The following is a 72,089-nucleotide window of genomic DNA, read 5'->3' as shown; positions in this document are numbered from 1 at the left end:
GACCCCCGAGCTGCGCTCCAGGGAATTTCCCACATGCTCCGTCTAGTCTGAGCCAAGCTGGCTCTGGCCAGCTCCTAATAGGTCACTAGAAAGGGGCTCTGTGTTCGTGAGTGGTGAAATTTCTGCTGAAAGCCAGGCGGGGAACACTGTGGGATTTCCTCAATCTCAGGCCGGTGTATATCCTTGCTGGGGTGTTGCTGGTGCCATCCCTCCCCGCAGGCTGAGGACCCAGGAGAGGGCAGCAGGGAAGATTTCTCTTCAGAGAAGTGTCGGCGTGCTGGGCTTTTCCACCTATCTCCAGTGCTTACAGGGGTCCCCGGGATGGAGTTTGGAGATGCAGAGGACTGATGGGACCCCAAAGCAGGGAGGGTTGTTTGTAGTCTTGCAAGTTATCAGAGCGCAAGCACATTAGACAGCACAGCTATCTGCATCAGGACTGTAGGGAGGGGACCTTCAACAATGGGGGACAAAATTGAAAAACACCCACAAGATCACTGCCCAAGGGAAAGAGCCAGGATGTATGCCTTGCCACCCCACGGGTACCAATCCCGAGTGACAGCTGAATCCTCCTCAAAGGCCCTTGGGATCTGACATCAGCTGTGGTCTGAATGTTGGTGTCTCCCCAAAGTTAATATGTTGGGACCCTGTCTACAATATGACAGTATTAAGAAGTGTGGCTTTTAGGGAGGGGAGTAAGGGATTCCTGCCATTATAAAAGAGGTCAAAGCGACTTCCTCGCACCTTCTGCCGTGAGGGGGACACAGCAACAGGACATCGTCTCCGCAGCAAAGAGCGAGCCCCCACCAGACCCTGAATCCGCCAGCACCTGGATCTTGGACTTCCAGCCGCCGGAACAGTGAATAATGTTTTTGTTATTTATAAATTGCCATCTCTATGGTATTTTGTTGTAGTAGTCTGAAGGGATTAAAACAAGATGGGAGCCACTGGTCAGTGAATGGAGAAGGTGGAAGATTCAGGAAGGAGAAACAGACAGTGACGGTGCAGGTCCCCCTCTCAACTACAAATTTACAAACCTAGGCCAGCTCCCAGCTGTTGGCAGGAAGCAAGAAGCACTGGTTTGAATGCAAAGGTCAGGCTTTGCCACTTGATTGGATTATACCGTGTAACAGCTGAAAGACGAGAGACTTCTTGTATCCTTGAGATTGACCAGGAAGGCTGATCAATGAGATTTTATTCAGTTGCAGGGAATAATAATACTGAAATAGCCAACACTGACATTATATTTGGTGTCTTACACATATTAACTCATTTAATCCTCATAACATCTTTGAGGGATCAATAGTCTTATTATTCTCTTTTCTAGTTAAGAAGTCTGAAGGCGAGAGAGGCCAGAGAAATTCATCCCAGGTGTATCAGTCAGGGTTTTACTAGAGAAACAGACACAACACAAGATGTACAAATGTATAAGAAATTACAAGATTGGCTTACGACGGTCAGCCAGAGAGTTGTATGAGGAAGCGTGCAGAGGATGTCTGCACACTGAAGACCGAAGGAATCAGTCCAGGGTCTGGAGTTTACTGCAGTGTTAGGTACAAGTCCGTACCAGGAGGCTGATGAGTCTGTGACGGGAAGGCTGAAGGATCCAAGGTGGGAGCCGAAGAGTCTGCACTAGAAGCCAGGAGACGAAGTCCAGCTGAAGGTGAAGACTGGAGCTCCTCAAAAGGAATGGAAGTTCCTCTGTCCTTCCTCGTTTCCCTTTTATATCATCTAGGTGATGAGCCACTGTAGGGTGGCTCCTCCACACCCTAGGGTGTAGAATTGCTGAGCCAATTGCTGAGCCAAGTTTAGTTAGGCTTCTGACCTTCTCAAATTGACATAATCGATCAACCACTACACTATGTCTATGGCTAGTAAATGGCAAAACTGGGCTTTGAATCCAGGAACTAGAGTGCCTTTGCATTGTTGAATCCTTATTATTATTCACCAAACCTTGCCCGATTTTAAGGTCCAGTTCCAGCCCTTCTTGGGCTTTGCCAGCAGAAGGAGGCCCCCGACTTCTCCATCAGCTTTTGATAGTTAGAGTGGCCATCATGGGGGTCCCCTCTGCAGACCCAGGTACTTCTGTTAAACATTCAGTGCTAGCAGCTGCTTTCCCGAAGGTGGAGCAGATGTTTGCACCCATCCAGGTGTAAAAAGCCAGCAACCACAGTAAGAGAAATGAAATAGGCTACACTGTAACCAGATGAGTTCAGTTTTCTTCTGTGGTTTAAAAAGTGGATCTAAATGTAATTCTAAAAGAGAAAATTGCCTTGCAAGATGAGTCGTGGTGGTCTTACCAGAAAGAATGTATTTATTCCAAAGGACTGATGCAAGATGAAATTCATCTTGAAGTGTATATGCCCTTTTTTAAAAAAATTTTTTCTAATGATGCTTATAATTTCAAATTTAATTTTTATATTTGCTCTCTATAAGCAGGAAAAAAATTCTGAGGAAAATGACTATATGTTCTTCTCTGTGTCCTGTTTACTACCAACTGTGTTATTTTGTGATTTGCACACATGAGGTATGACCACAAAATACTGTGAATATTTAAAATAAAAAAAATTACTGCAGCAAAAGACACTTTGGCATTAATCTCCCTCAAAATACTCTCCAAAGTACACACACTTATCCCGTCATTCTTGCCACTTTCTGAAGCAGTACTGGAAGTCCTCTTTCATGAGAGTCTTTAGTTGTGGCTGCCTTAGTGTCCTGAATCAATTCAAAACGTTTACCTTTCATTGTCATTTTGACTTTGGGGAACAGCCAGAAGTTGCATGGTACCAGATTACCGTGGCACCTGAGTAGATGAGGCCACATCTTGATGTTTTTATGAGCCTGTCTTTCCCTTGGATGGCACTCAGCAGCAGCATTCAGTGTATTTTTGATGGTGCCTTGTAAAGATAATCACAAAGGAAGGCTTCTGGAACTGCTTCAGAAAGTGGCAAGAATAGGATACGGGTGTTAGAAGCAACGGTGGGGGGGAGTATTTTGAGGGAGAATCAATGGCAATGGATCCTTTACTATAATAATTTTTAAAAAATGAAAATTCACCATATATTTTGGCCACTCCTTGCATATGTTCCTTTTAAAAAGATGTGTTTTTCTGATCATGCTCATAACTTCATATTCAATATTTGTTTGTATTTTCTCTCTACAACCAATCAATGAGCAAAGTGATGGCGTCTTCTATTTCTCTACATTCTCCTTTGCAGCAAGTGTGTAATTTGATGACTCACACATAAAAAGTACAAAACTATGCTTTCATTAGATCAGCAAGAAACCTCATACATTGGGGAAACTCTGTGTTACAGCAGAGTTGAGGACCGGTCCTGCAGATGACAGGAGGTGCAAGGCTGAAGAAAAGCTACAGTGGCTGGATATCAAGAGAAACAGCTGGCTCCTGAACACGGCATCTCAGGGGGGATTTAGTGGAATTATGGGACATATACTTAGGCTGTTTTTTGAGAAGAGTAGATATTATCTTTTATACTAATGCTAATGGTGTCACTTTTTAAAAGAATAATTATTGTTCTCCCATTCCTTCCTCCTCCTCACAAAATCTCCAAGCCATACATAGCAACACAGTAGGTAGAACAGATGAAAGTCAAGGGTCTCTGGCTAACATTACAGACTGAGCGGGTGAGACTGACTTCTTCTGTGGTTCCTCATGCAAACGTGTCAGGCACCTGGGGAGCTGGCCCTTCCCAAGAAGCTTGAGCACTGGCATAGGTACCAGGAAACCCTTGGTTCTTTGACAGGTCTGGGAAAGGGTAGTGCGTGGCTTCCTGATGCTTTCTGTCAGCAACTGGTCCTCAGAACTTCAAATCTCCCTCTTTTCCGGAATTGAGACTCCTGGCCCCAACAGCTGCTCCCTCCTCTTTCTTCTTTGCTAATAGAATTTAACTTTAATCGGGGAAGCCTTCTGCTTGATCACACCAGGACTGGTTGAAGGCAAGGACTGGCCAAACTTCACTGCCAACTCCTTGGAAAATAAGATTTTATTGGAATATAGACATATACATTTGTTTTCAAATTATCTGGCTGCTTTCATGCTGTGACAGTGAAACTGAGTAGTTGTGAGAAGTGACTGTATGGCCAGTAAATACTAAGGTATTTATTACTTAGTCCTTTAAAGAAAAAGTTTACAGACCTTTGTCTAAGGCAGCCATGACAATCTCATTTCCATATAGACAGGATTAAAATTAGATGTACAACCACTCTGACCAAGGAAATGTAACAGAAATTCTACTGGAAGCATCAAAGAAAGATTTTCCTTTCTGATAAAAGAGAGAAACAGGAGGAGACAGTTCTGTTTGTCCTCCTCTCTCCCATTCTGTCACGTGAAGATGTGAGGTCTGGAGCTGAGGCAGCCATCTTATAATCATGAGGAATAATACATGAGCCTGAGTCTTTAATGACATCATTAAGTCACCAAACCTATCCATCCTAGGACCATCTACTTTCAGACTTCCTATTGAGTAAACAAGAAAAATCTCTATGGTTTGAGTAACTAGTTGTTTTTTTTTTTTTTAACTTGAAGGTGAATATGGAATAACTAGTGTATTTTATTAAAAGCCTGGCAACAGAAGTCAAGAGATCTTGTAGACTTGAGTGAGATACAGCAGACATAGTGGGTACTAATGGTGACAACTAGTAATTATCAAATGCTTGCAGGGCTGGGGATTTAGCTCAGCAGCACAGCGCCTGCCTGGCAAGTGCAAGGTTGTGAGTTCAATTCCTGGTACCCAAAGAAAAGCAAACAAACAAAAAAATAACAACAGCAAAAAAACGCTTGCATCCTGCATTCACTAAACCGAGTACTTTCATCCATGTTCTCATTATCACAAAACCCTGTGGCAATGTTATTGTTCTTACCTCCATTTTGCAGATGATGGGAGTGAGGTTTAAAGAAATTTAAACAGCTGGCCCAAAGTTACAGACCTGAGCACAAATTCACACCGAGGCCTGCTGAATTCAACAGATTTTAACTGCAACTTTATACTGTCATTTCGATGGACAGACTTGAATTCAAATCTCAATGCAGTCACAAAGAAGGTGAATTACTTTATCTTAACGAGCCTCGGTTTCCTCCGCAATAACATGGGAAAGGCAGTACCTTCCTTGTGAACAGAAGGCTTCTACCGCAGGGCCTGAAACATGGTGTTTCCCTGCTCTGTTGCTCATGTGCTTATTTCTTTAGCCGTAAGTGGGCAGCTGTAAGTGAGTAGCAGGCAACCAGGAAGAAGAAAGGAAAGTAGCAAGCTGGTGACTCAGCCAGGGACAGGACCCACGGGCTGCTCACACCTTGTAACTACGCATTGTGTCTGACCAAGCGCCTGGCAACCTTAGGGTCAGCTGGGGCCTGACAGCGCTCTCTAGTCCATTGGCCTCCTTCAGGGTGTTTTGAAAAATTCCTAACAAGCAATTGCTTGAGTTGTGGGTATAATTTACCTTTGTGTAAAACCAAGCCACTGTGAGGGAGAAAGTGGTTTTCAAAGTGGAGGTCACTGAAGCCTAGGAATATTTAGCATGTCATTTTTTTTCCTTGCACTAAGGCCCTTTGCCCGTGATAAATGGACATTTGAAGAACCTGAGAGAGAGTTTGAAATCACCTTTATGATTTTTCCCCATTTCCTGATTTCTTTGCTGAGAGTGACTGAACTACTTTTTTTCAATTTAATTTAATTTTATATTTTATTATGGTACTGGGCATTGAACCCAGCACCTTCATACTGAACTACATCCCCAATGCTTTTTTAATTTGTTACGTTATTTTGCGACAGCATTTTGCTAAGTTGCCCGGGCTGAGCTTGAACACAAATCCTTCTGCCTCTGCCTCCCAGAGTGTTGGGGTTACAGGCATGTGCCATCACACCTGGCTAACTGCTCAGTGTTTAATGGAAAAGAATAATAAAGACCAGTCTGCTCAAGATGCTTATGGAAAGTATATGAACTTTGCAGCTTGAAACCAAGATTTAACTGTTGGGCTTATTTGTAAAGGAGAGTAAGGACAAGTGATCCTAATAGCTTCTTAGGTAGCATCCAGATGTTTGGCATCAGCCAGACCAGATGAGGGTGATGGGTTTTTCACTGTTCCTCTGGACGTTTTGGACTCCCTGTAGACACACGGAAGAGCAGGTGTCCAGGAAGTTTGCTGGAGAAGATGTGTCCTTGCTCCTTGCCCTTTCAGAGACCTGGCATGGGTGCGCAGAGCTCCAGCAGGACATCTGATGCCTGCCTGCTGGTAGACACGGTGCTGAGGGAAAGAAAAATCTTCCTTCTCATTCGGATATCTGGGGTTCAAGTAAATGCTGACCTGTTTCGTTGTCAGGATACCAAATGGACCTACCATTAAAATATGCTCATGGGCATTTAAAAAGTGACAGCCGCTCTTCAGAGTGACAGACAGACATCCACATTTCAGCTGGCTTTGTTTGTCAGAGTGCGTGTTTGTTCTCTCCCGAAATGCCAGCCGGGGTCCACAAGCACTGTTGTGCTAGCATACAAAAACCAAGACCTGATTAGTGTAAGCGCTTGTTGGAAAAGCACACTAATCTCTACATATCCTGTGGGGAAATCCTTTCAATCCCATACCTGATAAATAAATCTGGCAAGTGAATAAACACGCTGACGGCTCTTGCTGATCTATAATTCCACCTGTTCGGTGAGTTCTGTTCGTGTCTGAGCCCAGGCAGTGTTGTGTCGCTGTCAGACTGACCTGGAACAAAGCCTGCCAGGAAAAGAGGTGTTGGCCATGACCCCACCTGCCCACAGCACTCGACTCCAACCTTTCACAGCAGCCACAGGGGCATTCAGGGGTAATGTGCACGCCTCGGATTACCCTTGTTATTATTTAGTGCTTTTGTTGAACTTGAACAGTCTACGAGGCATTGTATAATACTGTAGATCAGAAACATCACACTGCTTTTCCTTCTAGTTTTCCACCCAGGGCAAGAGTAAGGGTCCTCAAGCTGCTACTAAAATCCTTTTTGAAAGTCAGACTCAGGTCCCAGTGTAAACATGCTCTTTTCTTTAATGCTGCCCAGGCAGCCTCCTACCTTCCTTCAAGAGTCTAGAAGGCATCTCTGTTACAGTTGTAACGTGTAACTACATTATGGGGATTTTGCTGTAGGTTCCTGAGAACAGGGATTGTGTCTTTTCATTTTGTCACAATAAGGAGCTGGCACCTGCATTATTAATTAACTATTTATTAGTAATTAATGCTGGATGCATGAGCTTTTGTTCTCCCTAAGTTTGTATGTGTGTATGCTTGTGAGACATTGTCAGCGAATAGCAGGTCCTCTGAGATTAGGACAAAGTGAATTAGGAAAATTCTCTTAGTCTTTGAAGGAACCTTCAAAGATGGCAAAAGGTCCATGGGCTCCTAGTAGTAACAGGGTAGATTATATGATATAGTCAAAAGGCACATGTTCCATATTTTTAAAAGAGCCATACAGAGAGTACTCCTTAGATATAACCCAGATCTCAGGATGTACATATCACATGTTGAAAATATGTTCATAAATCTTGAAGGATTTAAGTCCATTTCCCAATACGTAGACACAGGAATACATACATGCATTACAGATATGATTCTGATAATACAATCAGGCTGATTATTAAAACTTTATCAACAAAAGATCTTCTATTGAGTTTTTATTGCTGCATAACAAATGAACCCAGAACTTAATGATTTAATACCACAGATCTTTATTGTCTCATACCGCTTCTCCTGGTTAGGAATCTGAGAGCACCTTGGCTGAGTGGTTCTCCCCTCAGGGTTCTCATGATGTTTTAGTCAGGTGTTGGTCTGGGCTGCAGGTATCTGAGGGCTTGACTCAGCCAGAAGATCTGCTTTCAAGATAGTTGAGAGGTCCTTCATAACATGGGTCTCTCCATAGGTTTCTTGAGTGTCCTTGTGACATGGCAAGTCATGCGGCAGTGGTGCTGGTTAATTTTGGGTGTCAACTTGACTGGACTGGGAGATGCCTAGGTGGCTGGAGAAGTGTTGTTAGTGGGTGTGTGCATGGTGTTCCCAGAGAAGAGTGGCTTGTGGGAGAGAACCAAGCAGGGAAGACCTGCTCTTAATGCGGTAGCTCCATCTGGTGAGCCAGGGACTTAGATGGACATCCTCTGTCTCCAGCTCTGCCTTCTGGAGCAGGACCTGCTTCTCCTGCTGCTGCTCTTGGACACCAGACTCTGGGTGTTTTGGGTTTTGACATCTGGAATTTGCACCAGTGTCTCTCTGGGGACAGAGTAGAGGCTGCATGTTGGCCTTTGTGATTCTGAAGCTTCTGCTTCTTGGCCTGAGCCACACTGTTGACCTCTCTGGCTCTCCAGGGTATAAGCATCTTATTGTGGAGCTGTTAGTTCTATGATCATGGGGGTTAGTCCGCTAAGAGATCCATGTGTACTTCCCCCTCCCTTGCCTTCTGTCCTTCCCCCCTTCTCCATCCTCACCCCCCACCCTGTCCTTATCTTTGGATCTCTACCCGTCTGTCTGTATATTCTCTTGGTTCTGTTTCTCTGGAAAGCCCTGACTGAAAAGGAGCAAGGACTCCACCATACCTTTTAAGATACACAGTGATACCTCGATTCACCAGTGCTTTTGTTTGCAGATAACTTGGCCTGCACACACAAGTGTTGGGCAAAATTTTGCTTTTGTTTGCAAACTGTATCAGGTGACAGACACGACTGCAGCCATCTTGCCCACACAAAGACAAGCATGGCCATCTTATCCAAAATTGTAGAACAAATTAAGTTCGTGAACCAAGTTACCACTGTTTTCCCAAAGTTTCACACATCACTTCTGCTTTATTTTGTTTACTAGAAGCAGCCCTGAAGTCCAGCCAATACTCAGAGGGGAGGAGAGGTAGGCTTTATAGTTTAAAGATAGAAGCATTAAAGATATTGTAGCCATGTTTTAAATGCATCGCAGAGCTGGTGTTCTATTGAATTCCACAGTAGCTTCTGAGCACTCGCCGGCCTTTCCAGATGTGCTTGTTAAATATGTAAGCCCTGTTTGCTCTGCACTCTGGAGGAAGCCACAGAGTGCTGCCCAATGTGCAAAATACGTTGTCTGAAAATCAGGACCTGCAGTTCTGAGTATTTGACCTCATACTCTCTAATATGAAACCATTTTTGTTTTTTTCTGCAGCATGAAGAGGGCTCTCATCAAAATCCACTTTCAACCTCTTCTCAAGAACAATGACAATAGCACTTACTGTTAGCCATGCTAAGTGATCCATAAATACCAGTTCATTCAATTATCCCAGCCACCCTGTAAATCAGGTGGTCTTCTGGTCACGCCTGTTTTGCAGAGAGAGATACTGAGGGCTGAAATACATTGTCCAGCGTGCCCAGTAGAGGAGAGCACTGGGTTTGAACCCAGGCAGTCTGGCTCTGGGGTCTGAACTCTTTCTCTTCTGTGTTACCGTGACTCTCCCTTTAGTGGACTAACTCTCCAGCCAAGATCCCTAAAGTTAAATTTGTGTGTACTATGTAGCCTCCACTTTAAGTCAGATCATCTCAAAACTATTTTGCAAAATATGGAGAGATTGGGTCTGGTATTTACTTCCTCCGCCACGGGGCCTCTTGCCTCTTCCTCCCCCACCATCATACCTCTCTGTGTTCTGGAAACCATTCCTTTCCTGCACCTCAAGGCCTGAAGACAGTACCCATTATGGTTTGGACCTTAAGTGTCTCCTAAGTGTCATGTGTTAAAGACTTGGTCCTCAGCCCCTGTCATTATTGGGAGGAGGAGGAACTTGAGGAAATAAAGCCTCATGGAAGGAAGTGAGATCATTGAAGGTTCCCTGGAGGAGGTGATATTGGGACTGGTGGGGTCTCACTCCTTTCTCTCTCTGTCTGTTTCACAGCTGCTGTGAGGTGAGCAGTGTTGCTCTTCCATGTACCCCCTGCCTCATCATAGGCTTAAGCACGAGAAAGCCAGCGACCATGAGGCAAAATAAATCTTTCTTTTTTATTTTAAAGGGAAAAAAATAACAAAATAACAACAATAAAGACAAAAACAAAACAACCCCAAAACAATAAAAATGATCAGAATTTCATAACAAGATGATAAGAATTAACAATGGATGTTATATTACATATTGTTATCTTCAGTGAAGTTGCTGAGATTACCAGATGTAAGAACACAAGATTGATCAAACAATTAAAGAGAATAAAAAGTAATAAAAAATTAGAAATGATACAAAGCTTCACTAAACAAGGTGGTAGGAATTCAGCAATGGTTGTTACACTGCATATTGTTGTGTTCAAATTAGTTGTTCAGAAATCTTTCCTTCTTATAAGTTGATTTTCTGAGGTATTATATCACAGCAACAGAAAGCTGACTAATACAGTAACAGTTCCTTGTTTGTGTTAGGCAGACTAATGGGCCATCTTCCTAATCCTTGGAACTTGTAAACTTATTCCATTACATGGCAAAGGGACGTTGCAAATGGATTAAGGATTTTGTGATGGGGAGATTATCCTGGATTATCCAGGTGAAGAAGAGAAAAAATACATCTTTTTCGTCAAGCATCTTGGGTTCACTGTGACTCATATAACAAAAGACATATGAATTTATTTGTTTTATGTGATGTAGAGTCATTCATAAAGAAATGAACACCTGAAGAAATAGTTAAACATGAATGTTTTCATAGTAGATTTAATGAAGAATGAAAATATGATGGGGTCAAAAAAAGCATGACTTGGGGGAACATCAAAGCTTGTTTGCTCAGATTTTTCCTGGAGTCCCTTATCCTGGAGGTGGGGTGCTCCGTTCTTCCAGGTCCAGGGAGGCCACCTCTCACACAGGACCTTATGACCTGCATCAGAGGAGAAGGGCAGAAAAAATCAGCTAGGTCTTCTGCTTTAATTTGTATTTTAAGTGTCCCAGTGGGCCCTTGTGCCTCCAGCCCATGCTGTCATTGGGATGGGGTAGACACTTTATTTTTTTTTTAATTTTTAATTTTTAATTTTTTTGGTTTTTCTCCAGTACCGGGAACTGAACTCATGACCTTGCGCTTGCCAGGCAGGCGCTTTGCCGCTGAGCTAAATCCCCAGCCCTGGTGTAGACACTTTAGAAAGTGGCCTAGTGGGAGGAAGTTAGGCCAGTGGGGTTGTGCCCTCAAAGAGGAATATGGGGCCCTAGCTGCTTTCTTTTTCTCCCTTTTGCTCCCTGGCCATGAAGTGAGCTATTTTGCTCCACCATGTCATACTCATGCTATGGTGTATTGCCTCATCAACCGTAGACTGGAACTTCCAAAAGGCAGAATCAGTCTTTCTTTCAATAAGTTGATTATTATGGCTATCATAGTGATGGGACACTGACTAACACACTTGCCTGCACTTGCTGTTTCTCAGATTCCTTCAACACAAGATGCCCAGTATGCTAAGGTGTCATACTTCGGGGTGGTGGATCCTGAACCCTCTCATGCAGAGCTTGATGTCATCACAGGGATCCCTATGAGGGAAAGAGAGAGGCAGGAGAGTCAGAGTTGGACAGAGGTATGAAGATGCTCTGCTGCTCCCCTTGGAATGAACAAGGGTTTGGAGCCAGGGAGTGGGAGCAACCCCCAGAGCTGCGAGGGCAAGGTGGCAGAGTCTCCTCTGGGGCCACCAAAGAGTGCAGCCATACTGACACCCAGATTTTAGCTCCGTGAAACCTATTTTGGATATCTGACCTCCAGAACTGTAATGTAATAATGTGCTGTTTTAAACCAAGAACTAAAACAAAACAATAAACATAAACACAAATTCTGCAAAGATAATAAAAGTGCACCCTGCTGTTTTGTATATGATGATATTAACTGCTGAAATACATCTTACTAGAGATTAAATAATCATACATTTAGCACACATGCTTCAGTTCCAGGCTGTGGGACACAACCAAGGAACTCAGCAACTCTTGGAAGATAAGACATACATTCCGAGGGCAAGCACAAAAGGAGGGCCATTTATTGAAAGGCAAACGTGTGTAGCACTGGTAGTGAGTACTGGGGAAGTGTGGAAGCAGGCTGAGGGTTTCTGTCACATCTCAAAGACCATGTGGGAAACAAGTGCATAACTGTTCTGATAGGAAGTCCTAGACGCAGCAGTTCTAGAAGATGTAAAAATTTTCTCTGTTTTCCGTGCTGGGTCATCTTTTAATTGGTTTAAAAGCCTCAGATGAACCCCTACTTCTCTCACATTTCTGTTATGCTCTGTCCCCTGAGGTCTGTCCAGCCCCTGAGCTCTATCCTGAGTGGCCAGCATGGAGCCACATGCTCACTGGCCCTGCACCATGGACCATTACATGTGACATAACTCTGCCATGCTTCATAGGCAAGCATCCACACTAGAAGGAAGCTTTTCCTTTCTAGCTACAGTTTCCCCTTGGTATCCACAGGAGGCTGATTCTAGAACCTTCCTGGGATACCAAATTCCATAGATGCTCAATTTCCTTTCATGTAATAATATAGTATTTGCATATAACCTGTGCACATCCCACCATATATTATAAACCATCTCTAGATGACTTATAATATCTTAGACAACATAAATATAAATAGTTGTTATACTGTGTTATTTACAGAATAATGACAAGAAAAGAGTCTTTATGTATTTACCATAGGTAGTCTTTTTCTCTGGATATTTTTGATACTAGTTTGATAGACTCTATGGATGTGGAGCCCATGAATGTGGAGGGCCATCTAGGTAAGTCATTTTCCATAATTTAATTATGTTGGCTTTCTGCCTTTCTGAAAAAAATCACTGAGACAAACACTCATAAGGAGGAAAGGCTACTTTGGCTTATGATTTCAGTCCATCTTTGCTTGACCCTGTTGCTTTTAGGCCTTTGATGAGAGAGAATGTCATGGCGTGAGCACAAGACAAAGGAAACCTCACTTCATGGTGGCTGTGAATCAAAGAGGAAGAGATGGGGCCCTGGTCCCACAATCCCTTTTAAGGCCCCACCCCAAGTGACCTCACTTCCTCTGGTAGGCCCCTCCTCCTAAAGATTCTACCACCTCAACGTAGCATCTCTCAATAGCTTGACCCCAAGCCTTCACCACAGGGCCCTTGGGGGACATTCAAGATTCACACCATAATACCAATTTCTGCCCACTCAGGTGAAGAGGGAAGAGCAGGGTGAAAGATCAGGCAACCAACACAGTGTGCTGTGTTCAGCTGACTTCAGATCCAGAAGAATGGCTCCCATGTGTATAGAGATGCTGAGAGGAAGCAGCCTCTGAGACCAAGAGGTCAGAAGGGCCAGGGGAAATGACAGGGCAGTGAAGAGATGGGATAAGTTGGGGCAGAGGCTTTCTCCAGAGAAGATGAAAGAAAATTACTAGAGGCAAGAATAATGAGATCCCAGCATGCTGGGAACGAAGAGTGACAGGTCCAAGTTTAGGGATCTGTTCAGGCAGTGACTGAATTATTCCATTTTCCATTTTCCAGCCCAATTTTGGACATTATTTAAGTATGCTTAAAAAATGGAAGATGGTTGCTGGAGGAGGCCCTAAAACCACACATGGTTCACCCCATCCCTCTTTCTCCAGCACTCAGAGTGCTGCCCTGGGAATCATAGTATAGAAGCCCTAGGAGTTATTGCCAGGCTTGGAAATAATTAATATATTTACCAGTCAGAATTTCATCCTTTGTACACAGGTATGTCCCAGGGTGGGCAGCTCGGCTATTTGTCACATTTTCCAGGAGGCTGCCCAGAGCCCCGCGCCTGCTGTGATTTTTGCAGGTGATCACACAAATGTCTTTCCATGTTAGTGCTGAGGCTGTGTCTGGCTGTCACATTGCACTCTCCCAAAGAAACATCTCTTTCTCTCTCTCTCTGTGTTCTAAAATTTGGAGCTGAACTGTATACTCCCTGCCATGGTGATATCAAATATAAATTATTCCAACTCTGCTTTTTAATTTTGTAGAAGCTGAATTATGAATACATTTTTCTAAGTGAACATTCCATGAGATTTTTTTTCACAAGGACCAATTTCCATTCTGTTCCTCTCCAATAGATCATGATATGTCTTTGGTTGCCCACAATCCTGATATAGAGAAGATCATCTGTCTTGGTGGCAATATCTCTCCCAGAAATTATTTCTCTTTTGACAGTGGGGAAGGGGATATTCACATATACTATAAATATACTGATACTGGGTCTCTACACAAATATTTTAAATTTAGGGTAGAAGTTAGTATAAGAAGGTTCCATATTGTACCCCAGCCAATGAGATGGAAGGAACTACCCAAAGGGCTTCATTATAAGACTGGGACACATATAGATTGTTGCAGTGGGTGAAGTCAAAGTGATACAGTGTTGTAACTGTAACTGAGAAAGGGAGAAAGAATTTTGGGAAATAGCTGCAGTTTATACTATAGTGTATACAGCAAAATGGCAGAGTTTTTAGGTGGAATTGGATATATTAGGCAACATGGTTACTGATTTTAGCCCTACTTAGATGTTGAATTTTCTGTTGTCCTGCTGTTCTGCTTCCTGCTTCCTGGCTTCCATAGTGAGAAACCAGTTTCTGCTTAGAGACATGGATCCTGGAGCCGGAAGGCTGGGATCAGAAACCCACCTATTCTTCTTCTGTATTAGACAGCTTTCCATCACTGTAATGGAATACCCAAGATAATTAACTTATAAAGAGAAAAGGTTTAGTTTTGTTGATGGTCCTGGAGGTTCCAGTGCAAAATTAGTGGATCCTATCCTGATCTTTTGGTCTGTGTGCCAAGTGGCAATGACAGGGGGCGTGCAGTGCAGGAAAACACCCCACCTCATGACTAGAAGGCAAAGGGAAAGAGGAAGAGACCAGGTTGTCATAACCTCCTTCACACTCACACGCCCAGTAACCTAAGGACCTCCTACTAGGACCCACCTTTTAAAGTTCACCCCTCCAACAGTTCCACCCTGAGAATGAGCCTTCAACACCATGCCCTTGAGTGTGTTGAGGGGAGATTCATCCAAATCAAGTCACCTTCCTAGCTGTGAGATGATACAGGAGTTAATCAACCCTTCTAAGCCTGGAATATCATAGTAATAATACTACCACTACTGTGAACAAATAACGATCATATCTATTTTTTAGGGTTCTTTTATAACTTAAATAATATGAACTCTTTAGTCTAGCGTCTGGAATATAATAAGCTGTCAAAACTAGCTTTTGTTATTAGCAATAACAGTAATACTATTTTATTTGGTTCATGATAGGTTGTAAGATGTGGGATATTTTTATAAGGAGAACGTTGATGATGGCAAAAGTTTTAAAAAGAATTAAACAACTCAAGTTTTGGATAATAATCAAGAAGGAAGTATTTGCTTGGTTCCATGCAGGCATCATCATGGTCTTTAACTCTACAGAGATTTATTGCAAGATCACAGAACAAGCCCTTCATCCTTTTTGGCTTGCATGTGTGCAGAAGTGTGTGCAAATACACATGCATGTGTGTGTGTGTGCATGCATGCACATGCACATTACTTCATGTGTACACCATTGCTAAATGTAGGGAGAAGCATTATGGTTGTTGTTGAGAATGTCACAGAGAAAAGAGAGATTTTCAGTCTTTGCAAATGGACCACAGCCCATGGAAGGACCTTTTTCTTAACTTGAAAGCCAAGTAAACAGCACTAGGGCCAATCATCTTTCAACAATCTCATTTTTCTGCTTCCATTTGGTGTGCTTTAAGTATGGTCCCTGGGGGAATCTGGAAAATTAAACAAGACAAATAAAATAATTCATCCTTTTTTTTTTCCCCTCTTGGAGTGAGGACCTGCAAAAATATAGGAAGCCAAGCTATTTACAGTAGAATTCATGTAGTTTTTAGGAAACAAAGTGACAATAATAAAATATAGGGCTTGAAATAGCAACACATAGGCTATTATGCAAAAGAAAATATTAGGGCAGGACTATTATGCAAAGGAAATCACAGTGGTGGTAGTCCCAGCCACTTAAAGGAAGACAAGATCTGTACTTCCCGTCATAAAAGGATTTGGCTTCTGATTATGCATTGGCCATTTTGACTGTAGAGATAGCATTAGTCAACAATTTGGAGGAAAACTGAATTTGGCAGGGACATAAAATTTAGGAAACAAAGAGGAGAGCTATTGTTATTGTCTGGGTTACTTTTCTCTCTTCACTGAGACAAAATGCCCAACACTCAGTGTTAAAAAGGAAAGACTTATTTAGCTCTTAGTTTGTAGAGGTTTCAGTCCATTATCTGCCGGCTCCAAGGCAGGGTGGCATGGCACAGGGGCAGTTGTTCATGGCAGGCAGAAGACAGCAAAAGCAACAACAGCAAAAGGGAGGAAGCAAGCCTCTTTTTCTCCCTTATAGTGTATGCAGGCTACCTGCCCTAGGACGGATGTAGCACTCACACACCCCCATTCCAGGCACTAGAGAATGAGCAAATCACAAACTCTAGATTCAGCTGCCTCGGAAAAGCCCACCCCCATGACTGTATGAGGCTTTAGGGGGACATCCAGACAAAAACCATGACAATTATTAATTGGTACTAGCACCTCTGGCTCTCAGGGTAGTTATGATTTGGATCTAAAATATCCCCCAAAAATCTCCTGTTCAGAGGCAAGCCTGGCAGGAAGGAGCAGATCACTGGGATGTGTCTTGGAAGAGTGCATTCTCAGCATTTTCTCCCTGTTCTTTGCTTCCTGGCCACCATACCCTGAGCAGGTTTCCTCTCCCATGTTGTGCTGCTGTGCCATTTCTGACTTGGAACCAACTGACCATAGACTGAATCTACTAAAACTGAGAACCAAAATCAACCTTTCCTCCTTTCAGTTGTGGGTGCTAGGCCTTTGTCCCAGGAATGGGGAAGTAACTAATATAGTGGTTGTCAATGGCATTGGCTGAGCCTCTTCAAAGAATGGACATAGCAATCATCTGAAGGCAAGGTTTTGGAAAAATCTGAGCGAGGATGGTAAGGCAGTCCCTAGCCTGCTGCTCTGCTTTCCTGTCTTTTCTAAGAGCTGTGAAGCACATGGGCAGCTGCAGTATGATACTTCTCCTCCCCTTCTTTGGAGCCCACCTGTTCTGGCAGCGTCTTTTATGCTTTGGAAAATAAAATATGTGGAGAGTTAGGAATGTTCCAGAGGAAGAAACAATAGTTGTTGCAGTTTAAATCAAGGATGTCCCCCAAAGGCCACATGTGCTCAAAGGGGGCACTTTTGGAAGAGGACTGGACCTTGGGGACCCTACAGTCAGCTTGCTGTTGAGAGGTGGTATCTGAGTGGAAGAGGCGGGTACTAGGTTCTGGCCTCAAAGGGTAGATCTCCCTCCCTGGTTCCTCCCTTTTCTCTGTGCTTCCTGGCCACCATGAAGTGAGCAGTTTTTCCTTCCCTATGCCCCTCTGCCATGCCATTTTCTACCTCGGAGAAGGCCGACCATGGGCTGTAACTGTGAGCCAAAATAAACTTCTCCTCCTTTAAATTGTGGGTATTGGATCTCAGCGATGAGGAAAGTGACTAAGGAAACAGCATTCCTTAACACAGGGAAGACCTTTATGTCTTCAGAAAACTGAAGACCAGTAGAGACAGCAAACGGAGAGAGGATCAGGCAATAGGTGAGGATGCCATTAGGAGCTAGTTCATGCTTATGAAATTACAATGTGCAGTTAATGAGTTTAAGTTTTTGTGGTAAATGCATTGATAAACTACTGAAGACTTTTAAACTGAGAAAATAGAAATTATCTGATCTATATATAGGAACATCTCTGACTTCTGATCTATATATAGGAACATCTCTGACTTCATAGTCCCTAAAATACATTATTGGGAGAAAAGTTGGGGTAATAAGAGCCTGTCTCTGGGAGGCATGATGTTTCATCCATTTCTTTTCATCTCCTTTACATGCCAGCAGGTCTTGATTCAAAATTGAGCTTACTGTTTTGAAAGGGATTTGAAAATATCCTATACCGAAGGACCTAGGTTAAGGAACTGAAGGAAAAGCTATAAATGATAGTGCACCTTGGGAACTTTCTGGATTAGAAAACCTTCAAAGTGTAAGAGAAAACGTACAGAACACTTGAAACTGTAAGAAGCCTTCTAAATATCACTAAGGTTTTCTCCAAATCCTTCTCCATCAATCAAAATCTGACTGCAGTGATTGACAAGAAAGCAACAGATGCTACTCCAGGGCTTTATCCATTTACAGCAAAAACAGGCAAAATACAGATAACTAGTAATTTCCCTTATCCACAGTTTTGCTTTCCATGGTTCAAGGGACCCACAGGTCACCTGTGATTTAAAAACATAGTGCAGTGATGAATGAAGATTTTTTTTGGGGGGATGACATTTAATAATTTTCATCATGGTATATTTATATAATGATTCTACTTTAGTTATTATTAATCTGTTAGTCAACTCTCCATCACAGAAACAAATAAATGATTTAGTCAGTTTATCAAGAGAAAAGGTTAATTTTGGCTCACACATTTGGAGGCTTCAGTCCAGGGCTAACTGACTCCATTGGTTTTGGACCTGCACTGAGGCAGCGTATTATGGTGGGGACATGTGATAGAGAAGAGCTTCTCGTCTCATGACCATAGCCTGCAAGCCTAGAAGAGAAAAATCTGGGCCCTAGGTATCCACTGGAGGTATTAGAACATATCCCTTGAGGATAAGGCAGGATAATTGCATATCTTTATCGGTCTGCTCAGGGTTAGTTATGCTGCAGCAATAAATCATCCCCAATTCTCAGTGTCTTAACAAAAACCAGGCCTTTTTCTCTTTCTCAAGTCACAGTGTGCAGGCCACCAGGGCTCTGCTGTGTGTTGTCTTTATTCCAGAACTGAGTGTGAAGGAGCGGCCCCTCCACGAGTCTCTCAGCATCATGGTAGAAGAAAAGAACAATGGTGAGGCCAAGTGTCAGCTTTGGAAGTTCCTGCTCAAAGGAGGTATAGACCACTTTCATTTCCCTCTCATTGGCTAGTGTAAATCTATAGGGAGCCCTTCCTGGTCCTCACTGTGGCCCAGAAAGTTTATATTTGTAATCTCATGGAAAAGTTATTGGAATTTTAGAGAGTTAATTCCAATCTACCACTTCCAGTGCAGCCCATGGTGAGAATAAAGACACTAAGGCATATTTGTAGTTATGGGGAGCCAGGGGATCCTAAGTCCAGCTAGAATGATGGCTCACTGGAACAAAGGCTTTAACCCAAGACTGAACCTGTGTTTTATTTGTGAAGGAAGGAGTGGCTTGAGGACAAGTAACTGTGAGAGTGGCGGGAAGTATGTGAGTGCCGTGAGCTAGGCTAGGTAGGAGGCCTGAAATCACCTCTGCAATATGCAGAGAGAAGGATGTGCAGGAAGAGTAATCTGCATAACACAACTGAGGTAGTATCTAATGTTTTGGGTTCGGTTCTTTAGCTCTGATATGTAATCTTTCAAGCCCCAGGAAGAGAGGACCTCTATCTTGAGGCTTGACCCCAGCTGACAGTGTGGGGCACGGCTTTCCATCCCACCTTGCCCTGGCTTACACATGGGAACTACAGGACCCTGGGGAAATGCTGCCCTGTCCTCTTTGCTTCAAAGACTACATATTAGCACCTCAGGGGAACCAATATGCATTGCTTAAAGCCAATTAAGGGATAAGGAAAAGTCCTAGCCAGCTCTGTACATATAACTATATGGAAACAAGGTCAGGTTCAGCCAAAATGCAGACAGTTGATCCTCTTCAAAGAAAGTCGCCCAGGTGGTCCTTCACATAAATCCAGTGGTCGAGCCTGATATTGGTGGGAAATGGCATGTAATTGTTCTGCAGCAGCTGGTCCGTAGGGAGGATGGTGAATATTGACCACCATAAACATTGCAGTACACACTAGCCATCGTTTGCTTTCTCCTGAAGTACTGGTTTAGTGTTAATAAAATTGGAAACTTTCAGATACTATAATTTAGAAGTATCTGAATTTGATATGATCCCTGGTATCCAATTTGATCTCCAGAAATGAGCACCACAAGCATCGCTATTTTAGGGGTAATAAAGTCTGATATGAGCAGTTTAAACGTTTAGCAGTTTAGAAGTTTCAGGGGTAATGAACATCTGATCTGAGCAGTTTAGAGGTGATGAAACAGTTTTACAACAAGAAAAATATTTAATAGAGTTCTTAATCTATAATCTGATATGCTACTAATATCTCAAAAGTTTGAGACTGCTAGGAGGATTTTTATGCAGAAAAAAATCATGCTTTTTCCTTTATATTAGTGTAAATGAGATGAAATAAATACACTGGTAATGCAGTTTTATTCCATGTTATGGTCCATGTAAGAAGATTTATATTTTGTGTTTGGCTATTGAATATGAAGTTCTTTAAACAAAACAAGAGCTGATGTGTGTCAAGGAAAGACTATGGTGAGCATCAGATAAATGTCACATGGAGCTAAGAGTTCGTCAGCGCATGTCTGGACTATTGCAGCGGCCCCACTGGCCCATCCGCTCTTGCCCTCTTCCACCCCTGGATCTATTCTCTAAACTGCAGTCAGAGGGGACCTCTAAAACCTAGAGTAAGCCAGCTTTGCTGAATGAGTTCAGAACTTCTGAGAAGATTCCCAGCTTACCCTGCACAATACCAGAAGTTCTTTCGAAGGTCTATGGAATCCTATGTGAAGTCTTTCTGACTTCATCTCCTACAACTCACCCGCTTCCCCTGTTCCATTCCAGGCAGGTAGGCTTCATTGCTTTTCCTTTTCCACACCTGCCATGTCTTTGTTGTCTCAGGCACTGTGCTCTGACTGCTCCTCTACCTTTGCCTGGATCTCTGTCTCCAGAAACACACTTTTCTGATTTGCTCATCTTAGGAAAGAGGCCTTCACTGACCATCTCATGTAAAGCAGTTCTCACACCCTCTCCACCTCCTTACCCTTCTGTTTTTCATCTCAGCATGTGTCACTCCTCGACTTACTGTATACCTTGCTCATTCGTCATCTCTTTTCACAGTATTATAATCACCAATAGAGAGCAAACTTCATTTCATTCACTTTTTTCCCTGGAGCCAAGAAGAGTGGCTGACACCTAGTAGATGCATAATAAAATTTGCCAACTGCATAAAATTTACTGAATGCATTTATTGATGCATAATATTGTTTTTGAATGAATCCAGAATAGCAACTATTGCTTCTAGTCCTAATTTCATCAAATCTGTGCCATTAATTTAGAAATTAATAAAATTGTGCCTCCCTGCCTTAAAGATTAACTACATAAAAACACAATTAAAAAGTTGCCTCCATTTTGAATGTTTTACAACAGAACAAAAACAAACAAAAACAGTCCCATAATTTTCTCTGCTTTTTGTTAATCTTCTCCTGTGAAATCTCAGTGTTTACAATGCCAAGGAACATGATGGGAGATCACACAGTCCTAAGTAATGGGTTGGATGGGACACAAAAAATCAGTCAAATACATTTCTACGTAAATGATTAGCTTTTCTTTGCAAATGAAACACAATAAATTATAGTTATAATGAACAACTATAGAGCAAAACAAATGACAAGCACAGGGATAATGAGAAAACAACTACATGTCCCAAATGAGCACAGAAAATGGGACAGGTTGGGAAGATGGTCTTCGGGATGAGGGTATGAACGTAGTAGTTATCAGGCTACAAACAATTGGATTCTGCCCACACTTGGCTGTTGGTTGCACTGGTGAAATGCAGATCTGAGCTTTGATAAGCCTGCAAAACATGTCCTCCGCTCCTCAGTTCTCCCATTTCCATGAAGACAGTGGCAACAACTTTCCTGCACTTTGGGGTCACCCTCTGGTGAACAGCCACCACACTTGTGAATTGTCTCATCTGCAGCTTTCATGCACATGGAAAACAAGGTCCTCTGGGTCCCTCCTCTTGCTCTCACTTAAGCTCCTGCAGGAGGCGGGCCGTGTCCTGTCTTTGTTTTCTATCTAGCCCAGCATCTTAATGTGACACACAGTGGGTGTTTGCTATATACTGATGGAAAGAACAATTTGGTGAAAAGGTTAAGTTCAGTTTTCTCTGGAGGTTTCATTAACATTTTGTGATGATTGTTGATGATGAAGGTGCATTGCTTTATTAATTGAGAGTAGAGTTGGGTGATCAGACCCCTACACTTCATAAAATACCCCTTTTCCCAAAAGAGAAGGCCTTGCTGGGCTGAAAGCCTGGCCCAACGTGCTAAGTGGATCCTCACAATGCTACCTCGGGAAGTGATCCCAAGCCCAGCTGCTTCTCCACTACATTAGAAAACTACACTGATGTGTGCAAGTTTTATTCTTGGTTGGTAAGCTGTGGAAAGTGTGAACCAGGTCTGTGTCACTCATGAGATGCATGCTCTGATCTTTCTCCAGCTCTGAGATAAGAGAACATCTCTCCGCTGCTGCAGTGGACAGCTGTGGGGTGGTAGACCCCGGAGATATGCCATGAGCTCATCCTTGCCCTCCCTCTGTTAGCAAGGTATTGCTAGTCTGTGTAAGGCAAAAAGATGTGTAGTATCGTGCCAGGCATACACAAGATGCTCAGTAGCTATCATCTCATTTAGCCTTTTGAACTACTTGGCCAAATATACGTTCTTATCCTTATTTGAGAGGTGAAGTCATTGCTCAGAGAAGTTAAGAAACTGTGCTTATCAGTCAAGGCCCCAGGTTGATTCTGTCCAAAAGGCTCAGCAGAGGAGAGCTCAGGGGAGGTGTACTTGCAGGACAGTGGGCAGTGAAAGGAGCCAGCCAGGGTGGCCAGACACCTATGAGGTAGGAGCTGAAAAGGGAGCTGTTGCCATGGAGGGAAGTGACCACATGGCTCTGTTGTGCATGGAAAAGCCCAGCGCAGGAACACGGCGCCCTGTCCCTGGGGCTCAGCTGCTTGGGCAGGACAGGGTCAGGGAGGATGGATTTGGCAAGGAGTGGGGATCTGAGCCTTTCTTTAACATCTCCAACTGGTAGGACAGTTGCACGGGGAGGGCTGCAGCCAGGTACCACCCTGCTGGCCTCCATTTGCTGGGGCAAAGGAGGAGAAAATTGTTTCTTTCCCTTTTCCTGCTATATCTTGCCTTCCCCTTTTATCCTTTCCTACACATTCTTTCTTCCTTTTTTCTCTGCTGCTCACTGACCTTCTCTACTTCCCTTCATTCTTCCTTCTCTCTCAGCCCCTCCCTCCGTTTCTTCTCCACTCCCTCTTTCTTTCCTTTTCTTCTTTTCTTCCTTCTCTCCCTCTATCCTTTTTTATCTTCCTTCCTGGAACACCAACCAGTGAGACCTGACTGCAACCCAGCACACCTACAGCAGCACCATTTTATGACAGAGCTTTTTCCATTAAGGAAGCATCTTTGTTTGTTTATTTAAGCCCTAAGCAGAATCTGCTTTAAAATTTCATTAAAAAATAGGCTCCATATGCAAAGTCCTTGGAGGCCCCAGGCAAGTGTACATCTGAGGCTTCTCCTATGCTCCCCCCCCCCCACAATGCCTCCCTGGGCCCACCAAGCCCGGAGCTTCTGTTGCTGGTGCCATGTTCATTCCCTTATTTGTGATCTTTCCCACGTTGCCTCAAACTGAAAAGGACTTAGGTCCTTAGGATGCTGCTTTTTGGAGCATTTCCTGCTGGGAATTTTCTTGGGAAAATAAGGTGCTTAGGTCAGAGCCCTGTGGCCAGCAGCTCTGCCATCTTCCTCCCCACACAGGAGCAGGGTTGAGTCAGAGCTCTGCTTGTGTCTCTACCCCTCAGTGCTGTGCTGGGGGCAAGGCTTTACGCCTTTCTCTGAACCCCCTGTATAGATAGGCAGAAAGGCCCTTTTCTCTGAAGGAGCATGAGGAGGACTCTGTGTATCTCAAAAGCGTTTGGAGACCCTGTTTGGTGAGTGCAGAGCACAGGGAGCACATCAGTGGAGCACATTCCTTTTAGGCTGCTGCGCCCTCACCAGTGCCCCTGGTTTCAGGACCTTAAATCCCCTTCAGGAGGAATCTCTCCGGGCTCTGTGCTGACCTAAGGTGCTGGGAGAGGCTGGCTGCTGGCTCCTGATGGTGACAAAGCCTACAGTTACTCTGAAATGTTCTCCAGTCCATAGGACGGAGCCCAGACCTGCTTACCAGAGTCAGATGGCAGCCTCCCTTCTTCTCCGTGTTTCCTTCCTGTCTCCCAGCACTGGCTTCAGCCTTGCAGGCTTTGAGAAAATAAATCAAGAGTATTTGTGCCAACCACAAAGGGACCTGGAGTCCCCACAGCCAGGTGAGAAGCAGGCTGGGGACCAGCTCACTGGCCAGCTAGGGACACTGCAGGGTGGGGACTCAAGCTGTCTTGGTCCTCTGTCTGTTTTGTTTCTGTCTGTGTCTCTGTCTCTCGTGTCTTCAGCTCCCTATCTCTGTCACTCTCTAGTCTGCCCAGAAAGGCTCTACCTCTGCCGCTGTTTCCCACATCAGTTGCCAGAAAAAAGACAACAGAGGGAAAGAGGGGACCAAAGAACACCCCATATGTCTTATGCTGTGCGGTGGGAGCTTGGCCCCGTGGGGTACAGGGCAAAGCTCAGGTCCTTTCTCTGGAAGTTAGGGGCGTCCTTGGCTGGCAACCCAGGGAGGAAGATGTGGTACTCGTTATAAAACCAGGGACACAGGTTTAATCTGGGCTTTATGTCAAGCCAGCTTTGTGACTCTGGACAAATCGTTAAATATCTCCCAATCCTGTTGTCTTCAGCTACAAAACTGGGAGAATGTTGATATCGCAGGCTGTTTGTGAACATTCATTCACTCGTTCTCAAATATGTAGTGTGAACAGGTGCTGTGCGAGGTGTTGAGGCTATCACCTCAGGTAAGACTTTCGCCATGCCACAGTCTGTGGGAGAGATGAACAGGAAGGAGAGAAGAACGGCAGCATCTGCTGAGTGACTAGAGCACACAGGAATAGGGGTGAGAGGAGAGGGAGCCAACCACAGGAGGGGCACCATCTTGGGTGCTTACAGAGGGGGTCTGGAGGAGGTCACTACTCAAGTGAGGACTGACCAGTGGAAACAGCTGCAGGGAAAGGGGTGCAAACGGGGGCAGAGACCTAAGGGCACTGCCACCGTTCTAAAGGGAGGGAGTGGAGAGAGCCAGGCAGAGCAACTGAGGCTGAGGGGCAGGCAGTGGTGGTGATGATGGGGTGCAGGCCTGGAGCAAGCAGGCACATGCCAGTATTGAGTTCAGGGATTCACATTTCATCCTGATGCCCGGGGATCTGTGGAATACATTTGTGTGCCTGGGCTACAAAGTGAGATGTGTGCTATAGAAAAGTCCCTTAAGATGCAGGGAAGAAACTGAATTAGGTAAGACCTGCCAGTTTGCTCCCTTCTGCCCTGGTCCGCAGCAGGTTGATAGTTTTATATCAACAAGCTGTTCCACCCTTGGTTTCTAGACGGGTCCTACCCACAAGGGACAGGAGCGGAGATGGGATGGGGAGGAGAGGAGAGGTAAATTGGGATGTCTCTTCCTTGGGTCCCTCCCTGACATGGGCTCAGGTTGACAATGCTGCACATAACAGTCGTGCCTGGTATACCTTTCTTCCAGCCACAGCTGTCTCTCTAGGTTGTATACAATGTTGGAACCTGTAGGGTCTGGGTACCTAAGGCAGGATCCCTGCTGTTGCTAGCCTAGGATGACTCTGTCTTTGTTGATTTCCTCAGGCCTGGCAAAAACTGTGGTAAACAGGGACTCTTCAAGTACACTAGGGCAGTGTGCCATGTGCTAAGATCATGGCCCCTGACCCAGAGGACAATGGCTGGAGCCCCATGAGGCTGTCACAACCATCCAGAGTGTAGGCAATGGTGGGGAAGTGACAGAGGCAAGTTCATAGATCCCAAAGATGTTTAGGAGACACCAGCAATGAGATTTGGATGTGGAGCATGGAAGGAAAAGCTGTGGATGACTTGTAGGTTTTGGATTTTGTACCCAGATGGATGATGTCTTCCTCTGGTGGGAGGTTTAGGGGTAGACAGGTGTGGGGAGGAAGGAAATACTAGAAACTTTTAAATGGAAATACCTGGAGACATCTGAATATAAAACTTTAAGTTTCAGAAGAGAAATCTAGGCTGAAGATTCATTAGCACAGAGATGGTAAAGGCTGTAACAGGAAGTATAAATACCAAGGCAGAATCCATAAAGTGGGAAGGAATGGTAGGCAAGGGAGTGGTTCTGAGGAAGCAAAATTTGGGAGGACTGGATAGATGTCCTGGGGGCAGAGAAACCCTGACAGCCAGGAGACAGGGTGTTATGATTTAGATCTGAAATGTCCCCCAAAGTCTCATGTGAATGGAAGGCGATTGATCACAGGGGTGCCATACTCATCAGCGGATCCATCCATTCATGGGTTCAGTAGTTGATGTGCTGTTAGGGAGTGGGGTCAGGTTGGAGTGGGTCACTGGGGCTGTGATCTGGAAGGGCATTCTTGTCCTTGCCTCCTCTCTTCTCTGTCTGCTTCCTGGCTGCCATGCAGTAAGCAGCTGTCCTCTGCCATGCCTCTCCACCATGCTGTTTCTGCTGTAGATCCAGATGACTTTGGACTGAACCCTGGAAACGGTGAGCCAAATATTCCTTTCTTCCTTTTTCTTTCCTTTTTTTTTTTTTCTTTATTTTTGAGGCAGGGTCTTGCTATGTAGTTCAGGCTGGCCTTGAACTCACTGTGTAGCCCAGGCTGGCCTCGAACTCATGACCATCCTCATACCTCAGCCTCCCCAGTGCAGGGATTACAGGCTTGTACCACCATACCTGGCCTTTTCTTCCTTTAAATTGTAGGTACCAGGTATTTTTTTTACAGAGACAGAAAAGCTGACTAGTACACAGAATACTATACATACTCAAAGAGAGGTTCAGAAAATAGGAAAGGATTATTGGGTTCAAGAGCATGGGCATGATTAATCTGGGTTGACCTTAGCAAGAGCCATTGCCAGAATCTCTAGAGACCAAAAGCATCATTCACATGTGAGTGAATTGTGACATGGGAGTGGATGCATGGTGGCTGGTATGCTCTATGGGAAGTAAGAGGAGAGGTCTGTGGAGAGGAGCAGGAGGAAGAGCTCGAGGAAAGAGCCCTACATGGTATATGCATGTTTCTTCTTTCTTGCTGTTTGGCATATGCAGGAAGTCTTTATATCTGGAGTCTCTTTCTGGGCAAGGAGGATTGAGGTAACAACCAGAGGAAGATTCCAGGAACCAAGCAACTCTGTAGGAGTTCCAACATATTCTCCCATGACCCAGCTCCCTCTCTTGTCTGCTGGCCATGGGTTCCTCTTTGTCAGAGGGACCCGATATTAAGGATAATGGGGCCATGAGCCTTATCATTCAATCAAGGTCTTTCTTCTCCTGAGGCCCCCATTGAGAGTGTGGTAAACATAAGTCTCAGAGACAACCCTAACACAAAATAGCCTCTTGGAGCACAAGCTGTTGCAAAGCCTTTGTCTCTTACTTTCTTAATAGTAGTAAAAAACACATGATCATAGATTTTACTTTATTATTTATTTTTATTTGAAAAAAAATTTTTTTGTGATGTTAGGTGAAACCAAGGTCTTCTGCATGCTAATCGAGGGCTCTAGCCAGGTCTACATCTCCAGCCCAGTCTTAATCTTTTTACACGTACAGTTCAGTCATGGTAAATAGAATCACACTGTTATGTTAAGCAGTCTCCAGAACTTTTTCATCTTATGTGACAGAAACTCTGCCCATAAAATGGTGACCTCCCTTTCCCCTCCCTCCAGCCCCTGAAAAACAGTCTCCTTTCTGTCTCTGTACATTTATTTGCTTGTTCTAGGGAACCTCAATAAAAAGTGCCATACTGGGTTTGTCTTTCAGTGATGGGCTTATTCCCCTGAGCACAATGTCCCCCGGTTCATCTATCTCTTCTCTTAGAGGCTACTCATCCCATTTCACATAAAGGGTGATTCCCGTCTCTCAAAGCTCTTCATACTCATTCTCCTCCACATTCATCTTCTCCACAGCACAGCCTGGGAGTAGTTACTGCCCTGAATGGCAGCTGAGGAAGCAAAACTGGGTTGGACCACCCAGCAAGCTCAGTCCCAGGGCCCTTGGTCCGTGCGCCATCCCTGGGACACAGCCTCATTTGCAGAGCCCCTGAGCAGGCCTGGGGCACTGCTCATGGCACTGGCATGGGACAGTGACAGTGTCAGAAGGTCCCCTGAGAATAGACCTAGTGACAAGCCCGCCACAGGACAGAGATGAAAGGAAGGCTGGTGAGGCACAGGGCTTGCAATCAGCTCAGTCTGGGCAGTCGGCCCTGCTCAACTGGGGCACTTCCTGTCCCTCCTGGACACAGGACACAGGACACAGGCAAGGAGGTCTGCCAGGGAGGCCCCCAGAGCGCAAGCCCCAGCAAGGCAAATCCGCGGAGCACTAGCCAAGGATGACAGCAGTGACACATAGGACAGGTAGCAGCAGGAAACTCATGCTGCCTTGTCTTGCTGCCAGAGGAATCCGGGCTTGCAATGAACTGGGTGCAGTCCTGCCCCTTGGGGGAAATCTGCTGGGGGTTTTCTGGCTGGCAGGCTTCCCCTTGAAGCTGGGGGCATCATCTCTTCCAGCACACCCATGCTGCCACCAGACGGTTGTGCGGAAGAATAAGCCTTTGTGCTTTGAGCGGCACACCCACCCTTCATCAGCACTAGCTGCGTTTTGTATGTTCCTGGCAGTCACACTTACAAGCAGCGACACTCAAACCCTGAAACAGCTGAATAAACCACTTTGCCGGTGTGTAAATAATATTCCCTGTGACCGGGCAAGGTCAAGCGGGGAGAGGAGCAGGGATTTGCTGGCTCTGGCTTTCAATTAGGAAACTGCTACGTAGGCTTACCAGGCTCAATCCTCCCGCTCAGCGATTGTTCTGTGACATTTGCTGTTTGTCACAGCTAGGGAGTGGGTTAACCTGGTTAGTAGTTAATCACATCTTCTGGTTAAGGAGGAGTGTTAGTTGTCAAGTACAAAGCACGATTTTTCAAAATAATTGGAACACCACAAAATACTCTCACCAGCAAATGACAAATAGAGTGATCCAGCCTAGTTTTGAAAATACTGAAGATGTTTTTATTTCCTTAGGAGCATCAGGATAAACCCCATGAACCAAAGAATTGATAAAACATGCAAATGCTGGTTAATAAAATGCCAGATAAACAGCTTTTAATGAACTTCACGTGTCTTGATTGTGCCATGTATTCATTTTCTTAAAAGGCATCGCATATGTTTGAAGATGATTAAAATTCAGTAAACTAATAGAGGACAGTGATGTTAGAGACAACTTCAAGCAAGTCTTCATTGGACACAGAATTCCTCTCTTTACACATTCTGATATCTTCTCCTGCCTGCTTTCCAAAACAAAACAAGACAAAACATCCCCCAAAGAAACCCTAGTACCAAGGAGCTCACTGCTCCATTCAGAGTTCATACTGGAAATTCCCTTTAGTCCTCCCCTCTGGAGCCATGGATCTGTACCATCTCTCTCTTTTTGGTTAGTTAACCAGGACATTCACATATCCCTGTCGCTGGTTCCATTGTAGCTAAGTTTATCACCTCCAGTTCATCCAGCCTCCTATCTGTGGAATAGTCCTTCTTTTGTGGAACTCCAAAGACAACTACGAAGCTAGATGCAGTCACTTCCATCCTGAACATTATGGGGCTGCCACCTCCTTCTTTCTATACTGTATCCTTCCATAATTCCAGGGATATCTGGCTCTTTCCAAGGGACACTGACCTGGGTTTCCAGTTCTGTCTCTGTCACTTCCTTCTTTATAACCAACCCCTCAATGTATGGTTTTTACCTTTCTCCTAATTGCAGTATCAAGCTTAAATGGCTGAGTTCACATCTTAGGGCAGCTTCGTATTTTTATCAAACCCCCCATGAGCTGAATGGCCTCTTATAAGAGGCTTACCTGCTCTGTGCCTCAGTTTCTTTATCTGAAAAATTAAGATGAGGCTTAAATGAGCTGTCATACACAGTACATCCCCAACTTATGAATGAGTTCTGTTCCAGGGGAATTGTTCATAAGTTGGATTCGTTTGTACACCTAACCCTAACCCTAGGTTGACAAAGTGGATCTTGTACAGTATACCTGTGAGAGTTTGTGACTCAAATGTTTGTAAGTCAGGGACTTACTGTGTAGGGTGCTTGCAAAAGAGTCCAGAAATTTTTTTTTAAAGCTGATGAGATCTGTTATTATTATAACTTGGAAATGTATCTTATTTTTATTAGAAGTCACATCAAGAGGTTGACCCATACTGGAACTGTGGGAACCAGCATGCTGGGCCCACAGCACCCTTCATCTGATCATCTGTACAAGGAGAATGCTTAGTATTTATACTTTTGTGATACAAATTACACTCTAGCAGAGCACCTTGGATGTGACAGGTGCTGGCAGAATTTCTGACCTCTGGAATCACGTCTCTTTCCTCTATAGTATTGGAAATCTGCTCTCCCAGGTTCTAGATAGCTTGATTACATGCTCTCTCTCCAGACTCAGCTTAAAAGCTGCTGCTTCAGAAAACTGCTTGGATCTATCTGGGTAAAACCAATCACCTGCTATCCAGCGCCTCACACTGTACTGCAGGCACTGCACTGCTGGGATGTTCACTTAACTTCACTGCCTCTTTGACTGGGAGCCCCTTAAGACACAGCTGTGCTCCCTGATTTTTCAATATTTACTGTGTCCGAACTTCATCCTTCCATGGCTATAATCTGGAGGTACATTTGGAGTAATGTCCATTTTCCCCTTCTGTTGTCCTATGGCCAGCTGGCAAGAAATTCTTCCTTTTCCAGAAGCACTAAAGGTAAAGAAAGTACTTTAAAATGTTTTGGGATAAATGCTGTGCTTAATCTAGCCCAGAATCCCCATCTTCGATACAAATAATGCTGGAGAAGAAATGTGTTTCAGTGGAAATTATTCTAAGTGATTTTCACCATTACTTCTAAAATAGTAAAATTACTTTTCTAAGACTACCCCCCTCACCGATCTGATATGTGTGTGTCAATTATTTCTTTCAAGAATAATTCTGGATTAAGTCTGCAAGAGAAAAGAGAACTATCTTAATATTTTCTGTCTTATTACAAGTTACTCAATTACTAGTAACATAAAAAAAACAAAAATCTTTTCTTTGATTTTAACGAAAGGAGACTTACATCAGATACTAAGTCACTAAGTTGCCCAGGCTGGATTTGAACTGGTGATCCTCCAGTCTCAGCCTCCCAGAGTGCTGGTATGTACCACCTTGCCTGACTATCTTTTCTTTCTTAAAATAAAATATATTACTAAAATAATTTCATTACTTTGTCTTACTTTTTATATGGATACTAGAGGGTTTGTGATTACATTGCAATTGTCTGAAATTCCTCTGGACTGAGCAACTATGGCCTTATGCTTTATTTTCTTCCTCTTGGGGTTCCATATCAAACTTATCAACAAGCCTTGACGTCATAGCTGGGCCCTCTCTTATCCCTGCTTTTTGTCTTCAGAGTCACCACTCTGCACAAGTCCCCTTCTGTAATGGCACCTCCTGCATTCAGCGGTCCTAATCCGGGCCCAACACAGCTGCCAGCAAACAAACTCAATAACCCACATAACTGAGAGTTAAACTTGTTAAAATCCCCCTTGAGATGAAAAAGAAAACAAATAACCAAATAAACTCTCTGAATAACTGCACTGTATAAGAAGAATTCTAGTGTGCCGGAAACGAAAGAACCAGCCACTCAATTTTATAGGCTGACCTTAACATCGACGAATGTTTCTCACCCACAAATGAAATGCTCCTTGGGAAATGAGTGGGAAGCCCCTTGCCAGTGCAGGAGGAAGGAAATGGAGTCTCTGCCCCTGTCCTGCACAAACAAGTACACAGACTGTCTTTGCAGTTTGGTTTCGGTTCAGTCTGAAAGACACACAGGGTCCTGGCCTTCTTTTAAGAAAGCTTATATGTGGACACATATATCTCTGGGCCTGGACTCCAAGGCCTGGGGATCGTGACTTAACCAAATGAATTTCTAGAAAGATCTAACCTTCTGCCCACCCAATGAAATGACCAAAATCAAGAAGAAAAAAATAGCACCGGGCACTCAGTAGATCAGCTCTGGAGGGTAGGTGGGAGTGCTAAAGGTAAAGATGAACCAGTTCTTAGGTTCTCCATCTATTCCTGTCTGCCTGGCGGCAGTGGCCATGGGAGGGCTTAGGAAGAGGTGGGAGACCCTCTGCAGAGCAGAATCCCTCCTCCTCTCTGCCCAGCTGTGCTTTGCATTGTTGGAAGAGTTGGCCAATCCCCTTGAAGCTCTGGCCTCAGACTCTGGTGAAGGCTAAAAGTTATGATGGTTTGCGCAAGAAACCAGTGGTCTCCAAATCAACATGGGTCCAAAAGTTCCTGCCTAAAACTCTGACCTACAGCCACTTCAGAGGGAAAGACAAGCCTCCACGCAGCAGCTCCATTAGGAATTGTTCCCTGTTGGTCCCCGACTGATGACTATAGAATAATAAGATCATTTTGATGAATTATAAAGCCAAACTGATCTCATTTTCAGTTTTCAAACTCACACCTCGTAGATGTGTTCTTCTTGACTGGTTGAACTTGCTAATTTGGAGACTGAGGGGTTGGCTGTGGCGGTAGATCTTTCCAACAGTAAACACTAAGCAGAAAAAGTGCCAAGCAGAGCTCTGGAAAGAATAGCAATGATTTCCTTTGCTGCATTCCCCAGCATGAGTGTCTGTGTACACACACACACACACACACACACAGTGCTGGGATCACATTACATTTCCGTAGATTTGCAGTTAGTCTGAGATGGAGCCTCAGGTCAGCCTGAAGGAAGTGCAGGGATATAAGAAGGATGTCCAGCGCTAGCCTTGATGTTGCCAGTTGATTTGTGAGAATAGTAGTTTTTCATTCTATATTTCTTAAGCACCAGTTGGCAGAGCCAGTGCCTTTGTCCCAGGGCTGGCTCATGAGTCACTGCCCATCTGCCTGCAGCAAGAAGGGTTAGGAGAGCGTCACACAGAGCACTGTGCCCATCCCTGTTTGCAGTGAGGATGCAGCGAGGCACAAGGCAGCCTCAGACCCTGCACCGCACTTGCCACGGTGCCTCCTCTGACAAAGGACAGTTCACTCTGCCCCCACCACAAGTCCCTCTGAACTCAGGCTGCTGTGAAGGTGAAGTCAGATGACACTGGATGTGCACTGATGGTATCATACTAATATAGACAAATGTAGAATAATCTAGATTTACACACCACAGGTGCTTAAAAATGAAGAAATTATGCTTCTTCATAAGCTATTTCTGAGATGAGTATTGAGGGTGGTATGTAACAGAATAAACTTATCTCCATTTTACAGATGAGGGAAGTAAGGCTTGGAGAGGATATCAACCAGAATGAAGTAAGTTCTGTTATATAACAATTTCAAAATCTCAGCAGTTATTAAGAAAACAAATGTTGTTTCTCTTAGCCTGCAAGTCCATGTGGTTCTCAAGGACAGCTGTCCTCTGCACAGTGACTCAGAGGCCCAAGCTGCTTGGTTCTGTGGGATCTGTCACCTCACCAAGAGGCTTATAAATTTGCCCCAGCAGGGAAGTGAGAGACTGGAGAACCTCACAGGGGTTGTCTTTGTTTTAAGCCAGGAAAAGCCTGGAGTCAAGAAGGCCCTGCTTAAATGCTAGGGGCTGGGAGATATAACCTTCCTGAATCCACCTTGGTGAGCACTATAATGTCTGCCAGATAGCTGGCAACTTTCACCACCCTTGATCCATCTTGTATCTGTGCCCCATTCTGGCTGTCTCTGTAATTCTTCTCTCTCATGCAGACCAGCTCCTGTGGAATGTGTGTTTCATCTGTTGAAGACAAGGATGTCAGCAGTGATCCAGGTGCATGTCATAGATTGAGCTACCTGAAATGTCTAGTCTCCCTCTCTTTCTTTCTCTCTGTGTTTTCCATATTTCCTAAAGACAGGACAACTTGGCCAAGCAAGGGATCAACTTCCTTCCTAGGATCAACTGTGCCTTGTGAGAGAGGGGAGGAAGACCACACTAGAGGGCCATAGCAGTTCAAGCTGTGACCTTGCACATGGAAGTGTATAAAAATGGTTCATCTCCAAACAGAGGGTCATCTGATATTACAAGAGGAAGAATGGGAATGTGAAGAGCTTTAAGTATGCAAATATGTTTTATGAATTTCTAGGAGGATGTTATACTGTGTCATAGTTCTTGAATTTTTTTGACCCAAGGTCCCTTTAGTTTTGCAGGGGTTTCTTGCTGAACACAAAATTCAAGTCTTTAGTATTAAGGTTAGTTTTCATGGGTGACATCCCATAAAACTTCAAAGGAATGCTTGGTCTAGAATATTTTGAGATTTGGGAGTGTCGCTGTAACAACAATGTTCCCAAGTCTATCATGAAATACAAAGCTAATTTGAGCATATGTTCTGTTGTCATCAACAAAAGTTGTCTTCTAAATATAAGGTATGTTTGATTGATTGAAAATGTAAGTAAAGAAAGGAAGGAGAACACAGAGGTATGTATAAATTATGAAGCTACACAGAGAAAGCGCTAACTCTCAATGTCTATCAGGCTATGCTTCAAGCATTTAAACTGTCATGTCTAATGAACTGAATGATGGATATTTCCTTTTGAGATTGAGTGACAGTTATTAAAGAATAGTACAAGCTTATGCTAGTCCTAAGGGATGAAGTATTATTCTTAGTCAAATTTAGGGTAAGAGGATTCTGACTGTTTTTCTAAACTGGCTGCTGAAGCATGTGTTTGTTCATAGGTAACATGGTAGTTGTCCACCCCATGACACAGCTCAGTGCTTCATTTTGTCCCCAATCATTCTTTGTTGCATGACTTTTGTTTGAGTAGAAAGACCCATAATATTTTTGCACTTTTTTTGTTCAGGTTGCAAATTGATTATGATAAGTGAGCTAAGTTCTAAGGCTTTTGTGTTTGTTTGTCTTAAGAAATGTGGTGAATGAAAGGAAACCTATTATTTTTAGTAGTTAAGTACACAATTCTAGAATGATTTAGTTTAAAACTAAGAATATTCCCATAAAGAAGGAAGCTTGAATGAAAACAGAAGGTACCACATGAAAGTACAGCTGTCAGGAAACACTAGGTGTTACTCATGTCACACAGATTCAGCTTCAGTCTGTTCTGGAATCCAAAAAATTTCCTGGAGGACCACACTGGAGGAGAAATATTTACCATCTATGCCTCATCACATGTAAAAATTGTTAATGAGATAAAGAAAAGGTATCTGACAAAATGCAATGGCTATTTAAAGATAAAATGCTTACCAAAATAAAAATAGACAACTTAAGTATGAAAAACAGCAAAACAAAAAACTAAAGTAAACATCATACTTCATGAGAAACTATTGAATAAACTCCATCTAAGAAAAGAAACAGGACACAAATACTCACTTTGCTTACTTCTGCTCAGCATTTCAGGAGAGACTGTAGCCACTGTTATAAGGCAAGAAAAAGAAACAAAAGCCCTGAAGATTTAGAAAGAAAAACATGAGACATGGTTACACATGACATAATGGGATGCATAGAAAATACTAAGGGACCTACAAAATAAGTTCTACAAATAAATAAATGTATCAATCTTGTGGGATACATGTCAATAAACAAAACACAATTTTGTGTTTATATACTAATGACAAAAATTTGTCATTTCTTTATACTAATGACAGAAATTTGAAAATGAAATCAGAACAATAGCATCAACACAAAATAGAGAGGAATAAATTTAACAAAATTAGAGAACATTGCTAAGAGAAATTTAAGATGGCTTAATCTTATGGAGAGACAGACTACATTTGTAGACTTTTTGATTCAAAGCTTGATATTATTTAGATGTCAATTCTCCAGTCAATGAATTCCAAATCAAAATCCTAGGTATTTTGGTAAAAATTGACAAATTGGTTTCAAAATTCATATGTAAATGCAAGTGACCTAGAATACCCAAAACAATTTTTTGTTTGTTTTTTTGTTTTTTGTTTTTCTCCAGTACCTGGAACTGAACTCACAACCTTGTGCTTGCCAGGCAGGCACTTTGCCGCTGAGCTAAATCCCCAGCCCCCCAAAACAATTTTTAAAAAGAAAAAACTAAAAGACACTGTTTGACTTCAACATTTATTGTAAATATATAGCCATTATGACAAACAAGTAGATCAATGGAATAGAGAATCCAAAAATCAAAGCATACATATTTAATCACTTGTGTTTTCACAAAAGTGCCAGGCAAATTCAGTGGGAAAAGAAGAGTTTTTTTTTCCCAAAAAATGTACTAGAATAATTGAGTTTCCATATGCAAAAGAAATGAACTTTGATCCATAATTCACACCATAGCCAAAATCAACTCAAAATGGAACATAGGTACAGATTCAAAACCAAAAACTATTAAACTTTCATTAGAAAACATAGAATGAGATATTTGTGAATTTTGCTTAGGAAAAGATTGTTTTTGTTTTTGTTACAGCACTCAATACATAAAAGAAACAAAATGGCAAATTGGGATTCATCAAAATTGAGAACTTTTATTGAGAGAATGAAAAGACAAGGCCTATACTTAAAGGAAACATTTAAAAATCTCATGTATAAGAGACTTTCATCTGGAGCATATACAGATTTTTTCTGGACATATAAGTGACTCTCAAGAGGTAATATGAAACCAGACCCCACAAGCAATCCAGTTAAAGGCATGGACAAAGGTTTTGAAAAAACATTTTACCAGAGAAGTTGTAGAAATGGTGACTACCACAAGAAAAGATGTTCAACATTATCAGTCATTAGAGAAATTCAAAGAAAAATCACAAGAAAGTACCATTTCACCAGAATATCTAAAATTAAAAATTGACAATCTCAAGTATGGACAAGGATGTAGAGCAACTGGAACTCTTGATGTAAAATCACCTTGGAAAATACTTTGGTAGAGTCTAAGAATTTAGGTTAAATGTATCCTCCCACTGCTAGATATTAACTCAAGAAAATGAAAGCATATGGCCTTACAAAGACTTCTAAAAAAGCATGTCTGCTTGATTCGTAATAGCTAAATTCAGATATAACCCAAACGCCCATCAGTCGGAGAATGGATGAACAAATTTTGTGATACAGTCATACATTAGAATAACACTGAGCAACAAAAAGAATGAACAATGGATACTTGCAACACTATAGAAGAATTTCAAAAGCATACCTTGCCTAAGAAGTGAAACGCAGAGTGCACAATATACATTTTCAATTATATGAAACTTTTATGGAAAAAAAAAATTTTGAAGATAAACTAGTTGGTGCTAATATGGTAGGAATTATCTAGAATGTGAAAAGGGACATTTCTGGGGTGATGGTAATATTTTGTATGTTGTTTGTTCGTTGCTTACACATGTGTATAGTTTTGCCAAAACTTACTGAATTGTGAAGATCTATACTCTTCACTATATATAAAACGTACCTAAAAAGAATTGCTGTGAACTGTAAACATCTACTCTCTCATTTTGCTTAAGTCTTTCATACTGTATATTTCTTGTCGTTGTTAGTGCTGGTCTTTTGGTTTAAAAAAGAATTCTTGAGAACCCACATTGAGTTGTATGTAAAATTGTGCATCCCCTTATGCAGACGAATCATTTGTGCAAATCGGTCTCCTTTTATTCTGGACACATCTCATGATGGACAGAGGGAGAAAAGTGAGTTGATAATTACACTGCTATCAGAGAAAATGGCAGAGCCAGTTAAGGACCAAGGCTCCTGGTTCAGGAAGATGTGGGTTTGAATCCTGGCTCCTGCATTTTCCAGTCATTAGACTTTATGAAAATTGCAGAGCTTCTCGTCACCTCAGTGCATCACGTGTAGATGAGGGACATGATACTTACCTTCTAGACTCATTGGTATGAGACAACAGTTTGTTAATGATATTAAGAATAAAAGGAGGATTCCCCTTAGATATGTAATACTTCAGGGGATTGGGGAATTTTATTTAGAAATTCTTTTGAAAGTTCCCAGAAGCATTTCTTAGACATTTTTCCCACTAGATGAAAAAGTTAGGCTATAATGAAGAAAAAGAACATAGTCCCCAGATTTATATCTCTCACCCTTCCAGGAGATGATTTTCACCTCCCACCCCCTGTCTTTATCCCCTAGTCTCACCTCTACCCTCATTTCCCTGAGAAGGGACAAGTCTCAGATTCGGATTCACACAGTGAAATGTAGCACTGTATTTATTTTACATGTCATTGAGATCTGGGTTACTTCCAGATAGCTTAAAGCCTCAAATGGAAAAGCATGGAGGCTTAGAATCTGCTCACAGAGCAGGTGAAGTGTGTCTGTCTCACCTGGGTGTTGGGTGTCTGGCCTGTGCTGATCTGATACTCATGGCTTATACATACAGCCAATCAGAGAGGTTCCTGTGAAGGAGCCAGGCCTCCAGGATGGTCCGAGTTGTGTCCTGAGCCATACAGTGTCCTCCTCTGATCCCTGCCTCCAGGACAAGATTTTGACATCTCGTTTAATTTCTACCTTTCACAGCTAAAAGAGCTGTGTGACATTGCAAAGACATCAAACAGCAGGATCTAGGAGCAGAAACCAAGTTGCCCCAAACTGATGTCTCCCTGACATGATCCACGTCAGAGCCCAGCTGACAGCATTTTCCTTTTATTTGGTCCCAGTTCTGGTCCTGAGTTCAAGTCCTGCCCTGGACCACATGACCTTGGGCCAGCTCAGACCTCTCAATATCAGTCTAATAATAATACTGTACTTGTCTGTTTTCCTAAGGATTTAGAGATAATACATAAAAAACACTTATCTAAGAATCTTGGACTTAGTAAGCACGTAAGACATGTTAGTTATGGTTCATATTGTATTTACTAATTTTAACAAATTTTTATATTGGTACAATTTTTGCCTTGGGAAAATCTGAAGTCCCAAGTTTGATTGTCATTTTTATGAGAGTAAAGACAACTTATCTATTTTTTTTTTTTATACATCTCCCACTCTACTTAGGGTGGTGCTGGGATTGATGGCAGCATCAGTGATAGCTTACAAGTGGTTATAGGTGACTTTCTGGACTTGCTATGTTTCTCCATGTACGTGTACTTCTACATAACCCTCTACCTATACACACTCATTTACTCGTACCATGAACAGGTGACCTGACCTAGTTACTCTTGTGTCGCAATGTCTCTCCCCAGGCACCCTGGTGACATATTTTCTACATGCAGATGGATATTTATATCTATGATGACTTCATATTACTCTTTTATTTCCTTTAAAGAACATTTGCTTCTTTTCAGCAAGCCCAGGTTAAACACTGCTGGAGACTTGGTTGCTCTCTTTCTTTCTAAAAGAGGACAAAGGACCAAGGCATTATTTCATAGATGACAAAGATTTTTTTGTTTTGTTCTCTTAACGAGTTCAGTTGCAGGGTGTTTATTACTGTGGAAAAGATGGGCATCACCCCTGAAGCAGACACAGAGAATCAGGTGACACGAAGACAAAGCCAGCTGGATCACTGCAAGAAGTGTCCTCAGGTGACCCAGGCTCTTCCACGAGAAAACAAGAATGTCCTCACTGCTGCAAACAACAGAAGGTAACAAGTTCATGCTGGGTTCTAGAATGACCTCAGCAGGTGCTTGGGAGGGAGTCTCTCCCCCACCATCTGTCCAGGGCTTCCCCGAATTGGCCTGTGCAGGGCCTGGAGAAGGGCTCCTTATAGCAGAGGCCAAGGGGACCAGGGCCTGGCATTGCCTCCCTGTTGAGACTAGAGCAAGGCCACTGACCCCAGGGCCTTCGAGACCAGCAAGTCTCGAAGAATAGATGCTTGGGGCCCTGTTCATATGATTTTCCCATTCCTTTGTGAGAGTCTGGAGTGAAGGTAGGGGGATAGGACAGAGACCTCTTACAGCACCAGGGGTTTGTCCCTTCACAGGCCTGCAGGAGATGCAAGAGACCAGGACTGAGAACCCCAAGATGAAATGGAATCCCAAAGAATTCCTTGCACCTGTTTTTTGCTGCTGCATCATTGCTAGTGATTCAGGGACAAAACAGCTCCCTAGGACTCCTAGCTATCCATGTGCTGCAGGACTTCAGCTGTTATTTGTCATCTGAACCTCTTGTAGCAAGCACGAAGCCAAAACAAAGTATGGGATGTGCCCAAGATGTGGCTTTGAAATTTTCTCTTTTGTTTTTGCTAACAATTTAATTTCATCTTTGAGCCCTCCTTTAGCCAAGTGGTGAAAATGCATTCTTAGCCAAATCAGGGAGCTCCTCTCTTCCTTTAGAGGTCTACCACTATCCACAGACAATCCTGGAATGTAGAGGCGTGCGGAAGGACGAGGGCCATTTGCTGTGGGTATAGTTGTGTCTCTATCCTGATTTCTGAGAGTCCCTTCTTGTCTCAGCTCTCTGCTGCTCCTCTGGACTGGTGATGGGCTCTGCGATTCCAAGCGTGGTACAGGCAGGGCTGGGGGCACTGGGAAGTAAGATGGAAGGGGCTTCTCAGAGGCATCCACTTCTCCACACAGGCCTTGCATTTGCCCCTTGCCTTGGCAGGCACAGAAGAATCAGGTGGAGACAAAGGTGGGGGCTGCTACCCCTCTTAGGCTGGGGGACCACCCCCAAGGTTTGTGCCCTTCCTCTTTCCTGTTCAGCTGGCAGAAGTCAGGACACAGTAGCATCTTGGCTTTCCTTCTCTCCTCTCCAGTCTCCTCTCCCTCACTGTCCTAGCCTGGGGAAGCTGTGCTCCCTGAGTAAGAAAAACATCATACATTTTTATGCCCTGAATCCCCAGTGTATTGACATTTCCCCAAGCTATGGTCTGGGCTGGTGCTCCCCTTAGGCCTGGATAACAGGCCCCTGCCTTGTAACTCAGGGGACCCCACACACTGAAGTATCTTCTGAACCTGTGTGAGTCCACCTCTGATATCTGTAGCATCCATGTACCTTATCCCTACTTCATCCCTTTGGAGCACTTTCTGACTCTTCCCTCCATTTAAGGTCTAGCGGATGCCCAAGAGGCCCAGACCTTGTGCCTATGTATTCACTCAGGGGCACAGTCCTGGGTTCTGGTTCCAGAAGGGCAGCCCATGAGCAGATAACTCCCACTGGATGGAATAACATTCATTTTTTCAGAATTATATAAGATCTAGCATACTGATTGGGTAACTCAGATTGCTCATATGGACAGTTTCCTACCACCTTCAAAAAATTTTGCCTGGCACTATGCATAGCCTAGGGAGACTTTATTCTTATATCTCCTTCCTTCACTCAAGCAATAAGCATAAAATGTCAAGCTACTTCAAGAATAAAGAGAAAGGATATAGGATTACAGAAATCATAGGGAAAAGCTCCTCCACAAATCTACCCTGAATCATGCTACCATTCTCTTGAAAAGTAGTACAGTGTATAGGTTGTATTGAGTTCTAGTTAATTCTTTCCCAGATTCTGATATTAACCATCTGTATGATCTTGGGCAAGGCACTTCACATCTTTGCAGTTGTTTTTTCATCTTTAAAATAGGATGGGTGGGTGGGTGGATGGATGGGAAATCAGATGGATAGATAATGGGTGATTGATGGAATGGATGGATAGACAAACGGTTGGTTGAATGCATGGACAGACAAATAGATGGATAAATAAGTGGATGGATTGATGGATGGATGGATGGATGGATGGTTGGTTGGAGAAGTTTGCCAGACAGACTGAGGAGACAGGGAGGGGAGCTGCGTGGCTGGCCAGCCTCTCCAGCCCTGTCTGGCTGCTACAAAGTTACCATTTCCCTGGTTATCTCCCTCATCTCACCTCTGCCTATAGCTTTGTTTCCATGAGGAGCTTGAAAAGGTAGCTGAAAACCTGGATTTTTTTCTCACAATGTTCTGCAATGTTCATTGTGACTTTCAAATAATTTAGGAATTCGATCACCTTCCTTTTTAGCAAAGTGGAAGCAATCGTACCTGTCTTGCCTGTTCTGTATGGTTGGGGGGTCAAATACGATAATGTGTGTGGAACATACTCTGAGGTCATTTAGCTCACGTATGAGGTCACATATGTATGTATGTATTCATTCACTCATTGGAACTACTGGGGATTGAACCCAGGGAGCAATGAGCTATCCTCCCACCCCTTTTTACTTTTATTTTGAAACAGAGCCTCTCTAATTGCCCAGTGTGGCCTTGAACTCATGATCTTTCTGCCTCAGCCTCTCATGTAGAGTACAGGTGCACACCACCATGTGCAGCTCAAAGTCATGTTTTACAAGGTATTACTGGGCCTGCTCGTCTCTCCTAATGCTCATGGGATTCATGTTGAGCTTAAACACGGTTCTGCGTAGTTCCAGCGCCCCAAGTGGAATAGAGTAGATAAGAGGATGGCACCATGTGATGCCCAGAGTGTGTCAGGGAAGAGGAGGGTTTTTTTGTTTGTTTGTCTTAAGGTGTCAAAGCCAGAAAGTGTACAGTTATTACAGGGAGAATAAAAGTCAGGACTTCATCTTTTGGCACGTGTGTGTTTTTTTTAACCTGACCTAAGTGAGCAGTAGAAAACATCCAACAAAATGAGACAGTGGGGGAAAAAGCAGAGGTTGAAGCATTTGTGGGATAAATCAGGTTGTCTCTGGTGACATAACAATGATAAAAGGTCACGAAGACCGAATTCCTCTTGTGTTAAACATCCATATTAAACTTGTAAGAAGACTGCCACATCTTATCCCTTTAACCTGAGCATTCAATCACTCTTGGTTACTTTTTACATAATTCTTACTTCACGATGTCATAAAACCTTGGGCCAGGAGGAGCGCTTCCAATAGTCTAAAGCCCTTAGTCTGGTGGTTTTCAAAGTCTGTCCTTAACCGGCAGCTGTAGCAAGGAAATGCAGTTGCTTGGGGCCTGAATGAGAAACTTGTCGGGTGGGACCCAGAAAGGTGTGACACCAAAGACTTTTGGGGGATTCTGATGGACCTAAAGTTTGAGAACCATAATCGAACTCATTCCACCTCTAGACAGTGACTAGAGACCAGTACCCTCAAAATATGGGGTTTGGGACATGCTGACCAACTTGATCTAAAGGCAAGTAAAAAGATTTAGACTCAGAATGGAGGTCCCTCCGACTTTGCCTTGTTTCTCCCCTTCCTGGCACAGACAGTAGCCTGCTGCAAAATTTCCTTGTTTACCTGACCACGTCACTGAAATTTCATTAACTAGAGAGGACTAAATTTATATCAGAAGAAGGTAGACTGCCACCAGTCCACACACCTGGGAAGACTTTTGTCACACATGACGGTCCTCTAGTTCAGTCCCACAGAGAATCATTTACAAACCATTTTCTGTTCTGCAGGCCAAGCAGACTTTGTCCCAGGCCTCTGTATGTTCTTCAAGCCCATTGAATTCCCCTGAAAACTATTTATTATCCCTCTAAAAACTGCCTACACTTCCCATTCTCCTCCTCTTCTAAGGAAAAGCTTTAGAGGAAGTAGTCAAGCTTCAAATCATATTGGGCATGGTAGTTACACAGCTGCCTCTGTGCATGTAAAATACTTGTGTGTCTTTTCTTCACGGAATCTCTCTCTGTCAGTTTATTCCAGCAAAACTTCAGAGGGTAGATGGGAAATTTCCCTTTGTCTCTTGAACTACAGACCCGACTGATAATCTTTTGGCTTCTACTTGAATATTTCTGATGACAGGGAGCTCGCTACTTAATGAAGCATCTGGTTAGAAGGCCTAACAATTGGATATTTTCTCACTTTAATGAGATAAATCTGAATTCTCATGACTTCCACCCGCTGGCCTTGGCTCTATCCTCCGAATGCAATTCAGAGTTACAGCTGACTCGGGATCACTGGAAATTGGGCTAATTATTCCCATAGTAGGAGTTTGGTAAAGTGAATACAAGAGGGTAAACTGGGACGGACGCCAGTGCTTCACATTTTCCTTTCAACCAAATAAAACAGCAAGATTAAGGGCTGTCCCTGGCATTTGTGAGATTATGATAAATATCAGTATTAATAACAATAGTGACAGTAATAATTACCCACGGCTCGATTTGGATGCAGGTCAAGAAACCATCTAAATCAAATTACATGTAAGAAAAATATGTGTGTTCGGCGTGGGGAATGTTCTCAAAGAGGAAGAAAAATTGCTGCTGTGAAAAGGCTCACCTTCCAGTGGTGCTAACCTCTCCCTTCCGTTCCAAGGCAGTGGTAGAGAGAAGAACCTTCTGGCAGGGTAGGGTAGCCTGTAGGTGAGGTCCCAGCCTTCTGTGACTCCAGGTGTCTACCGTAAGAAAGGCTGGTGGGGTAAAATGACTTTTCCTGGTCTCCCCTCAATGAGGGACTTTGAGTCAAGCACACGTTTGGCCTGATGTTATTAGCAGGGGTCTCTTCTGTTGGTTCCTGCTGGCCATTGGGTACAAGGACAGGTGACCTTGTGACAGTCCCACACTGGATTCCTCCAACAAGGAGGCAAGGAGGGGAAAGAGGAGCGTGGCCCTGGCTTTGGGCTCAGTTTCCCCCTCCCTCAACCCAACCCTGGTCTCTTCTCACTCTGCCTTTTACCCTTTAGGACTGAAAACACCGGCAGCTCCAAGCACTGCCGGGGAACTCACAAATGATTCTTCCTCCTCCAAATTTGAACCTGGAGAGTGTTTACTTCCTGTCAAACCCCAGGGACCTGCTGATTTTTCCCATTACTGTAAATTGCTGCTCTCGGGTGCTTTGCATTTGTTATTAAGATGCAATCAGCGTAGCCTAACTGATTAGCAACCTCACCCCTCAGCCCCCCAAGCCTCACACCTGACTTTGGGGGAGATGGGTAGGAAACAGAGTCCTCAGCACTGGCTGCACGGTGCTGGCTGTTCAGTGCTTTCTGTACTTAGGGTGATGTGGGTTCCAGTGGGCAGCTGGGGTGAGCGGGGCTGGGCCACGAGGCGCTGGATCTTCCGTGGTCTCTGGGAATGTGGAAAAGAACCCTTGCCTCTCCAGTTCCTGCATAGTGGTGAGTCCGGGCCAGTGACAGCTGCTGGCACCCTGACAGCTGATGGCTGCGGAGGCTTGCTGGATGAGGCAGAGGCCAGGCTGCGCCAGGCCTTCCGGACGAATAAGCACAGGACATCCCTTAAAGCTGAGTGGCAGGTTGACGAGCCCACAGGTGATGGCCTAGCCAGAATCGTATGTCAATTAGGGTGCCGCCAAACAGCCTCCTGCTCCGCCTCGCACCTGAACACCACTCCTTTCTCCTCCACCCCTGTTGGATCCTCCGGGCCTTCTGTTCTGTTCCGGCTTGCAGGCTGCAAAATGCACAAGATCCCAGGAGCACACAGTTCCAGCGGCTTCTGAGAACATGCACAAAGCCAACTCTGGGGATTCCAAGTTGACATCTGGTTTTTTTCCTGGTACCAGGAATCGAACTCACGACCTCACGCTTGCCAGGCAGGCGCTGTGCCACTGAGCTAAATCCCCAGCCCCCCCCAAGTTGACATCTGTGACCTTTTCTTCTTTGTGTTTGCATTTTTTAAAAGAAGTGTCACTATTTTCATTAAACAAGTGTCTTGCCTGTTGCACTTCATGAAGTTTCATTGTTGTATGAGCAAAAGAACAGCACCCCCAAGATCGTGGACATGGAATTCTTATCGAGTCACTGAGAAATGAAAGGGTGAATCAGGGAGAAGTGGCAGGAAGGCAGCTGTCACAAATGCCAGTGACAGCATCACAACATGGTTACGGGGTGAGCCAAGCTGGGGCTCTGGCGTGCTCCACTGCAGACGTCAGATTTGTGTCAGGCAACTTGAAGCAGTGTGATAGTATTTCTCTTGTGTCTGTCTCCTGATTTTTATTAGCTCTACGGACTGTGTCTGTGGAAGGAGAGAGAGACCCTGGGGTGGCACGGTTTTTGTCCCACTAAATGTGCTCAGACTTCAGTAGCAGCAGCAACAATCCCGATTTCAAACCCTGCCTATAGCTCCTCTCATACTCTCACTGAAGATAATAAATCTATCTCAGAAGGTTGTTATGAGAAGAATACAAAGAACTGTATTCAAAGTACTTGGGGTTTGCTTTTTTCTCCCCTCTTCTTTTTTTTTTTTTTTTCCTTTTTGGCAAAGAAAGTGATTAAGGTAATAGGTTTTAAAAAATAAAATCATTTTTGGTACCATTTAAAGACTCAGATGACATCCTTCGGGAGACCAGAAAGGATTAGGCTGACCTCCCCTCCCATGGAGCAAAGTTGACTGTATGCTTAAACAAAGCATACAGACTCCAAAGCATATATGTGGAAAGAAGACTGAAAAAATGATGTGATTATACATATGAGAAGGTTAGATAAATAAAACACAAACCCTAAGATAGCAGAGATATGGGTTCAATGAAATAAATCACAAATATATTACAAAGAAAATCAACAAAATTGGGTTTTCATAAAAAACCAGCAAAATGTATAAGCCCCTAGGAAGACTCTGTGTGTGTGTGTGTGTGTGTGTGTGTGTGTGTGTGAAAGAGAGAGAGAGAGAGAGAGAAGGAGGGAGGCAGAGGGTGAGTCAGAGAGAAGTACAAATTACTACATTAGCAATTTAAAAAGGAACATTATTACAGATTACTCCTTATGTTTAAGTAGATGATACTATCAATAATTCTATGCCAATACATTTGATAATTTATGAAAACAGATCATATGAAAATTCATACAGAGAAAAGCAAGAATTCTGAATAGCTCAATGTCTATTAAATTTAAATCTGTTATTAAACACCTTCCCTCAAGACAACTCTAGGCCCATCAAAGAATTTTTCTGAATGTTAATAAATACATCATACTCGTCATATACAACTTTTCAGAGAACAGGAAAACAAAAGACATTTTAATTTTTATTTTATAAGGCCAGATAGAATTCAAAATAAAGATATCACATGACAAAAAGCATAGGCAGATTTCTTCATGAATATAAATTTTAAATTATTTATCAAAATGTCAGCAAATCAAATCTAGTAGTATATAAAAATATGAGCAACAACCAATTTAAGTTAATTCCTGAAGTACAGGATTGGTGTTGTAATTGAAAGTCAAAAAATTGTAATTTATCACACTAGTAGAATGAAGGAGAAAAAGCTTGTGGTCATTTCAATATATGTGGAAAAAACATTTAATAAAACCCAAAATGCATTCCTCATAAAATCTTTGCTTACCAAAATAAAAATAGAAAGCATTTCCTAAATCTGATCAAAGACACCACAAAAATCTACTGTGATTATTATGCATAATGATAAAATATTAAAGCCATCCTTCACTATTAGGAATGAGAAAAGATTCCTGAATAAGATTCCTTTTGTTCAATGTAGTAGAATTCTTATAAGGGGGAAAAGAAGGAGGAGGAGATGGTGGAAGAAGGGGAAGAGGAGTAAGGAGAAGGAGGAAAAATATAATAATAAGAAGGAGAAGGATGAGGAATTAGCTTCCAAAAGAAAGACACAACACTGTCAATATTTATAGGTGATGTAATTATGCCATTTAGAAAAGAATTTATTTAAAAAACAGAATCACTAAGTAAGTCAGCAAGGTCACTGCATATAATGTCAATATGTAAAAGTTAATAGTTTTTGATAATTCCTCACTACTAGCAATCATACAAAGGAAATAAAATCCAAACCACTTATAATAGCATCCCCTCAAATCAAACATCAAGAATAAAACTAAGCTGGGTGTGGTGGCACATGCCTGTAATCCCAGCATTCTCAGAAGCTGGGGTAGCAGGATCACAGGTTTGAGCTTAGCCTGAGCAATTTAGCAATTTAGTGAGACCCTGTTTCAAAATAGAAAAATAAAAATAAAAAAAGAGCTGGAGATGTAGCTCAGTGTAAATCTTGTGGGTCCAGTCCTCAGTACCAAAAAAAAAAATAATAATAAAAAAATAAAAAAGAAAGAAAAGGAAAAAAAAGGAAGGAAGAGAATAAAATGAAGAAATCTAGTAAAAATGTGCAAGAAAACATTGTAAAAGAAACTAAAGAAAATCTATAAAGAAGGAGTAGACTATATTCATGGATATGAATTCAATATTGTAAAGAAGCAGACAGACCTAAAATTTAGGATGGCTTGTTTTTCCATTCTTGTGAAAATGAAAAACTGATTATAAAGTATATAGTAATGCACATGATAATAGCTGAGTCTTCTTTGAATAAGAAAAATAAAACTAGAAGTTTTATAATACTAAGAGATTATAAAGTTGTAGCAGTTAAGAGAACACAATATTCATGTAAAATTTAAGTATTAACCAATATATCAGAAAAAAATATTAAAAACACATTCATATAAAGGCACTTGATTTATGACAAAGTTAATACATTGGTCGAAAGATGACCTTTTACATAATGATCTTACTTCATGAAACATCCATGTGAATCTTGATGTCTATCTTATATTTTTAAAAATTAGGTTCCAGGTAAATTATAAGCATCAACGTAAAATCTAAAGTAACTGAACTTACAGATGAAAAATAGGCATCTATTTCATCATGAGATAACTACACAGCAAAATAAGAATGTTTATTCACAAAAAGAATACCTTAAGAGACTGAATGCAGAGCCAGAGCACAGAAAAAGATATCAGCAATAGAGCCATCTTAAAAAGATCTCCTATCCAGGGTAGATAAGAAAACGACAACTAAAGAGGTAAAAGTAACAAACAGGCACTTAGAAAGGGAGATATCAAAATGTCTGATATGCCTACATAAAGGTGTTATATTTCAATCTTCAGGGAAATACAAAGTTAAAGCATAATAGGATACCATGCCTCCACCACCACAACGTCTGAAATTAAAAAAGATTGATGTAACTAAGTGTTGTCAAGTGTGTAGTATAATGGAAATTCTCATATCTTGCATATTTGATATCACACAGTGTAAATGGGCACAACACGTTCAGACACTTTTGGTGGAGTCTACTAGGAGCTAAACCTCCATATACGCTGTGACTCAGCAATTCCGTGCTTATATTTGCTGATCCGCCCTCTCTCACTCCTCAGCCTCCAGATCTGCCTTCTGGTGTCTAGTGTCTCTAAGGCTCTGGGAGGCAGCCTAGGATGCCTCTTTCCTCAGGGATAAGGAGGGCACCTTTCCCAGTAAACACTGTGACCTGCTTTAGGGGAGTAGAACAAGGGAAAGGTGAGAGAGACCTTTCTTCTTCTTCTCTCTTCTTATACCTTGCATGTAGATGTTGCCCTGAAAGCCTCATGTGGTCCTAGATGGGGTTTTTCAGAGGTGGATGGACCTAGAGTGTGTGATGCTGGGATTGTGTGAGGCTGCAATTTAAAAAGGGTGTGTGGTTACAAAATTAGTCCATTGATTGGTTAAGCATGGTTCTGGGTGTGGATAATGGGAAGGCCCACCCTGGGTGTGGGTGCTACCACTCAAAGCGTGGGTAGCCTGGAAAGGATAAAACAGTAAGGCAAACTTCCCTGCTGCTTTCTGTCTTCTGCTTTACTGCCCTCTGCCCACCATGAAGTGTTTCTCCTCAGCCATGCCCCTCTGCTATGTTGCCCTGCCCTAGAGTGAGCCAACTATGACCTGAAACCTCTACAGACTATGAGCTACAATAAACCTTTCCTCCTTTACCTTTGGTGTCAGGTATTTTGTCTCAGTAATGAGAAAAGTAACTAGGACACTTCTCAAATGCCAAGGGACTCTATTTGGGGAAAATACATCCTGAACCCCACTGATGACCATTCTCAGTCCAGAGTGGTATCTCCTGGGACTTCTAAAACTGAAGACTTCCTAGTGATCTAGTGGTATTTCATCTCCTCCCATCCTCGCTGGGCTCAAGTCATGATTCCTGGCAGACATGACAGCAGGTCCCTCCCCTGGAACGTGCTAGATTTGCAGCTCATGGTCCGAAGCGCTTTTGCTTGTTTTTTCATTCTCACAAAACCTGTTGGGTTTTTATCAGCTCATTCTGCTTGTTGGCTGTCTCCATGGACCAAGGCCTAGTCTCTGAAAACTGACTAGAAAGCACCCCAAGACTTTCCCCTATCTCTGCTCTTAGACCTCTCCCATTAACGTCACAGTGCAAATAATGCCTCAGGGCTGCTTCTGATGCTCAGTATTCACGCATCAAGGTGCTAGCTCTTGCTTGAGAACCACTGAGACCCCTGCTACCATGCATTAGGAATGGTTTGGGCTTCTCATTACCAAATTCAAATCAAGAATACCTTAAATTAGAAGGCTCATATGCTTTCCTCCTTAAAATATCTAGAGGTAGCTCAAGGCTGGTGTTGGTTCAGTGGCTCAGTTGAGTCAACATGAAGCTGGGTGTCTGTCTGCTCTGTTTACCATGACATCCTTACTGTCTGGCTTTTTGTCCCTCTTCCTTATCATCTTATGGTTGCAAAATGGCTTTGCAGCTGTAAACACTGAAGGCATGTATAGGGCAGAAACAAGGATGAAATAATCGTGCAGCTCATACTATGCCCCACCCATGTCCTAATCTTTAGCAGACTTCTCCATGTCTTTGGCCAAAACCAAGTCACACTGATACCCTAGATATAAAGGACACCAGAAAGGCAGGATCCACTAGTTTAGAATGGCTTTTGCATAACCAACCCATATTACCAAAAGGCACACAATCTGAATCACAAATAGAAGCAGAGATGTTGTATAATCCACCTACATCCCTGAATAATCAAGAGTTGAATTTACCTGTTCAGCTTGACTTTCTTTGGGGACAGATGTGTACATGATTGATCTTCCCCAAGCAGCCTTTGAAATGATTTTCCTGGTTTTTCTGTTTGCAGTCAAAATGAGCTTTTCCTTTGGTAAATATAATGATTTCCTAAATATAAGTGCCAGATTATTTCATTGAGTTGCAACTTCAGGCTCCCTCCTGCTCCTTATTTGAACATCAGAATCAATCCTCCCCTATGTCATTCTACATGGTTTGATAGTAAAGCAAACAGAAGCCCCTGCTCAATTAAGTAGCTGATTAATACAGGTGCAGTATGCAAATTGCTGACTTTCTAAAAATTAGAATCAGATAAAACATGCTTACAACTGCTCTTACCGTAACTGTTCTCTTTTTCTAAATCTCTTGACATCATCTTTCCTAATGCTATCTGCAATGTGTGGTAGGATGTTATTTCTTAGGAACGTTATTTTCCCTTTTTTCCTAACCTTGACTACTCTCCTCCAGACTTGGGCACTTGCCTGCCACTCCTTGCTTACTGTTTTATGTGGACAAAGCACAAATCCAGATGAGAAAATGGAAGGTTGCAGAATGCTTAGGACAATATTAAATCTGATCCAATATCCACCTTGATCTGCACACCATGGCCCCTCCCCATGGGCCATAGATACTCATTTAATATACAAGATGTTTTATCACCTTGTTCTTCTTTCTCTGAGAGGTAGATATTGCCAGTCCTCTTTTGTAATACTTTCACAGCAAACACTGTGTGTCAGTATTATAGAGGGCCCTTTCCAATGTAGTGTGAGATGACGAAGTTGTTCCTATTTTTGTGTTTAAAGATGTATATTCCACATATAAAATAGAGTGTACTGCAAATTGTTGCTATTCAATGATTCATTCAGTCAAATACTCTTGTTTTGGGTATTTACAATTTTCAAGCTATGAAAGGCATGATTGAACATAAAGCTAAAGCCTTAAGGGCAGACCAGGTGTCTTGGTTACTTTTCTCTCGTTGCTGGGACAAAATACCTGATGCCCAAAATTAAGGAAGGAAAGGTTTATTTCTCTTACAGTTTGTGGAGGTTTTAGTCCATACTTGGCAGACTACAAGGCAGAGTGGCACATGGCAGAGGGCTACAGCTCTTGGTGGCAGGACACAGCAAAGCAACAAGCACTAAAGAGGGAGGAATGGAGGCAAGCAGCCACTTCCTCTCCCTTACATATGTAAACTATCCACCCCAGGGCAGGTGGAGCTCTCACACCCATAATCAATCAAACTCTAAAAGCCTGGCCCATGACCCATGAGGCTTTGGGGGGGACAGCCAGACACAAATCATAACACCAGGGTACTCGAGAAGGCTTAGAAAATGCAAGATATGCTAAGAAGGAAAAGAAAGAACCCCAAGTGGGGCTTGAATGCACAGAAAAGTGAGAACATGGGACTTTGCAGCTCAGAGCCTGATAGGCGCCCTGACCTGCATACCAGTTCTCGGTAGATCAGAGTTCCAACACCACGGTTTGTTTCTGTGTCAGTCCCCAAAGGCTGAGTTCCAGGGACCAGCCACAGGCCATGGCCAGTTAAAGACAGAGCCAGGCTGGTCTAAAGAGCTCCCACGAGAGTATCTTTGAAGTGTTTCCCTCCAGATCCAGTTTACTAGGAGCCTTGAGGGTTTCGTCTTTATTGTTACAAATGTGGTTTTTAAATTTCTTTGCTCTTTTTAAAATGGCTTTGTTGAGATATAGTTCACATAGTGTTGTACTTGGATCTGGAATGGCCCCCAAAGGCCCTGTGTGTTGAGGGTGTGGTCCCAGTCTTGGCAGAGCCTTTAGGAGATCTTAGTTTACATGGGGGATGGGGGTGTACTTCAGAGTTGATTGTGGGGTCTCAGTCTTTTTCTTCCTCTCTTCAGTACCAGGCCATAAGGTGAAAGCGGTTCTCCCCCAGGGGCCACCATCGGACGTGCTATCTTGTCACAGGCTCAGAAGCAACTGGGACAACCAAGTGTGGCCTGAAACTGCTGCATAATTGAAAACCAGAACTTAATTTCTCCTGCCTCTAACCTTGCACCTGTTGACCATTCTTTCCACTAAAGCTTCATCCAATTGTAAATGTATTGTTGGGTTAAGGTTAGGAATTATTTATATTCACAATATTGTGCAACCACCATTGCAGTCTATTTGCAAACTATTTTCATTACCCTAGCAGTATCTTTTCTTTATGGCAAAATGCCCTGTTTGAGTAGGCAGCCTGACTAAGGCAAAGGCCTTTGGCTTTGGGTTGTCACAAGACAGGGTCAAGGGTAATTCTTAGTGAAATAAGTATGGCTGGAAATCAGCCCATGCATCTGTCAGCCAGGCACCTGTGGACACTGCCACCGTGTGCTGGGCTCAGACAGGGCAGGCTTTTCTTCCTAAGGGAAAAGACTACTAAGCAGAAGAGAAGGTGGATGTTGATCTGTTGTATACTGATTAAGCCAGGTCCTTGTGAGGGGCTCCCACATTACTCCTGGAAAAGACTGCCCCATGCTTCCATTTCACACTAGGCAACAAGTGATTCAACATGATTTAAAGTGCAGTATGACTTCCCCAGCTCTACTGGGGACTTGAAGAACTGTGCACCTGCAAAGTATATGACCTAAGAGAAAGGACTCTGGGTAGAGACAAAAGGAAGAACACACAGCCGGACAAATCTGTCCCTTCCCCTTTGTATTAATTTGTTGGGGCTGCCACAATGAATGATCACAAATTTGAGGGCCTACGAAACCCAGCAAGTTATCATCTCATAGTGTTAGAAGCCTGAAATCAAGAAGTTGGCAGGCCAGGCTCCTTCCAACGGATCTAGGGGAGCATCCTTCCTTCCTTTTCCAGTTTCTAGTAACTCCAGGTGTTCCTTGGCTTGTGGTAGCATCACTCCAATCTCTGTCCCTGTCTTCACAGAGACTTCTCTTCTCTGTTTGTCCCTTTTAAGGGCATTGTCACTGGATTTAGGGGTACCCAGATGATGGAATGGTGTCACCTCAAGCTCTTTAACTTAGTTACATCTTCAAAGACTCTTCCCAAATAAGACCATGGTCACAAGTTCTGGGGCTTAGGAAATGGACACTCCTTATTAGGGGCCACCGTTCAACCTTTGCCACCTCAATATGCCTTTGGCTACAGCACTGGAGAATAAACCATCCCAAAGGTGAGACCAAGTTGTATGTCATGACTGCACATTTAACCAGTGGTGGCAGAAGAAAGGTCCAAGGCCAGTGCTGAGTCTGCCATTTCTGAATGATGTGTTCATTCCTATTTCAGGTGAAGGTCATATGGTACCTTCCCACAGTAGGCGTGGGCTTCTTTGCACCAAGAGCTCTCTGCACCGCTTCTCTTCATCCACACTGGCGCTAAGACTCTGGAGGAGTAAATGCTTCTCTTTTTTTAAACAGCGCTTCCTTCCCTCTGAGTTGCACATCAGTGCCAGGGCAGGGAGGCTGGGCCCTGCCTTCCCAGTGGATTTTCTGCCCGTTTCTCACCTCCCCTCTTTTGGGGGAGGCAAAGTTCACTTTGGAGCTTGGGGTTTGAAGAGCTAGCAGCTGGAGGGGAAGGGGAAAGGCCTCTCTTTTATGTCTGCTTTTTCCTAGATGTTTTCTAAAAAAAGAATCTGGCAACTTTCTGTTCCTGACCCACATCTCACTTGACCAACTACCAGATCCCAGTGTCCAAGTAAACATGAATCTCTGAGAATCAGTGACAAAATGTACTAGATGCCAAATGATGCTTTTACAAGGGATTGTCAAAATATGTTTAAAGTTTTAAAAAGTTATTACACTAAAACATGTGTCACTGTTTATCCCCCTCAAAATAGCCTCTACCCATCAAACACTCTTATTCCATCATTTTTGCCACTTTCAGAAACAGTTCTGGAAGTCCTCTTGTGTCTTTATGAGGTGTCGTAAAAAATACAGTCAATGCTCCCGCCAAGTGCCATCCATTAAAAGACAGGGTATTAAAACATTATGGTGTTTCTTAACTTATTCATCTGATCTACACCATGCAACTTCTGGCTCTTCCCAAAGTTGAAATGACCATGAAAGATAAACGCTTTCAATCGATCCAGTACATCAATGTAGCCGTGGCAGCTAATGACACTCATGAAAGAGGACTTCCAGAATTGCTTCAGAAAGTTGCAAGAATGATGGGATAATTGTGTTTAAAGCAAGAAGGAGTGTTTTAAGGAGATGTTATGGTTGATACATTGTGTCAGCTTGGGGAGTCCAGAGGTTTGGCTAAGTGACTCAGCAGGGAGCCAGGATACTTACTTTGTATTCATTCTGAGCCTGTGCAAGAGAAGGGCATGGAGATTATGTGAAAGCTACATGCCTCTTAGGTGAAGGTAGCCTGCTTACAATATAAGAGAGGAAAAGAGGCTTTCTCTCAGCCCCCTTTTTGCTCTTGTTGCTTTGCTGTTCTGATGCCATGAACTGTTGCCCTCTTTCATGTGCCACTCTGCCTTGGAGCCAGCCAAATATGGACTGAAACTTCCACACACTGTAAGCTAAATAAACCTTTCCTTCCTTAATTTTAGGCAACAGGTATTTTGTTTCAGCATCAAGAGAAAAGTAACCAAGACAATGGGGGTTAATAACAATGTGTCTTTTACTGTAATAAAGTTTAAATACACAATATTTTTCTATTATACCTCATATATCATTTTAAAAAAAGAAACTTTGAGAGGACTAAAGTGTAAGAAAAGGAGCAAGGGGGTCATGGGTTCTGCATGCACATGTCAATAGGAATGAGACATTATTTCAATACCTCAATGATGGACAATGCCAGTGTGCAGAAATTCCCTGGGGAGCTGGGTCTTGTCCTACGTGGGAGGACAGGTGGTAGACTCTTCATGTTACAAGTGGGACCTCTGGGCAAAGACTTGATCCTGGATAGGAGAACTAAGGGATGAGGGATGAAAGAAGTCAGGGGAAAGGAGGTAAATCATGTGCAAAAAGAATGATGGTCTCCATGGAGCTGGGGGAAAGGAAGCACAGAATGCAAGAGTAGAATTGTTCAGAGTAGTAGTCAGGTCTCTGATGGTTTTGTCTGCATTGCGTGAGAGTAATAATGTCTTGGTAATGAATACTGCATGCCTCTGGCAAGACTATGGGAAAACTATCTGCTCTTATTTCTAAATGGACAGGCAGGACTGAGGCCTGCACATTTAACATATAAGTAAAGATCTCTCTGGTGCGAATCTTTTCCCTGAATGGCTTTTACAAATGTGTAAGTAGGCTGCAAATGTGGGTGTAGTATGAAAACCAACACCTGTTGAGCACCTACTCTGTGTCAGACACTGTGATAGAGGCGTCTGTGATATATCATCTCATCTAATTCTACCTCTGGAGGTAGCTGTTACTCTGGGGAAACCTGAGCCTCAGAATTTCAGTAATTTGCCAACAAATCCAGTTAGAAATCATGAACCTATATTCAAACTCCAGCCCATGGCACTCAAGGACTTGATTGGACAGACCTTTCCCGAGGGTCAGCACTAAGCCTGACACTGGTCCCCTTCCCTCCAGCTGGAGGCCACCCTGCCTCATCCTCCTCAGTGTTCTTTCCCTATTCTGTTTTCCTGTGGCTGGATATGACTGAGCTGATAAGGAGCTTGTTTCGGTTTTTATCCAGAATGCAGGCGTGGGAAGGTTTCGCTCACAGCGATGTTGCTTTCTTTGGAGCTTGCCATTCCTTGTGGGCCTCTAGCAGGTAGCATGTTGCCTTTGATCTCCTTTGGGGATAGCCCACGGCAGACTGCAGGGTGCCAGCTTTCCCATGCATGTCACAGGGAGCAGTGAGTGCTTTGGGGTGCAGGCTCTCCCCATGTTCTGTTGGCACACCACTCAGCTCCCTGCAACTGCCTGGAGATCTGACTCACACCCATCCTCATCCCCTGCCCAGAAGCTGGCCTGGGGTTTCCTTAGCTTTCTCTTTAAAAATTCCTTTGCATATCAAAGGTACCAACCTCCTCACTGTCAGGAAGAAAGACAAGCCCCTCTGCAGCTGGGCTCCTGCTGTTCCCCTTGCCTGGAAAATTTGGAACCGGTTCCTTTGGAATAGCTTATGAATAGCTGGCAACCATCCATTCCTGCAACTGGAGTGTTGCATCAGGTCACAACGTGACGAAACAGACACAGACATCAGAGCACTGCACATGCTCAACAAAAGGCGGGGCGGTAACCAAATCTGTGCATCATCTAGTGACTGGCTCTGGCATTTTGGAATTGGTCTAAGAACCTGATTCCTTTCTGAGGCACAATAGGATGTTTCAAAGTTTAAATTATACCATCTCAGGCTGTTTATTATAAAGGGTGTTGGATAAGAGGTCAAATTTTCAAGTTATGCTATGAACCTCAATTTTGAACTTAAAGAAAAGCTAGAAATTGGCATTAAGCTGGATTTTAGGTTTTTAACATTTCCGCCCCTGCTTAATAGGTTATAAGGATCATTCAAAATTCCTGCAGGGAATAACTTGGAATGGGTGCATGAATGCTGGAGTTAAAGCCATGAGCAGCCTTGTCCCATAAAAAGGAGCAGGGTGGGAAGGTGGAGAATGCTGCCACTGTGAAGGTCTGGGTGCTGAGATGATCTTTATGGCTGTGCACCTGAGTTTATCATCTTGAATGATAAAGTAAAGTGGCCTGGCTTCCTTCTCGGGAGGTGACATCAATGTCGTATGGCCCCCTGAGTTCCACACTGTTGAGAAGAGAGGCTTCCTTGCTCACTGTAGCACCCTCAGTTCTCAGTGTGAAAGGAGCTTGCTAAGAACTTGTCCAGCCGATACTTCACCCTCTTTCTATTCGCCCTGCAGCTGGTGCCTAATCTCCACAGCTCAGGATTGATTTTGGTATCGGATCATTGCACTCTGCATCTCCACATGCTGTTCCTAAAGATCATTTGCTTTTCTAGGAAGCTACATCCATGTTGTCACAAAGTCAGAAACAGAAATGCAAAGCTGAAAGACTCCAAGAATGGGAGGAGAGAGAGTCCAGACACAACGGAGACCCATTTTGAACTGCCCTATATTAAATCTATACCCTTTCACCCAGAGTTACGGAATGTGTTCATTAACCAGAGGATGCTGTGGCATGCAGCCCATGTGTCAGACATTAAGCCTGTGATGGATCAGAGATATTCAGAGGTTCTGAAAGGCTCAATCCTGCAATTCCCTGTCTCTTTACACATGACCACTGATGGCAGAGGCAGGAGTCAGGGTTTTTGGGGTTCTGGGCTCCCGATAACGTCCTCTCTGTCTTCCTCATCCTAGTTCCCCTCCTGCCCCCCACCTTCCCCCATTTCTTCCTTTTCTATTTCTTCTTCCTCTTTCTCTCCTCTTTTTCTTCCCCAAACTAGTTGCCATCTCTAAAATTGTAATTTGCTAACCAGCAACAAAAGCCCATAAGTCTATAGAGCACAGAGCGTGGGGATGTGGTGCTTCGGTCTGCATCTCAGAGTGGGTGCAGGTGCCTGTGTGTATTTTCAGCTCCGTCTATTCCTCTTTGTGCTCTTGTGATGTGGCGGAACTTACTCCGCTACCCACAGACCTCCCTGTGCATCGCAAAGGAACCAGACCCAAGGCAAGAGAGAGTTTTAACACAGCCTAAGGGGTAGGGTTTTTTTTTAATGGAAATATTTTTTAAATGATGCTATGTTTGACTTCCACTCGGTGACTGAAGAAAATCCAGGACGGGCACTGCACAGCTGGCACCGGCACAGCCTAACCGAGGCAACGTTTTCTCCGCACCTCTGTGGTTCCTTCTAGTGCAAGACACCTTTGTGTCCCGCCTTGTATTAGTTGGGATTCTGTAGAGGAACAGAGTCAAGAGAAAATATATGTGTATTTATGCAAGGGATTTACGAGGTAGCCTGCAGGATCGGAGGTGGGAGAGTCCGCCATGGCTGTCACAGCGCTGGAGAGCTGGAGCCTCCAGAAGCTGCAGAACGCGAGGGATCAAGGATGCAGCCTAGCCCAAGGTCAAAGCCCTGGAAGCTGCCTGGAGAGTCACTGGTAAAGTCTGCGAAATTAGAGACCCAGGAGTGAACTCCAAAGGCAACGACAGCAAAAGACAGACCTGCTCAGGCAGATCGCCCGTTTCTAAGGTGGGCGCGTTTTCTTCTGCTTTCTCTTTTTAGTCTATCCAGGCTAGAAGCCTATTGGATGGTCCTCCCACCAATCTTCCCCCTCAGTTTGCTGACCTGCATGTCAATCATCCACAGACACACCCAGACCTATGCTTAGCCGCTTCTTCATTCATTCAAGCAGACAGTAAGGGCCACACACCCAGGCCACTGCCAGAGCCTTCCTACTCCACTCCGCCTCCCCATTTAACCTGATACACAAGTGTGAGAACATGCAAATTCAAGTCTTTGCTCCGCTCAATATCCTCCCATGGCTCTGTGTCACACAGGGCTTCCCCAGCCCATTTCTCTGGCCTCCTCTCCTTCTCTTCCCCACACTCACTCACTCACACCTGTCCTGCTGGCCCGGGCCATTTTGACATGGCTCAGGGCCTTTGCACTCACTATTCCTTTCCTCTCTGGAATGATCTTCCCCAGTTATCTATATAACTTACCCCTTAGGTCTTTCAAGACATGCGTCTTTCTCACTGAAGCTTTCTCTAATTTCTATCCTCATAAGGGAATCCCAGCTCCTCCTCACATTCCCCTCTTCTTGTTTTCTTTTCCTCTGTAGCCCTGTGCACTCCTATTATACTGTATATTTTTCTCACTCATTTCTTTTACTGCCTGTCTGTCCAAGTGAATGTGGCCTATTGAGAATAGGCATTCTGCCTATGCTCAGCAAAGAACAGTGCCCAGCACATCACTGGTGCCCCCAAATGCTTGTTGAATGAATGCATAGAAGGCCCAGTGTGATGGAGCAGCAAGGTGGACACCCACTGAGCTCCTGTACACCAGATCCATGGCCATGTTTTATTTAGCTTGCATAGTGTTTTTCAAAAATTTGAAATAGTCACTGATAATTGAGGAGGAATTGGTGACTCCACAGAACATCGATAGGTGGCATTACTTGGAAAGGATGCAAAGGTCAGGTATGGCCCCCCTCTCTGTGACGGTAATGAGTGGAGCTAAGCAGTAGCCACCTGCTGGGCCTCTCTGGTGGCACTGAAGCTCTTCTCTGGACTTGTGCATGTACCCAGCCCCCGGTGAGTTTGTGTCAGCAGAGAGAGAGGAAGGGGAGGGGGAGGGTGGCACCAGCATGGCTTCCCCAAGAAGGGGAGAGTGTCCCTTGCCATTAGCTCTCACTGACTGCTGCTTGCAGTGTCCTGGTTCCTCTGATCTGGGAGATACAGAGTCCTGTGTCACACTCTGCTCCCTAGCAACTGCAGCCTGAAAGGCTTGTGGTCAAGAATGGATGGGCACAAACATAGTTTAAAAGAGGAAAGAAAATGTGTCTGTTGGTAAGGCACATATACTTCTCAATATCCATCTTAGAAGTTTAAGGTGTCATAAAACATCATTTTCACCAGACTGGACAATCCCATGGTGTCACTGGCCTGAGACTTCAAAACAGGTCTTACACATGTCAACCAGGGCCCCCTGGTGAACACAACAAATAAAAGAAGAAGAAAAAGAGACATGTTTAAGTTTCCAGCATATAAGGAGGTATTGTGTACTCAACAACTAACAGGGAAAATGTTATTACAGATGGTCCCTAATTTATAATGTTTGGATGTGACAATTTTTCCACTTTATCATAGTGCAAAAGCAATTCATATTCAGTAGAAACAGTGCTTGGAATTTCGAATTTGGTTTTTTTTCTGGGTTAATGATGTGTCTGTCCTTTATCTTATGAGCCTTCCTTCCCTTCTGCTGATTGTGCACTGCTTTGCCTTAGGAAGAGCCTGGGCAGAAGTGCACAGGCAACAACCTCTGGGAATACATTTAGAAATAGCAAAAGACCCATCAATTAGCTGCATTATGAAGAAAACTTTTATTTTTCTCTATATTCTTATGTTTTGGTTTAGACCTAAAATGTTCCCTCAGAGCCTCATGTATTCAGAAACGAGGCTGTTGGAAGGTGGTTGGATCACAGGGGTGCTATATTCCTCATGGATACATCCACCGATGAATTTAAAATTGAATATGCTATTAGGAGGTGGGGCCTGTTTGGAGGTGGTAGGTCACTGGGAGCATGATGTGAAAGGGTGTAATCTGGTCTGTCTCCTTCCTTTCTTTCTGCTTCCTGGTTGCCATCTGTTGAGCAGGTTTCCTCCCCCAGACCCTTCCACCATGCTGTTTCTGCTTTGAAACCAGCTAACCATGGACTGAACATTCTGAACTCTTAAAACTCATAAACTAAAATAAACCTCCCTTCTTTAATTTGCAAGTATCAGGTATTTTGTCCCAGAATGGACAAAATACAGTTTCCATTGCTAATGAAAGATACAGAAATAAGTTATAAACAGACACAAGTTGCTATATCCCTTTCCATTAAGTTTCTTTAAAATTTAAAAAGCAAGCTTTCCTCCACCTTCCTATGCCTCTGGCTAAATAGTTCTGGTCTAAAACTTGAACCTTGAGATTTGAAGACTTCAAACTATGAGAACCCTGGATTTACACCATTGATTTTTTTCCTCTCATGTTATTCAATGTACACACCGGAAATGTGATTAATTAGGCTTGCATGTACAACAACACATGCCCATTTGAGAAACAAACTAATTCTGTGTTAAGCAACTTAGACCTTCAGTTGAATTCTGCCAAGAGGCTATTGTTTCCTACTGATCAGCTTAATACCTTTCCCACCATAGAAGCTGAAAATGTATTTACTGACTAATTATTGGAGCCCTGTTTCTTAGCAGGTTCTCACCTCAGCCAGTGAGACAGCAAGTTTGCTAAGCACCTATTACATAACAATTGCCATGCCAAAATGTCATTCGTTGCATGTCAATCATAATCCCTCATACTGGAGGCTTAATCATATCTTCCTATATTTCTTCTTATTCAGTTAATTCTGTTTATCAAGTACTCTGCTTGACACACATAAGATGTGTTCACGAATACTTAGTCAATGACACTGTAGGATTGAATGACTTTAGCAAAAATAATGCTTTATGATCACTTTAAACCTCTAATGTGTTGAAAATTATATGCACATGAGGCACAGTGTTTGAGTGGCTTAAATAACATTTATTGCTTACCATTCTGGAGACTGAGAAGCCCCAGATTGGGGAGTCACATGGCTAGGAGCTGGTGAGGGCCTTTTTCCCACCTATCCTATGTGTCCTTTCTTGGTGGGTGCAGACAGTGAGGAAGAGAGGGATCTGGTGTTTCATCTTCATTTTATAAGGACATGGCTCCCATCATGAAGGTCTCAGCTTTCTGATCTTGTCTAATCTTAATCACTCCTGAAAACCCCGTTTCCAAAGACCATCACACTGGGGATTAGGGCTTCCATATAAATCTCCAGGTGAACCTAGACACTTAGGTGATAGCACAGGCCACAGGGAAGCATGAGGACAAGGAGGCCTCCTGCTCTCACAGTCCATATAGAGCCATGTAAGCAGATACAGTATTTAAAAAGCAAGAGCTACAAACAAAGGCTCTGGAAAGTTATGGAGGGTGTGATTCTCTGTCTCTCCCTCTGTATTGGGGATTGAATCTGGGGCCTCATCATGCTAAGCACATACTCTACCTCTGAGCTCTACTGTCAGTCTAGGAATGACACTCTCTATAGTCAGGACCCAAGGGCCTAGAGGTCAGGGCCTGGGGCTTCTGATCCTGCTGCATCCCATGTCTAGAAGGGCTTTAGGGACCTGGACTAAAGCACTGAGTGAGAAATGCAGTTGGGAGCAGTGGTGGGAAGAATGATCCATTTCAACTCATCAAACATTGAGTGGCACCTTATCCAAAGTGGGAGAGACGAAGGCAGAAATGTCTTTACCTCGCCTAAAAAATCTGCCTTGCTGAAAACTGGAGCCAAAGGGTGAAGACAGGGATGATTGCTCATATTTGTCTCTCCTTCTACATCTCCAGGAAGCTTTGAAATCCATTAGCAAACAGGGCTCTGGAGCTCCTGGGGCTCCCATGAAAATCAGGTCCTCACCACCAATTTCTTTTCATAGTGAGACCTTTTCATTTCTGCAGTTTTTAGCCAACCCCAAACCTAAGTACTAAGGGGCCTCACCATTCTAATTTCCCCAACAATCGTCTGTGCTTCTAGAAGCTCCCTACCACCTTCTCTTAAAGAAGCTTTGCCATTGCCTGTTCCCCTTTGAACAAGTTTCTGAATCTTGAGCTGTGGCTTGGTTAATTGTCCCACAAGGCCCAGGGTGTTACAGGCTTTGTCCCAGGGTGGTGCTAGTGAGAGGTGGTAGAATGTTTTTAAGAAGTGGGGCTTGGTGAGAGAAATTTAGGGTCACAGGAGGTGCAGCCTTGATGGAGAGCTTGAGACCCAGCATCCCAATATCCTCTCTCTCTTTGCTTCCTGGCCGCTGTGAGGTGAACAGGCCTCCTCTGCTGTGTGTTGTGACCACAATAGTCTGGGCCACCAAAGGCCCAGAGGGACAGGGCCAAGCAACCGTGGACCAAAGACATGGAAATCGTGAACCAAGTAAGCTTTTTTTCTCGTTCAGTTGATTACCTGAGGTAATTTTTTTCCTGAGGTTATTTTGTGATAGTAACACAAATATGACTAACAATTGCCAGTATACACATTGAGATGGCCTCACATTAAATAATTTCTAAGCTCCCGCATAAATAAAGAACTCCAACCTCTACTCAGACTTTTCTACCACGTCGGATCCTGTGGAAAGCAAATTGAAAGGAAATGGGAAGGAGAGACAGCACGTCTTGAATTTCTCATTAGCCTCACTGCCTGGTTCTCATTAGTGAACCTTCTGGGTTATGGGCACAAGGGCCAGGGCTTATTTTCATGGCTGAATAGCACATGTGAGATGTAGGCGATTTCTAATCCACATTCTATGAGCTATACACTTCGCTATCTTATAAAGTAATGAGCAGCGCTAAAAAACAACAACAGCGACCAAAAAAAACAAACCCACCAGAATGACTGGCTAATCCTTGAGGGGGAAAATATTGCTGTTCTGCATAAGCTTTTGCTCTCTGCTTAATTAATCCCTAAAACTTTCAGGCCTTAATGAGAATAATTAGACTTGACAGTACTGAGCTTAATGCACAAGTACAGACAACAAAAGCCGTGTTCGGTTTATAAGCTTCCCAGAGCTTGTTGAAAGACAAGCTAATGTTATTTACAGCGAGCCCAGTGAGGGGCCGCATGGAGGTTCGGTCTGGAAATGTGCCTGAGAGTCCCTCAGGACAGTGTCTCTAAGGAACAGGGTTCTGTAGCCCCCGTTCTGTGGCTTTTCCTCCATAACAAACCATGGTCTAGACAAGAGCTGGCTAGAAATTCCCTTATTACCAGCCCGGCCAGACTACATTTATCATCACCTTGAATGTTATGTGCGCGCAAAACCTCCAGGCCTCTCCTATTCAAATAATGAATTGAGGGAGCCAGAGAGTTACTGCCCTCTTACTGTGCTCCACTCAGGGTCTGCCAGCTTCTGGAAATACCTCATTTTCCAGAAAAGCATTCATTTGTCAACAGTGGGATGATGTTAAAACCTTCGAGACAAATCAGACAGAAGGCAGGGCTGGGAGAGCAGGCCCGGATGGCCTGAAGAGAAGGCTGCCTTGGCACGGTGCAGTTTCTTTGATTTGTTAGCCTTGCGCCAGCCTCTGTCTTCTCTAAGAAAAGGTTTAAATCTCCTTGGGAAATGAAGTGGGCTCATCCGCCCCAGATGGAGTGTCTAGAAGCATCTGTCTGGCGCTGCAGGATTGGCCAGGTGTATTTGTCTGCATCTGTTGGGGGCTTCTCAATACGAGACCCAACAACCAGATGGGTTTGGGGGAGGCTTCTTTGTGAAGCTGGTGAGTTGACCATATAGACGTGGAGAAGGAACCTCACACCACCTGGTGAGATGCTATCTGGGACCCCAAGAGTGGGGACGGATCTCTGTACTGTCAGTCAGTGGTAATTAACACGGCTGATATGAAATTGGTGAGTGGTGCCGCCCAAACCACCCTCGAAGTTCTAAAAAGAGTTATAATGTCCTTTGGCAGTGATGTTCTCAGAAAACAAGAAACAATAGATGAGCAAAGGGTCTGTGTTTTAAAATAACCTAAAACTTTAACCTCCTTACATAGTAGAGGAGCTGAAGGTACAGGTCTGCAACATGGAAACTCAACATGTTACTCTTTTGGAGACAGAAATCAGCACACACACATAGGCTGTCCATACGCACCCAACAAAGTGAGGAAGGGAACTCTGACCCTATAAATGGCATGGGGCTAGAATGCCTTGTTTTTAATTTTCAATCAAGGATCTAAAACAGACTTCAAAGGGCATGTGAGCTGACAGCTTTATTTTCTCCTTGAAGAAGAGGAAAGATAAGTAAGTGTAAAGCCCGATCGTTCCAAAATAATTGCAGCCCTGACATATCTAAATGAGTTTGTAAAAGAAAATACAGTGGCAATTGATCTTATTAATTAGAGATGTACCAGGATTGTAATACCCACTTATCCACCATTTCCCTGCAGGTACAAAAATATAAAATAAACTAAACCATTTTCTTCTGGGAAACAAAATTCTTTTCTCTCCCTGCCATAGCAAGTTAGTTGGCAAGAACTTCTGTTATCGCTGTTTCTTCGCATGCTAGGTCGTGACCCTTGCAGAACAGTCTGGATTAGTTCTTCTGTGCCTACAGAGCTCTGTCTATGCTGGATTATGTGATGCCTGGGCCAGTGCATTAGTGTGTCACAGCTGATTGAACAGGTAATCTGAAAAACAAACAAACAAAACAATCTGCTACAAGAAAATGAGAGAAGCGTGCTTCTAAAAGCCTGTACGTGTCATTTACCTGTGAAGAATGGCAGTCAGAGCTCAGAGCGGGTGCGCCCAGCTCTATCAATTGCTCATTCTGCCTCTGCTCTCCCTGTAATCCTATTGCAACTAACAATCACTTAGCGTACAGAATAGCCCGGTGATAAAATGCTTAGTGACAACTGAGAGACAGCCACCTGGGAATGCAGCCCAGCCCTGAACCTTTGGAGGCGACCCCACAGGTATGCGGGATTGAAAGCGTATGCACACCTTCACTGTGTTATTGCAGAAGCCAGAGAATGGGAGAGAGAAAAGAAGAGAGGAAGAAAAAAGAGAAGGGAAGAGGTAGAGAATGACAAAGGTTCAGCACTGGAGGGAACACCTGGTGTGACCCCAGTGATTTCAAAGTGTGTGCATGTCTGCGTAAGAGTGTTTATGTGTGTGTAGTTATTTGGGCAAGACATGGGCAGGGAATCAAAAGGGAGAGCAGGTCAAGTGTATCTAGAGTTGTAAGGCATGTGGCACTAAAACCCAACCTTAAATATCTCACCAGTTGGATATCCTGGCAGGGACCTGTGTCTGCCTTTCAAGGGGAGACTTTTGATAATTTGTACTAAGGCAAAGTGGGTCAGAGGAAGAGGAGTGGTATAATTTGAAAACACAGCAAGTCAGCAGGTTTCAAACTGAAAGACGTCCACGTCAACCTTTTGCCTTCCAAAGCATCTAGAATAGAACAACTCATTGCCAGGTGTCTTTGTGTACGTATTGGTACTGCCCCCACAGAGTAGAAAAGCATACAACTCTTTCAGAAGCAAGAGACATTCTAATATTACTGTCTTGGATTTTACCTTAACAGATTGAACAAAATTAAACTTATTAGGAAATCTTGGATTGACTTTAAGGAAGGACCTTTGTAGCTTCTGTTGGGGGTCAGCGTATCAAAACCTGTCTGACCTTTCTCTTACGTCCTGCATGAGGCTCTTTGTTAAAGTGTGAAGATGTCAGCCACTGTAGTCACTTACCAGTTCCTCCAAGTTAACTAGGGTGAACATGGACATAGCAGAGGCTGTGAGGGTTCCCAGGAGGGCATGGAGAAACAGGCCCTGTGAGCCAGGCTCCAGATCTGAGAGTACTTGAGCAGCTCCAGTCAGGGAAGGAAAAAGAATGCTCCCAACAGATCAAAGCCCCGAGTCTCTTAAAATGGAAATGAACATTTAAAAAAGGCCTTTCTCCAGGGAGAAATGTGCAGTAAATCAGAGCTTTTGAAAGACAACTGGGGCCTGTGCTGGTTTTTGAATAACTTGCCATTTAATAAATGTTCTATTTTTGACCCTTTAGGGAAATATACAATTCCATCTGAAACTTATGGGCCAAAATAATTGAACATTTTTTCCCATCTCTTTTTTTTACAAGTTTTGGGATGGAGACAAATGATCTGGAAGCTTCCTTTTTAAGTTTACATGGAGACAAGGTCATTTAACCAGAGAGCGATTGTTTGTTCTGAACACCAGTTCTGTCACGGTGAGTCTTTGGCTGGTTAGGTCACCCATCCAAAGTTCCTGGATCCTCATGGAGAAGCGCAGGCTGGAGTTCTGAGGAATGATCCTAGAGTTTGGTGATAATCATGAAAGGCATGGTACACTTACTGTGTATTGTGTCTTCTAAATCACATGGAGTGTTTGTGTGAATATGTACGCACATGCAGAGATTATATGTCATGCATCTTCTGTGGGAGTGAGAAAACAGTTTTCCATATACATTTGACTAAGTTACTGGGTGTTTTTCATATCTTCTCTAACCCCTATGGTCCTGGACACACAGTATGTCCATGCTATATTCTTGCTGTCTTGTTTTGCTCTTCCTTAAATCTGTCTTTGTCTTTGGACAGGGCCAACCTGGAAAGACAGTATCCAATTACCCCGAGGCTTGAATTATTAAAAGTCAAACAGGCTTGTTTTAGTTTTCATGAGCGGGCCCAGTCAAGTTTGGGAGCAGAGGCTTCTTACCTTCTCATGTCCCCAGCTCCATCTCCACCCCTGTGTACCCGGACTTGGGAGCACCCAGCTGGGATTCCCATTCATCTAGCTCAAATTCAAGAGCTGAGAGGATTTAGGGTCTGAGGGACGACTCAGAGGCCACATCGAGTTTAATTTTGCATGTTTTCTTTGAATGTAGGCCAACAAAGACCGAGGCCTCTCATAATTTTTCTGCTGGGTGTGGAAGAGTGCCATCAGAAGATGATTCATGAGAAGAATTTGCCTGGAAGTGAATGGAAAAAACTTAGTGGAAAAAAAAATTCCAGCAATGCATACTGAAGACACATAGAATCAAATTTATATCTTTAGCACTGGGAATCCACATTCATTATTTTTCTCACTTAGCTTGAGAAGGGGTAAAAAATCTGGCCACCAAACTCTTGCTGGATTATATGTAATATTTTTGTCTGTACATTACAGTCTGGGCCATTATGGGAGCTAATATTTACTCTGTACTCCTCGACCTGTATGTGCTTTGTATGCTTTAACTGATTTTAACCATGAATTTGGGTACTAACATTAACCGATGAGGGCTGGGGATTTAGCTCAGCGGCAAAGCGCCTGCCTGGCAAGCGCAAGGTCGTGAGTTCGGTTCCCGGTACCGGAGAAAAACCACAAAAAACAAAACAAAACAAAACAAAAAAACAAAAAACATTAACCGATGAGCAAATATCTTGGCAAAAGCAAGGAGAGTAGTGTACATTGTTGAACTTAACCCTTCAGGATCTTGGCACCTTTGTTTATCAGATGGGTACATTGCAGCAGCAATGACCTGGTATCAACTTGGTATCTTACAACTCAATTCAATTCAGACTAATTACTTAGAGTTAACACAGGTTGAAGGACAATGTGCCCAACAATATTGCCCTTCCTTCTAATGCCAGCTGCAAGTGGGGTCCTGAACCTACTCACACTTTTGTCCAACATGGGAACAAATTGGAGGCTCTGCTGACTTCCTCTGATTCAAGAATCCAGTAGTACTGTGCATGAAACTCAGGAAAGCATTATATTTACTACTACTACTTCATTATAAAGGAGGTAAATGAATAGTCAGATAAAGAAGTCCACAGGGCAAGGTCTTGATGGTTCCATATCTGGTGCAGGACTTCCAGGCTCTGAAGGATCCTTCACGGAACCACATGTCTCTCTTCCAACACAAGGGTGTATTCACCATCCAAGATCCTCTCTGAGCCTCCTTCTTTCAGGGTTTTATCAAGATTTATATGTAAGGACGATTGGTGCAATCATTGGTCATTAGTGATTGAGTTGAACTTCCATCCCTGGCCCCTCTCCTGAAGTTGAAAGGTGGAGCTGAAAGTCCAAACTTCTAATCTTTTTGCTGGTTTTTCTGGGGAGAAGCCTCCAACCTGAAGCTATCTGCTTCCTTGTCCCCAAGTGAATGACCTCATTAACATAAACTTAGGTATGGTTAAAATGAGATCATTATGAATAGCAAAAGATATTCTTAGCATTCACAAAATCCCAAGGGTGTTTGAAGCTCTGTACCAACATCTGAGGATAAAGACCAGTTGAATTTTTAATTATAGCACAGTGAATCAGAACAGATAGACTCCAACCAGGACCGACACTGCCTTTCCGCTTTGTGAATTCAAACTGCCTCAACTTCAAGAGGTGGATCTGTTTCCCCTTCCTTGAATGACACTTACTTTGGCTAACAAAATTGACGTTCTACAACTTCTCTACTCAAGGCTTAAAAGAACTATGGAGTAGCTTTTATTCTTTTTTTCTCTTTTGGAATGTTCCCTTTTGGAAGCCAGCGGCCATGCTTTTGGGACACTCAGGTTAGGTGTTTGAATGAGCAGGGATTACACTCAGAGAGTATATTTCAGTGAGCCCAGCAGTATCATCTGGAGAGATGGAGGCTCCCAGCTAGTCTAAGTCAACTTATAGCACTGTGATAAATCATAAGTTGCTGTAGTTTGAAGCCAGTAAGTTCGGTATAGTTTGTTAGATAATTGGACATTTAGATCTTGAGGGTTTTGTACTTTGGCAACAAAACCTCACAAAATAGCCTTCTCAGAAGCTTCTTAGTTATGTAGAGTTTTGTTGCACATAAAAGAGTGTTAAAGTCAGGCTCAGCATAGAAAAGTTTTTAGAAGAACATGTCCTATGTTCATAAATTACAATATTAGGCCCGGTTGGTTCATTTTGATTGTAATTTCTCCAATGTTTCTCTTATTTTCCTGATACTTTCTTCTAGGCACTTTGCTGTGTCCTGGGTCACTCATTTTGTAAGCCTAATTAAGGTCTAACTATAAATTAACAAAACTTTTCCTAAACATCTCCCCAAGGATGTACTCTTCCAAATAGATTTTGTTTGTCACTCTAGTCAGATTTTCAGTGCCTACATTTTGTAGAACTCTATATGCAAAGATCCATCAGTGCAGTGGTATTTAGCAAAGAGAAAAAAGAAGGAAGGAAGGGAAGAAGGAAGGAAGGAAGGAAGGAAGGAAGGAAGGAAGGAAGGAAGGAAGGAAGGATGGATGGGAGAAAGGGAGGGAAGAAGGTAGTTTACATTCTCTTAATAAATTCAAGAGTATAGACTCTGATTGGCAGAAATGTACTCTATGCAGTCCCTTGCATTATGGGGCTCTGTGATCTTCTAGGGCATATTAGGTGCCGGATTCCTATGTCCTTGGTGGACGGAAAAGGTCACTGAGGAGCTGGGTGCAATATTTTCCACCAAAGTCCAAAAATAACACACACCACGTCCATTTTCCACTGAGAACCCAGACATGGGCCACACCTGGATAACACTAGCCAGGCAGCCGCATGCCCAGTGTCATTTTATTATTATGGAAGCCACATTCTGGGCTTGCACATATTACTACAGGAGAAGAAAGAATAAATTTTGGTTGATGATTAGAGATATGTGCTGCAGACATGTTGCAGTCTTTCAAGGCAATTTAAAAAATTAGTACTTCAAAATTAAAAGAACAGTAGGAGCAGCCTTGTAATGATTAGACTAGCTATCAGCAAGTCTAATACTTTAAGGGGTATACTCCATTTTCAAAAATGTATAACATTCAAATATTTGTTCTAAAAGGCCATGATGTCATGTTCATCATTCCTAATATTTTACCCTTTTCATGACTTCTCTCTTTAAGAGTCAGGACTAAGAGTGGCCACGGCTTAGCACCTTTAAGTCCCAAAGAGACGTGGAGTAACTGGGACACAGCTGTCCACATTCGTCCTGCTAGTTCCAGAAATGCCTCTTTGAATGATTATGCCGAGCTGTTTCCTCCTGATCTCAGCTCCTAACAGCTCTGATCCTGCCTTGTATTTTCACCACCGTTAACTCGTGAGGGAAATTTGCATCCCTTCTTCTTATTTGGTGTTACTTATGGGTTACCACACAGCCAATGGACAGATTTGATTCAGTGGCATGCATTTAAATGTTTAAAATATGCAGTGTTCAAGGGATGCCATTTCACTCAGCACTCAGTGCTAACATCATTTTTTGAAATGCTCCCCATTTCTACAATGTAGCCAAAGCTTTATTTATCATCATATTTGCATTTTGTGATGTATTCTTGAACCAGCCAAACTCATCTAAAAGCAAGCTCATTTAATGCAAAGTAGATTTAAATGTGACTGCTTTAAAATGGACCACCCTGCTTAAATGATCCTCCGGATGTAATTAGAAGAAACTTCAGTTTTGCGCAGAGGAAAAAAGGCGATTTAAATGATTTCCCTCTCCCTGGGTAATTTTTTGACCATGCACCAATAAAACTGCTTATCATGAAATGATTTATTTTTGATGCAACTTTCCCACAAACAGTTTAGCGGGAGGTAGTTTAGGAATGATACACCACATTTGAACAGACATGGAAAGCGTGTAACAAACCACGTTTACGGTTTTGTTCCTTTTTTAGACAAGAGAAGAAAAAAAGAAGAAAGGAAGGAAGGAGAAAAATGAAAAAATAGTATAGTTGTGAGGTGATTTGTGTGCTAATTTTGACTTATATTCAAAAGTATCTTGTTAGTTCATGAATGAACTGAGATTCTGTCACCCTAATTCAACTTCCGTCCCAGCCACCATGATTGATAGCAATGCTACTGGGAGTTACTCACATAAAAGATCATGATCCAAATAGGATCTGGTAGTATTAGCATGCTTGTCAAATCTCCTACCCTCTACACAATGGAGAATCTTGAGACACAGCTGCCTTTCCAAAACATAGATGGAGCCAAGCTTGGTGCCTACCATTAAAAATAAAAGCCCATTAAACTTTCAGGACATGCTTGCACATTTTTGGGTGCCACCAAGTTTTCAAGATTTGAGCCAGTTCAGTGGTAGCACCAGCCGACCAGCGTCTCCTAGGCAATGTAAGTAGTTGTCATGGAAACCCCAGAGCTGCACCCATCAACAGCTTTACAATTTTGACAGTTCAGAAAGTGACTATTTAAGAATTTCAATTAGAGCAAAAATATACACATTAAGATGAAAAAAATGCTTAATAAGTCTATCGGAAATTATTTAGATTTTTTTTTTTTAATCAGAAGGCAAATTCTTAA

At 43.2% G+C, this 72,089-nt stretch overlaps 1 long non-coding RNA gene across 2 annotated transcripts; it reads left to right on the top strand.

Annotated features, from left to right (window-relative positions):
• Window positions 1–12,478: 12,478 nt before the first annotated feature.
• On the top strand, window positions 12,479–40,127 carry LOC106150103. 2 transcript variants are annotated; one of them, XR_001236718.1, is made up of 6 exons: window positions 12,479–12,705; window positions 18,808–18,915; window positions 33,318–33,359; window positions 33,783–33,843; window positions 39,390–39,560; window positions 39,900–40,127. It is a non-coding gene; the product is annotated as an uncharacterized LOC106150103 (long non-coding RNA). The 2 variants fall into 2 exon arrangements; XR_001236717.1 differs by lacking the exon at window positions 12,479–12,705 and adding an exon at window positions 13,016–13,253.
• The last annotated feature ends 31,962 nt before the right edge of the window (window positions 40,128–72,089 follow it).

The sequence above is a fragment of the Chinchilla lanigera genome, unplaced genomic scaffold (genome assembly GCF_000276665.1).
Source record: "Chinchilla lanigera isolate Chin_1 unplaced genomic scaffold, ChiLan1.0 scaffold00064, whole genome shotgun sequence".
Taxonomy (NCBI): domain Eukaryota; kingdom Metazoa; phylum Chordata; class Mammalia; order Rodentia; family Chinchillidae; genus Chinchilla; species Chinchilla lanigera.
Note: the sequence above shows the minus strand (reverse complement) of the source record. Positions and strands in the feature narration are given on the sequence as shown.